This window comes from Pelodiscus sinensis, chromosome 3 (genome assembly GCF_052426305.1).
Source record: "Pelodiscus sinensis isolate ZL-2025 chromosome 3, ASM5242630v1, whole genome shotgun sequence".
Lineage (NCBI taxonomy): Eukaryota > Metazoa > Chordata > Testudines > Trionychidae > Pelodiscus > Pelodiscus sinensis.
Window position 1 is genome coordinate 177,606,081 of NC_143054.1, and position 69,077 is coordinate 177,675,157.

Below are 69,077 nucleotides of genomic sequence, written 5' to 3' on the forward strand. Positions count from 1 at the left end.
AGGTTTGGGGGAAGAGGCTCAAGGGGGGGAGGTCGGGGTGGGCATGGAAAGCCCCCTCCCCCCCCCCGACCAGAGGGGCAAAACGCTCCGGCCGGCGCAGCAGCTGGCCTGGGGCAGCCCTGCAGGGAGGGCCCCTGCACAGCGGGTTGCAGCGCCAGCGCCGCCAACCACGGGGCGACACGGCCTCGGCCTCTGCGACGCCTGCGAGAGAAGCCAGCTGGGCTCTCCGGGACACTGGGGGCCAAGGCAGAGCCGCAGGGCGGGGAGGGCGCGAGACCCGCTCTCCTGCCCGGGTAACCCCCCCCCCGCGCGCCCGCGTTTCCTAGCAACCGCGCGGCAACAGAGCAGCCGGCGGGAGGCACCGCGTTGCTAACGCTGCTGCCACCTTCGGAGCGTCCCCCGCGTGCCCGCTGCGCCCCGCCCACCTCGCCTCCTCCGGCTGCCCCACGCGCAGCCCCTGCCTGGTGCGCGCTCTCGCCCCCGCTCCCTGCGCACCCCCTGCCCGGAGCGCGCTCTCGCCCCCGCTCCCTGCGCACCCCCTGCCCGGAGCGCGCTCTCGGCTCCCCACTCGCTCGCCCCGTTCGGCTGCTCCCCTGCGCCCGCCTGTTGCACCCCCCGCTTGCTCCTCCCCGCCCATTTCCACCCCTGCCTGCTGCACTCCCACCTACCTGCTTATTTCCCGCCTCTGCATTCTTCTCTGCTACACCCCCCCCATTGCCATCCACTCCTGCTTCTCTCCAAGCAGCCCCTGTGTCAGCTGCACCTCCTGTCCCATTGCACCCCCAGTCCTCCCGCTTCTCCTCACATACTTCCCATCCCTTCCTACTGCACCCCACTTACCCTGGTACTGCTCTAGCCCTCCTGCCCCTCCCTGCGCACCTCTTACCCCTGCCTGCTGCATCTCACTTGCCACCACTCTTCCTGTTGCTCTCTGAGCAACCTCTATGCCTGCTGCACCCCCACTCCTCCCGTTTCTCCCCTCACACTCCAACCCTGAGGTGCTGCACCCCACCCATTTCTCACTGCTCACCTCCTGCCCCTGCCTACTGCACCCCCTCTCACTGGACCATTCTTCCTCTCCCACCAGGCACTATGCGCCAGATCCCAGAGGACAGCATACGCCGCAGGAAGAAGGCACCTCCACACCAGCTGTAAGTGCTGCCTTTGCTGCAGGGCTCTTGGTGTGCAAGGCCCAGGCCCTAATCCTTGCTACCTCAGGGGACCAGGCCTGGGGAACAATTCCTGCAGAAACCTGGCTCTGTGTGCGAGTTGGAGGGGATAGTAGCACTGGGTCTTGTGCTCTTGCGCCATGGACTCAGTACCCACTGCTTAAGGCCCTGGAGACTGAGCCTGAATGACTTTCTGTCCTCAGGGCCTGATGCTGCCAGCCCTTGTTCACCTGAGTAGTCACCATTTCTTCAGTCATCCCACTGAGAGTCAGGTGTGCCTAAATACTTTCAGGAAAGGGATCCAAACCTTTAGCTGAATTGCTTGATCTTTCTATCCCACTGCACCCTGTGCTAGGTGCCTGCAGTCACATGTGCATCTTGGGAGGCTATAGACCCTAAGAGTGTTACACAGGGTCAGGCCAGTGGTCTATCTAGCCCAGTATCTTTAAAGGAATTGAGACAGTGGCAAGCCCAGAGTGATTCATCCCATGTCAACCAGTCCCAACTTCTGACAATTAGACTTGTTCCTGGTAATCCTAGCTTACAGCCATTGATAGACCCATCCTTCAGGAACTTACCCAGTTCTTTTTTGAACTGAGTTTCATTTTTGACTTTCACAACATCCTCTGGTGAGGTGTTTCAACAGGTTGTGTGCATGAAGAACTACTTATGTTTGTTTTAAACCTGTTTTTTGCCTATTAACTTCTTGGGTTGACCCCTTGTTCTTGTATTATGTGAAAGGGAAACACTTTACCTATTCAGTTTCTTCACACCATTCATGATTTTATAGTTCTTTATTATATGTCCCATGAGTCATCTCTTTTTCCAAGCTGAACAATCCCATTCTTTTGCTGTTCCACAACCCTAATAATTTTTGTTGTCCCTCTCTGTACTTTTTCCAATTCTGATACATCCTTTTAAAGATGTGTGTAATTATTGTTGCACGGGTATTTAAGGTTTATAGATTGATACTTTCTGTATTATCTATCGCTCTCATAATGGCCCCTAACATTCTGTTAGCTTTTTTCACTGCCACATATTAAGTGGATTTTGTCACAGAACTATCCATAATCACTCCAAGATCTTTCTTGAGTGGTAACAAATAATTTAGACCCTATCATTTTGTATGTGTAGTTGGGATTTTGTTTTCCAGTATGCATTACTTTGCATTTATCAACATTGAATTCATCTGCCATTTTGTTGCCAATCACCCAGTTTTATAAGATCTCTTTTTAGCTCTTTGCAGTCAGCTTAGGACATAGTTGTCTTGACTTGAGTAATTTAATATCATCTGCAGATTTTACCACTTCATTGTTTATACCCTCTTTTCAAGATCACTTATGAATATATTGAATAGTACTGGTCTCATTACAGATCCTTGCAGGTCCCTGCTATTTACTTCTTTCCATTGTAAAAACTGACCATTTATTCCTGCCTTTTGTTTCCTAACTTTTAACCAGCTTATCCATGAAAGGACCTTTCCTCTTACTTCATGGTGACTGATCGTTCTTCAGAGCCTTTGGTGTGAGACCTTGTCAAAGGCTTTCGGAACATTCACTATATTCATTGGATCATCTTTGTCCTTATTTGTTGACTGTCTCAGAGAATTCTAATATATTGGTGAGGCATGATGTCCCTTTACAAAATTCAACTTGACTCTTCCTGAACATATTGCATTTATCTATGTTTAAAAATTCTGTTCTTTACTGTGGTTTCAACCAATTTGCCTAGTACTGAAGGTAGGCTTACTGGCGGTAATTGGCAAGATTGCCTCTGAAGCGTATTTTAAAAATCAGTATTACATTGGCTATTCTCTAGTCATTTGATAGACTTAGAAACTGATTTGAACAGTAGGTTCCATACCACAGCTCTTCAGTTTTTTCAGGCACTCCATCTTGAATGGTCCCTTAGAATATGTGCTATCTACATATGCTAAACAATCTGTTCCACCTTGTATCCAGCTATGATTCTCACCTTTTCAAGACCAGAAGAAGATCTCAATATACCTCAAAAACTTGTCCCTCTTACCAACAGAAGTTGGTCCAATAACAGCAATCACCTACCTTCTCTAATATCCTGAGTGCTGCTACAGGTAAAAATTGCTTTTTCTTTGGTAACTTTTCCAGTCCAATAATATCTTGAAATAAAGACTATTGTGTGAGTAAACAGAAATGTTTAGCATAAAATGAGATTGTGCACTCTTCGGAGAGCTGAACCATGTTAATTGAAGTCAATGGAGAGAATGCCATTTGTGTCCTTCTACTGTGTGTTTGTACAGCTTCCTCACAATAGGCTCCTTATCCTGATCAAGCCTCTAGGCATTTCACTCATGCTAATAAAGTTATCATTAATGTTTGTGTGCAAAACTGTCTTGTCAGAGCCAAGTCTCCCCAATGACTCATCTGTTAATTGCTCTGAATCCAGCAATTACTAGTATGAAATAAGTGACATCCATTGGCAATATTATGTGGTGGTTTGTTTCCTCCTGTTCATGACTTCAAGCTATAACAAATATGAAATTTTTTCCTATAGGATATAGGTATGTTTGCTTTGAGGAAGACACTTTTTTTTTAAACCCCAGCTATATCTTGTGTTAATTATCAGTTCTATTTATTATGTATTTTGCTATTTATTCACTACATTGTAGAAACACATTTGAGGTAGTGTGGGATGTTTTGTATTGGAGTGCTGTTTTCTTTGTAATTTGAATATTTAGCTTATTCCATTTTATGGAAATGGAGACAAGCCTGAATGAGAGATTGCAGAAGAAAAGGAAGGAAAGGAGAAATGTTGCAACGGATATTGTCAATTGTGATATGAGATGACTTTTTTCAGAAGGCAGACTATAAAGACGAGTAGGAGATTAAGAATAGATCCCTTGGGGACACCAGCTGAGAGAGAATGTAGGACAGGAAGATTATTATATTAGTATGATGTGAAAGATGTATTAGATAAGTTGGAAGAAGCCCATTGGAGATCCCATCAGAAAAAAACATATGTGCCAATGTGATAGATATTTTAGGGCTTCACAGTTTCAAAAGGAGCCATTAGGTCAAGGAAGATTAAAACGAAAGAAGTGAGATTTTTGGGAATTAGCTACATGTAAATCAATAATTCTAGAGAGTATTGTGTTGGTAGAATGGCCAGGGCAAAAACTGAATGATAAAGAATCAGGAATAGAATGCTGGGCATTGTAAGGTCAAATGTGAGACCAGGCAGCCCAGCCCAAGAATTTAGAATGTGACTTGATCTTGAGCACTCACTGCCAAGTAAGATACGTCAGTAAGACTAATACACGTTTATTTAAAAGAGAGGGAGTCTCGGGATGCCAACTCACATTAGGGATGTGAATGTTTAACCGGTAAGCCTCACTAAACAAGGGTGGCCACTTGTTGCAGGCAAGGGGCTGCTTCAGCCCCGTAAGAGGCCCGTTGCGGGCAAGGGGCTGCTCTGGTCGGGCCCTGGCATCCCAGGCGGGGCTGTCCATCCAGGATGCTAGAACAGCCCCGCCTGTGGTGATCCCTGGCCTGCTTCAGGCAGAGGCTGCTCTGACATCTTGGCTGGAGCAGCCTCTGTCCACGGTAGCCCTGGGTGCCCCGTAGGCAGGGGCTGCTCCAGCCTGGCCTGGGTGCCCCGTAGGCAGGGGCTGCTCCAGCCTGGCCTGTGGTAGGGGGGAGGAGGAGGAATGGCTGCTCCAGCCTAGCAGCGGCGGGACGGGGAGTGCTCCTTCCCCTCCCTCCCACTCACTTTCCTTTTTAATCGGTTAACTGGTTAAACAATTAAATGGGACTTTACATCCTTAATACGTAACAGTCAGCAGAAACTATTTCTACTTGGACTGAAGTGGAGATGAATGTAGGAGATAGCTGTGTAGAGAGTCTCTGGGTTAAGCTAAAAGGGGTAAAAAACGAGGGTGATATCATGCTAGGAGTCTACTACAGGCCACCTAGCCAGGTGGATGAGGCCTTTTTTAAACAATTAACAAAACTAGCCAAAGCCCAAGATTTGGTGGTGATGGGGGACTTCAACTATCCAGACATATGTTGGGAAACTAACACAGCGAGGCACAGGCTATCCAATAAGTTTCTGGACTGCTTTGGAGACAACTTTCTGTTTCAGAAGGTTGAAAAAGCTACCAGAGGAGAAGCTGTTCTGGATTTGGTTTTAACAAATAGGGAGGAACTAGTTGAGAACTTGAAAGTGGAAGACAGTATAGGGGACAGTGATCACGAAATAATAGAGTTCATGATCTTAAGGAAAGGTAGAAGGGAGACCAGCACAATTGAGGTAATGGATTTCAGGAAGGCAGATTTTGATAAGCTCAGAGAACTTGTAGGTAAGGTCCCATGGGAAGCAAGACTGAAGGGAAAAACAACTGAGGAGAGTTGGAAGTATTTCAAAGGGACGTTGTTAAGGGCCCAAAAGCAAACAATTCCGCTGTGTAGGAAAGATAGAAAATATGGCAAAAGACCAGCTTGGCTTAACAAGGAGATCTTGCACGATCTCAAAATAAAAAAGGAGTCATATAAAAAATGGAAACTAGGACAACTAACAAAGGAGGAATATAGGCAAGCAACACGGGAATGCAGGGGCAAGATTAGAAAGGCAAAGGCACAAAATGAGATCAAACTAGCTACAGGCATAAAGGGAAACAAGAAGACCTTTTATAAATACATTAAAAGCAAGAGGAAGACCAAGGACAGGGTAGGCCCACTGCTTAGTGAGGAGGGAGAAGCAGTAACAGGGAACTTGGAAATGGCGGAGATGCTCAATGACTTCTTTGTTTCGGTCTTCACCGAGAAGTCTGGAGGTGTGCCTAACGTAGTGAATACAAGCAGAGAGAGGGTAAGTTTAGAAGATAGGATACACAAAGAACAAGTTAAAAATCACTTAGGAAAATTAGATGTCAGCAAGTCACCAGGTCCTGATGAAATGCATCCCAGGATACTCAAGGAGCTGATAGAGGAGGTATCTGAGCCTTTAGCTATGATCTTTGAAAAATCATGGCAGACAGGGGAAATTCCAGAAGACTGGAAAAGGGTAAATATTGTGCCCATCTATAAAAAGGGGAATAAGAACAACCCAGGAAACTACAGACCGGTCAGTTTAACGTCTGTCCCAGGGAAGATAATGGAGCAGGTAATTAAGGAAATCATATGCAAACACTTGGAAGGTAATAAAGTGATAGGGAATAGCCAGCATGGGTTTGTGAAGAACAAGTCATGCCAAACTAATCTGATAGCTTTCTTTGATAAGATAACAAGCCTTGTGGATAAGGGAGAAGCGGTGGATGTCATATACCTAGACTTTAGTAAGGCATTTGATACGGTCTCGCATGATATTCTTATTGATAAACTAGGCAAATATAACTTAGATAGGGCCACGATAAGGTGGGTGCATAATTGGCTGGATAACCGTAGTCAGAGAGTTGTTGTTAACGGTTCTAAATCCTGCTGGAAAGGGATAACAAGTGGAGTTCCTCAAGGGTCTGTTTTGGGACCCGTACTGTTCAATATCTTCATCAATGATGTAGATATTGGGATAGAGAGTACGCTTATTAAGTTTGCAGATGATACCAAACTGGGTGGGGTTGCAACTTCTTTGGAGGATAGGGACATAATTCAAAATGACCTTAGCAAGTTAGAGAAATGGTCAGAGGTAAACAGGATGAGGTTTAATAAGGAGAAATGCAAAGTGCTCCACTTAGGAAGGAACAATCAGTTCCAAACATACAAGATGGGAAGCGACTGTCTAGGAAGGAGCATGGCGGAAAGGGATCTAGGGGTCATAGTGGACCACAAGTTGAATATGAGCCAACAGTGTGATGCTGTTGCAAAAAAAGCAAATATGATTCTAGGTTGTATCAACAGGTGTGTTGTAAGCAAAACTCGTGAAGTCATTCTGCCGCTCTACTCTGCACTAGTCAGGCCTCAGCTGGAGTACTGTGTCCAGTTCTGGGCGCCACATTTCAAGAAAGATGTGGAGAAATTGGAAAGGGTACAGAGAAGAGCGACAAGAATGATTAAAGGTTTAGAGAACATGACCTATGAAGCCAGGCTTCATGAACTGGGCTTGTTTAGTTTGGAAAAAAGAAGATTAAGGGGGGACATGATAGCGGTTTTCAAATATCTAAAAGGGTGTCACAAGGAGGAAGGAGAAAATTTGTTCCTCTTGGTTTCTGAGGACAGGACAAGGAGTAATGGGCTTAAAGTGCAGCAGGGGAGGTTTAGATTGGACATTAGGAAAAAATTCCTAACTGTCAGGGTGGTCAAATATTGGAATAAATTGCCAAGGGAGGTGGTGGAATCTCCCTCTCTGGAGATATTTAAGAACAGGTTAGATAGACATCTGTCAGGGATGGTGTAGACGGAGCTTGATCCTGCCTTGAGGGCGGGGGGCTGGACTCGATGACCTCTCGAGGTCCCTTCCAGTCCTATTATTCTATGATTCTATGATTCTACAGCCTAGTCAGCCTGATCCTGATTTCACTTACACAGGTATTTATAAGGAGCAACATCAGTGAAGATAATAGAAGTATGATAGTGCAAAAGAAGTGGGTGAGATTACAATCAGGGCTTAAGGTTAAACTCTGCTGTCTCTTATGACCACATGAATTTAGAAAAACTCCATTGAAATCAGAGTTATTCTGGATTTGTAAACTAGTGAAAGAAATGAGAAACAGGTCTACTAAGTTCTTAGAAGATATTTTGTTATCCTCTTCTATGTGAGAGAACTGTTATACTGTCAACAAATATTGGGATGTATTTATAGAAATAATCAATTTTTGTCATGTTGTGTCTTTCAGCCCAGATACTTATAGAATATTTAATACTGATATGCCAGAAGTGAGCATGAGAATAGAAAAGATCAATGGTGAATGTATACCTCAAAAGAATAAAAACTCTTTCCAGGAGTCATATTTACCAGAGTGGCGAAATAATCCCCAACCACATTATGCAAAATTAATTAACACCAATGTAAGATTCTTAAATGAACCAATTTACTATATGGAGACAGAAGGCACAATGGCTAAACAGGTAGGTTCATTTTGCATTATCTTTCTAATTAAGGTCATATTCTAAATAATATGTACATGTATTTTGTATAAAAGAACTTAATTAACTAATCCTAAGGATTTGAATGAACCCCTCACTAGTATGGAAATAGAGTATTAAGCCTTAAAATCTCTGCTTCACTTACTATGTTGTGTCTAGGTATTGCAGCATATATGCCATGATACTTGTATTAGCCAGGCACAAAGAGACAAGTGAGCTATATTTTGATTGTACTTGCTTTTGTAACTTTAAGTGAGATTCTTGGATTTACCTTGGCACACTGTAGTTTGTAATTTAATTTGATTATTTTAGTATACTAGTATTAAAAAAGAACAGTGATCCTTGAAAAAGATGTTTGCATATCACATTTCTGTGGCTACATCTACAGTGTGGTGGCATGAAGAATACAGACACTGTGGCTGTGTCTAGACTGGCCAGTTTTTCCGGAAAATCAGCCACTTTTCCGGAAAAACTTGCCAGCTGTCTACACTGGCCGCTTGAATTTCCGCAAAAGCACGGACTTCCTCCTGTAAGAAATCAGTGATTCTTGCGGAAATACTATGCTGCTCCCGTTCAGGCAAAAGTCCTTTTGCGCAAAACTTTCACGCAAAAGGGCCAGTGTAGACAGCTCAGATTTGTTTTCCGTTTTCCGCAAAAAAGCCCTGATCACGAAAATGGTGATCGGGGCTTTTTTGAGGAAAAGCGCGTCTAGATTGGCACAGACACTTTTCCGCAAAAAAGTGCTTTTGCAGAAAAGCGTCCGTGCCAATCTAGACGTGCTTTTCCGAAAATGCTTTTAACAGAAAACTTTTCCGTTAAAAGCATTTCTGGAAAATCATGCCAGTCTAGACGCAGCCTGTATGCCTGCTAGCGCAGGTATAAATAGCAGTGTGGACAGTGAGACCTGGCTTAGGAGTGTACTGTACTCTACACTTCTGAACCCTCAGGATATATACCATACATAGCTCTCCACACACCCAAGTAGTGCCTCCATGTCCACACTGCTATTGGTAGCAGTGTAATGTCCCACTGCTGGAGCCTTTCATCCCAGTAGTAAAAAGGAAAGGCCTTTCCTCGACACAGTGGCAGGGAACGGAGAAGTAAAAAGAATTTCAGTGCAGGTCAGAAGAAGAGGGGAAAGAAAGATGCTGGCTGTCTATGAGATCGTATCAGTCAAACTTCAGACTAGGCTAATGTTCTCCTATTTAGGAGTCAAGAGTGTGCTAATAGCAGAAGTAGTTGGGAAAACTTGTGGCGGATGGAGGCAGAATTGGTGAAGCATTCAATCAATACTTGCTTTATGTCTGGGTGTGTCTAAACCACACCCCTCTGCCAACAGAGGGATGTAGATTAGGCACTTCGAAAGTGCAAATGAGCCTGGGCTTTAAATATCCGGGGCTTCATTTGCATACTCACGTTCGGGCGCTGTGCCGATCATGAGCCCTTTTGAAAGTGAAAGTAAAGTCTAGCCGCGGCTCTTCCGACAGCAGGGAGCTTTTTCAGCAGATCCTGTACTCATTTTTTGAGGCGTACAGGATCTGCCAAAAAAAGCTCCCCTCTGTTGGCAGAGCCGCATCTAAACTTTACTTTCTCTTTCGAAAGGACGCGTGATCGGCACAGCGCCCGACTGAGAGTATGCAAATGAAGCCCGGGATATTTAAATCCCGGGCTCATTTGCACTTTCGAAGTGCCTAATCTACATCCCTCTGTCGGCAGAGGGATGCAGTCTGGAGGTAGACTCTTAAGTATTTGGAGAGACATATTATGTTCTTCCCTTTAAAGCATCATTGGTGGCCAAGAGGAGAACCATGTGTACATCATTATAGTCCAACTTACGACAGACAGAGCACTCAAAGAAATGATTTCCAGAAACCCACTTGTACATTGTCTTCCCCAATTAAATACAGCAGTAAACTACAGCCTTCCTGTGGAATAGGTAAGAATCTATACAGACGCCCTTTGTTTTTACCTGTATACCAAGTGAGATAAAGTACAGTTCTGAGTTAGTAACAGTGTTCAACAATAAAAGATGAATATGTGCCAACAGTTTTATCATTCTATTTCCACAGGTTTTTTTCCCTATTCAGAATATAGCAATAACAAAGGTATTTCAGGGGCTTTTGCTGTTTGGATCAAGTTTTGATCTTAATTACCCCAGTGTATATTTGGAGTGACTTCACTGGAGTCAATTGAGTTAGTCTGGATTTACAACAGTGCAAGTAAGAGCTGAGACTCTGTCTATCTCGCCATCTTTCTTACACTTATCATTATGATGTCTGAACACTTAGCAAATGTTGTCCATTTAATAACAACTATATATAATATCTGGTTGGCAGAGCTGCATGCTACCCGGTCCATCTCCAGGTGGCGGATAGGAGGGGGCCTCTTTTCAGAGGTTTGCTGCAAAATAATTGCACTTTGTCGTATGAATATGCAGCTGCGGACCAGCAGCGGCTACATTACCAGGGTTTGATGGGACATTGGGTGATATCCGATGCTCTTACTAAAAGTCACAAGTGCCCGATGACAAGGTTGTGACATGGTGAGTGCAGCCCACCATCAAATAAGGCTTCCCTACCCCCTCACTGCTGGTTGAGGGTCTGGGATACTTGGGTCTCTGGATTACTTTGGATAATCTGATTGGCGTATGAACCATGATTGGTCACCGGCATCCAAGGGATAGTGACTCCTTACATCACCCCAAGGAAGAGAAACTTGACAGAAAATTCCCCACTGCCTTGTAAACCCAGACAGATAATCTGGAGTGGAGATCAGACCCTAAGGCAGTTAACAGTGAGGTTTCATCCAATCTGCTTTTCCAGCATCTCCTGCCGTCAACTCAGTTCTTAACATATTGGCTCTTGTCTTTCCTTTGGATCTAACTGGGGCAACTGAGAGGGGAGTAGTGCCTCTCGGGCAATGCACTTTCCTCAAACACTAGCCCAGGCAATGCAGCGCACAGGAGGAGACACTTACCCACACACAGCTATACACCGCTACTACAGTCGATACAATAAACCAACTTGCCTCCGGCTTGGTACCTGGAATGTGCAGACCATGTGTCCCAATGGGTGGGGCATTTACTCCGATGAGTGTACAATACATCCTAAATTTGATAACCTCATTCCAACTCTTCCAGAAATATTAGTGCTAGATGTAGAGCCTACGGTGGAAGAGCTTTCCAAAGTACTTGATGCTCTCTCCATGGAAAAGCACCAGGTAACGATGGGATTCCAGCTGAAGTCCTGAAGGCTAACAAGGCTGTCCTCATCCCCTTCCTCTATGACTTACTTAAGAAATGTTGGTGAGCGGGGAGGTCTGTCATGATATGAGGGATGCAAACATCATTACAGTCCCCCTTATCACCTTTATTTTTATAGAGAGTAACAACTACAGAGGCATCTCTTTGCTAAGCATTACAGGTAAAGCATTTGCCCATGTCATTTTTAATCTCCTGCAAAAACTCACAGATCGAGTCTATCCAGAAACACAGTATGGCTCTGGGACTGGCAGGTCAACAATGGACATGATTTTTTCTCTACAAGAAAAATGCACAGAGCAAAGAAAGCTGCTGTTTATAGCATTTGTGGACTTAGCAAAGGCGTTCGATACAGTCAGTAGATCAGGACTGTACAAAGATTGCCACAAAGATTAACTAAGATTGGCTGTCCACCAGCTCTACTCAAGCTCAAAATATCTTTTCATGACGATATGAAAGCAACAGTGTACTATGATGGATCTACATCTGAACCCTTTGTGGTGAAGAGTGGAGTCAAACAGGGATGTGTCCTTGCTCCTACCCTTCTTGGTATATTCTTCTCAGTCCTATTAAATTGTGCATTTCTAAACTCACTCAGTGATGTATTTCTCAACACAAGGTTAGATGGTTCTTTTTACAACCTAACACGACTCAAGGCTAAAATTAAGGTCAAGAAAGTTCTTATTAGAGAAGTCCTATTTGCAGATGATGCAGCGCTTGTTGCACATAATGAAGACATGCTACAGGCACTGATGGATTCTCTTTCCAGTGTTGGTAAACTGTTCTCTCTCGACATAAGCCTGAAGAAAACTAGTGTTTGCTCAAGGTGTATCTCAACCACCAAAGGTCATTCTGAATGACAGTTCATTAGAGGTGGTTCAACAATTCCGTTACCTTGGGTCTACTGTCACCACAAATCTCTCCATGGATGAAGAACTGAACATCAGAATTAGGAAGACAGCCACAACATTTGGCAGACTTACGAAATGAGCATGGAACAATCCCAAACTGACATTGAAAACAAAGATACTGATATACCAAGCGTGCATATTAAGTGTCTTGCTTTATGGATCTGAGACCTCGACTACCTACTCATGTCTAGAGAAAAAATTGAGCAGTTTTCACCTTCGCTGCCTTTGCAGAATCATGAATATTAAGTGGCAAGACAAAGTTTCAAATGTAGATGTCCTATCAAGAACTGGCATACCCAGTCTCATAGCAATCCTTAACAACAGAAGACTCCGGTGGCTTGGCCATGTGAGGCGAATGAGTGATAAACACCTTCCCAAAGAAATCCTCTTTGGTGAACTGGCAAGAGGAAGGTCAAACTTAAGATTCAAGGATATATGTAAAAACACTATGAAAAGGTTTAACATCAATCCAAGCTCTTGGGAATCTGTCATCAGATTGTAACACCTGGTGACAATTATTACAACAGGGCACGTCATTTTTCGATAGGACCTGTGCAAGTCATGCAAAAGAACTCTGCCTCAAAAGGAAAAATTCTCAGACTCATGAAAACTGAAGTAGACTGGCATGTAGTTATTGTAATCAACTGTGCAAATCCAGTATTGGATGCATAAGCCATGAAAGAATTTGCAGATTCTCTTAGATTGTCACTGCCGCTGCTTACCACCATCTCTCAAGGCGAATGGGCCATATAATATAAATACTGCCTATTGGCTTCTTCTCTTCTGCAATTCGCAAACAAATTCTTTCAGAATATACAAATTATAGCAATGTCTAATTTTTAAATGTAGCAGGAGACCAAACTGCAAACAATCCTTGAACTATTCCAATCTGTTGCACATGTATTTGGTCTTCATAATCATTCTCCAGATATTTTGAATGAATATTTTGATCAGAAATAAGCTGTTTGCGCTGAATGTTCTCTCTTTTTGTGGTCAATCACCAAACTGATGGTGTTTCTAAATATTGCATGTTCTTATGCTTAAAAAGTTCAGTCAAATAAAGAGTGAATACAATTGAAAGTTGTTTATGCCCCAAACAAGACACATAAAGTAACTCCTTTGCCTTTCCCACAGCTGTGCTGTAGAACAAAATAATAAAAGTAAGCCATTACCAGATTTGCTAAAACCTCCCAAGTGGGAGCTGAACCTCCGTCATACAGTGTTATAATAATGACTGCTCCAGCCCCCACTAGTTAACTGTAACCAGTAAGCATCACCCGGGAAGGGAGATGATTACCGCTTAACCATTCACTTTCCTAGAGCTAATTAGCCATGATTTCAACATTAGTAACAGCAGGAGTGGCCCAAGGCAGGCTGCGGCAGCTGGCGCCCCAGGCAGAACGCACGATCAGCGCCCTCGCCTTCACGGCCATCAATGGGGTGACATCATTATCGGGCACCCCCTGAGTCATCCCTAGGCGATGGCCGAGTTGGCCTATAGTCACAGGCTGCCCCTGAGTAACAGTTTCCTATTGAAAACTATAGGCTCTGTAGAACTGTGGTAATTCACTCAATAGCAGCTGTTGTACTGCATTTTCTGATTCCATACATATTTCTTCCAAGGGGGCAACTGGTCGTCAGACCAACACCCTTGTTGGATATGCCAGGATTGAAAAGATTGCTGCTTACCACTTTATGGCATTCAAGAATACTGCAATGACAAGAATTTAGTAGCAGTCCTGAGGAATTGTAGTATCAATGTGCTACTGACGAGTTGCATTGTTCTCGACCAAAACATGATTTATCCCTTTAATGACTATTTAAATGTTAGAAAACATGACAATATGCAACAATGTATTTTGTGTTTAATGACCCACCATTATTTTCTACCAACATTGGTGCAGTTAGAGAATTGATATCACTGAAAAAAAAATATTGGCTTAGATGCTCTGCAGTACTGTTTCCACAAACCAACATGGAACCTGGACATGAATAACTTTTAGAATGTAGTTCAGGGACAGCCCAGTTGGAGAGTTTAACTAGTTCTTGTTCTCTATGCAGCCTGAACAGCACAAAGTGAGTTGAACAGACAGGAGAATCTTAGGCTGATGAAGCGCTGAAAAACTCCAAAGCATTTTAGATATTATATATCTAGCAATCACTTCTCCACCTGGAATTAAAAATGGGAACCAGGGGCAAGCAGAGCTCGCCTTCCCTTTTAAAAGCAGAGAGAAAATTCTCTCTCTTTGGTCTAGCTTGAGGCAGTACTACACACTTGTAGCTCTCTCCTCGTCGGTTGGTGAGGGGGACTCATTCAGCAAGACAATTTGAAGTTAGAGCAGTGGAAGCTAGTTGTTGGCTCGGTGGAGTCTGGTGCTTCTAACCTATAGACACCAAGTAATAGCAAGTCCGCTCCCACATGCACACAAGTGTGCACTGTAGTCTCCATAGGCAGGGGCCGTACTAACAGAGCCAAATCCACCGGTGTGGTGTATTCTATGTGAGGGAGAGGATACAGGAGTCTCTGCAGGGAACTGTGATTCTCCGCCACTGTGAGATGGGCCAGGCATCTCAGTATCCTTTGCTGCCTTGTCCCTCCTTGAACTGCCATAGTGTCTGCTCCACACGAAGCTTGGTGTGTGTGAGCACTGGGGCATGAGCATAGTCCATCACCATTATAGTGTTCTTAATTTGTTTAAACTGGTTTAAATAAAGTGCATGTATCTAGATTTCCAATACTGTAAGCTTATGTTTGTATTGCTAAGAGCAAGCTGGGTACATGAGCACCTAGTTTAATAATACTACTTAGGGCCCCATAAATCCTACGGATGGCCCTGAAAATAGATAATATACCCAACTGCAAAGGCAAATTGGAAAAGCACTCTCATTTAGATAGGCAGATTACCACTTTAGAATTTGACCACTAATGCCCCTATTGATGCACAAAAAGAAACAGAGGTGTTGTGTTGACTACAAATGCTCAGGACCTCAGTGTTAGTATCCTCTTAAAAAGGAGACTCTTCTCCTAGTCTCATGTTGGAACTGTGGTCAGCATTAACTCAGATGTATGTCCAACATCATGGACTTTCCTGGAGTTATTCTATTCAAATACTTCTTAGCTTATAAGAGCTGAGGTCATACCATTGGCTAAATGCTCATGGGTACTTTTATTTATAGACTTAATTTTAATATTAAGGGCCAATACTATGGTGTTGTCAGATAACTTCCATCTTTATGGCAGCTTCAAGTTTTTGATTAAATAGACAGCTTTGCACAGAATCCAACTCCCAAAGTAAATCATAACAGGTTTTATTTAATTTAAAATTATTTTCAAGGTTATTGTGTATAGTTTAGCTTGTGTGATTGGAATATATGAAAGTAGAGTGTCTGCTGCATACAGTGTCTGCTAAGAGGACTGTCAAGGAGCCAGTTAGAGCTCTCCCCAGTGTAAGTGGGGAATGGACCCACTATTATGGGGATCTTTCCTGGCTTCTACACTACTCCAGTGAAATGGGCTAGCAAAACAATGAAGAGTCCCGATTCCTCCCCCCCCCATTCCCTTTACCTCATAGGCCTGCCTGACCTTGAGGGCTTTCCTTCCACTCTCTTTTGTAGTAGATTCCTTGTAATCCCAACAAAGCTGAGCTCAGGATTCCTAGGAGGCCCATCCCCCAAACTTGTGGTCACTTAGGGCAGAGACTAGGGCAGTGGTGGGAAACCAATAGTCCATGGACTGCACGTGTCCCATCAGGGTAGCCTGCTGACAGGCCACCAGAGAGATTGTTTACCTTGTGTTGGGGTAGGGCGACAGACTTGCCAGGCCCCTGGACAAAGTGGTGGCGGGGCAGCTCTGAACTCCCGGAAGGGGAGGGGCCTCGGGTAGAAGGGGTGGGCCTGGGACAGACAGCCCTCAGTGCTGCCTGGGTACGCCACACCATCGCCCCCAGCACTCCGAGCCATTGAAATGCCACACAGCGCTCCAGCAGTGATTTAAAAGGCCCTGGGCTCTGGCCACCATGGTATTAAGCAGTGACTAAAATAATTAAAATAACTAATAGCAGCAACTGGAAGCCCCAAGCCTTGGGGCAACTGCAGCCTTTGCCCTCCCTTCCCCGTCAGTGGGCCTGCCTTGCCTCTGCAGGTACAGCTGCCTACAGCTCCTAGTGGCCATAGTTTGCCATTCCTGGCCAATAGGAGCTGTAGGAAGTGGTGACCAGCGAGTCCCTGTGGTTCTCTAGAACTATCTGGGGACTGCTAGAGCTTCCAAGCCCAAGACAGAACTTGTGGGAATTTTCTGCTCCCAAGTGGTACAGAGGAACCAGATCTGGAGAGAGAATCTGCCCACTATATTAGCAAAACACTAAAACAACTTACACATTGTCCAAATGCAAATATTAAATACAAAGACTGTTATTTTTATCAAGATACTCAATTCTTAAGTGTATAAGACAATAAACTAAAGAGCTTACATTAAGTATTTGATCATGGCCCATACTTCCTCTACTTTTTTGTTGCTGCAAAGTGGCCCTAAGCTTATTGGATCTGGTCCTTAGAAAAATCTCCCCTATGAAGATCATGCCCCCTCTGGGAGGGGGCAGAGCTACTACATCAGCTCCTAGGTAACTCTTTCCCCAGCTACCAATGGAGGGAGAGCGCATAACAGGAGCAAATAAATGTTACTGGAGTTTCCCTGTATTCTGGTGGTCCCCAGATGCAGTAATAGCTCCTTGGGGCTATAGGTAGCTGGCACAAGTTAGAATAGCCTTGGTCTACATTAGCTTTGTTGAAGGCCCACTTTTGTGCCTGGCAGTCCCAGGATCAAAGGAGTACAAAGGGTACCGCTGTGCCTCTCTGTCGCTTCAGTTGCATTAAGCATTGCTCTGTTGCCTGCAACTGAGGGTCTGGTCGTAAAAGACCAATACAATAACTAGTCTGTAAGTATGTTCATACTACTTATCTAATCACTTGTTCATCAACCCACTTAATTAGCCATGGATTCTGGTATTTTAACTATGCTGTGCTATGTCATGCCAAAAATGAAAGTATTCTTTGTGTAGCATGCCACCCAACAGCTGTCTGGCTTCCATCCTCCATAAAATCAACAAATTCTTCTCATGCAGCAGAGCTGTACCTATTGGAAAATAATTATTCATTTTTGGTTTTTTAAACCAAGATGAATTAAAGGCCGCATTCTTTTCATGTGTAGTAAGCATTTGATATATCAAGTGCAAATTAGCTTCTCTTCAACTGTCTTGCAGGTTTCTTTTGACTCGTGACACACTCTTAATACACAGAGAAAACACATTTGCTAGAATGTGGTTTGGTAATATGACCACTATTAAAAAGTTAAATTTGTAAGATCACAAATGATGTATTTTAATAGCATAAATTAAATAGTAGAGTCATTTGGAGATAGTGATGAGTCAAATCTGCAAACCACATCTGATTTTTGGTTTTAATTGACCTGCAGTAATTTACATCGGCTCTGGATCAGGCCCTCTAATTTTATTTTATTTTAAAGAACACCTCAAAAACCAACCAATGCACTGAGATAATCATGCTCTGTTTTTACCAACAAATGGTTTGATTTGCAACCTCTACTCATCAGGTAGTAATTTCTTGCTCACTTCAGTGGTAGTACTCTTATAAGTAAGTGCTGCCCAAGAGGAATAAGGTTTGCAGAATCTAGCCTGGAAATATTTATTGACAAGATTATTTTAAGCATTGGCTTCTGTAGCAGGAAAACGCAAGGGGGTTAATTCTCAAAAAAACATAAGGCAGATTAGCTGTATGGATCCACTATGGGTCTATAGAAAAGAGGAATGAGGGGGGATTTGATAGCAGCCTTTAACTACCCAAAGGAGGGTTCCAAAGAGGATGGAGAGAGGCTGTTCTCAGTGGTGACAGATGACAGAACAAGGAGCAGTCGTCTCAAGTTACAGTGGGGGAGGTGTAGGTTGGATATTAGGAAAAACTACTTAACTAAGAGAGTGGTGAAGCACTGGAACTGGTTATCTAGGGAAGCGGTACAATCTCAAATTCTAGAGATTTTTAGGTCTGGGCTTGACAAAGCCCTGGCTGGAATGATTTAGTTGGAGTTGCCTCTGTTTTGGGCAGGGGGTTAGACTCAGTCTCCTGAGGTCTCTTCCAGCCCTTTGATTCTGTCATCCCATTGAGGTAAATACCCCTTTTGCCTCTGTGGAAAGAGTCATCCACAACTGGGCATCATCTTATCCAGTGCATATATTAGAAACTTTTCTGTGTTAATAGAGTTACCAAAAATAGATTCAAAGCATTTGTCAGACTTGACAGAGCGCACTGCCTATTTTGGTCATCAGCACATTCTTCACTATTCCTGTTCTAGGGGCTAAATCCTGCCCTTAGATATGTTCTCACAACTCAGATTTACTTGCATGGAAGTACTGTGTGTGTGGCAGAGGGCAGAAAATCGTATTTGATTTTGTAGTTTGATTACAGTAGTGCCCAGAGGCCCCAACTAATATTTGGGCTCTATTATGGTGTGAGAGACAGCCTTCAAAAACTTTGCAGTCTAAATATCCAAGACAAGGGAAGCACTGTTGTCCCTATTTTACAGATTAGGAACTGAAACAAGAAACTAAGATGCCATATAGATGCCAAGTGGAATTTACAAAAGCACCTAAGCAAGGTAGGCCTAAACCTCCTCAGATACTTACCTGTTTAAATGCCACTAGGTGCTTATCTGTTTCATTAGGACCAGATTTACAAAAGTATCTTTAGGCACCTAAGTGACTTGTCCATGATCTCACAGGAACTCTGTGGCAGAGCTGGGAATGATTCCCATCCAGCTTTACTGGTGTTCTTACCATTGTTTCAGTTAATGCTTGGTGCTCTGCAGAATTTTAGAAAGAACAAAAATGAATTAAATAGTTGTGTGTCAGTGAGTGAATGTAGCAAAACCTTTTGAGGTATTAGACTTTGGATAACATTTTTTTCAGAAGCACTAAAAGAGACTGAAGAGTGCGTCCCACTTTCAGAAGTGACTTAAATATTTGGTAAAACTTAAAACAATGAATGGTCCTGCAGCACCTTAGAGAGTAACAAAAAAATGTAGATAGTATCATGGGCTTTTGTGGACACAAACCACTTCTTCAGATGAATGGAGCAAGGTGTTCAGAGGTATAAATAAACTATCTCCAGACACCTTGCTCCATTTATCTAAAGAAGTGGGTTGTGTCCACAAAAGCCCATGATACTGTTTACATTTTTTTGTTATTCTCTAAGGTGCTGCAGGATCATTCATTGTTTTAAGTTTTTTTCAGTTACAGACTAACGCAGCTACTCCTCTTGCTATATGGGAGAATAAGTCCCACTGAAAGTCATCCTTTACTGTGTGATTATTGCTTTCTCTACCATATATTACTGCTGGGCTGTATGTCTCTCTTGTCTACATTCAAATGAAAAACTCACTTCTGTGCGGCCCACAAGAAATGAATTTAGAATTGGAAACAAAACAAAGACGAAGCACCCTTCCCCCCAGTGGGTCTAAAGACAGAAAAAACCCACTGCTGCTCCTGCATGTTGTAGGAAGAGACTAAAAGAAGGATGCCTAGAGAGGGAAGGGCTGGACCAGGGTAGAAATTTGCCCAAGAAATATCATATGATGAGCATGACAACCATGTCCATACCAGATTGGTTACAGCCTGGGTTAATGACTGTACCATCCATCTCCCACAAAGGTGGACACGACAAGGGACCAGATCTGGAGAGAGAATGGTTTAGCCCCAACAAAGAGGATCTGTGGAAGAGATAACATCACCGTAACCACATGGAATGTAAGGATATTGAAACAAATAGGGAAGCTGAAATAACTCAGAAAATGGAATAGTAGAAGTAGCACTTACCAGGAATCTCTCAGGTCAGATAGAAGAACCTTAGAGAGGCACTAACACAATAGGCCATGTACTCCATTGCAGTGGAGAGGACAAACATGTCAACCACTTAGGATTTTTTATACATAGAGATATCAAGAACTTAGTATTACTGTGTCACACAATATTAAGCAGGTTTATTTCCATTTGTCTAACGGCAGTACTGTTCAGTATCACAGTGGTAAAAATTTGAACCTCTACAACAGACTATGACAGTGAGCAAAATGAAGATTTTTACAATCAGCTCCAAGCCATCATTGATTAGGTACACAAGAAAGATATCCCGATTGTACAGGGAGACGGGAATGCTAACGTGGGTATTGACACACAGGCAGATTGGTAAGATTAAATACAAAGTGATTGGCAGAAAGATCAAGAAAGGAATGAATGTGGCCAAGGAGATATGGATTGAAAAACAATGCTCTAATTTGAAGTGTGTATCAATAATAAAAATACCAAATGAGCCTTCCAGGTTATAAAAGATCTGATGAAGGAAAGAAGGACCAAATCCAATGCAATTAAAAACAAAGATAACAGTCTTACAGAAGACTGCTCAAACAGCAACAGCATTGGCAAAACTAAAGCCAGTTTGGAGGGAGCAAGAACATTTCCCTGTAATCCAAACTGAAACTGCTGCATGCACTGGTCATCTCCATTTTTCTAGATGCGTGTGAGACATGGACCTTTAAAGCAGAACTTGAATGGAAAATACAAGTGGTACAGATGAGATACTTCTGTAAAATCCTGGGCATCTCCTACTTCGACCAGGTCACTAATGAAGAGGTCTACAACATCACCACACAATGCCCCAGGTCATGTGAAGATCTCCTGATGACCATGAAGAAGTGCAAGCTGAAATGACTGTACCTGGGGTAGAATTGGAAGTAGACAGAGACAGATTGACAACACAAGAGTGGAAGGAATGGACTTCATGAACACTCGAGTCACTAGCACACAGTTGTCAGGGGTGAAGACAAATTGGTTGATTGTTCACTAATGATGATGCCTCAATGACCAATGCAATTATGAGAGTAATCAGTGAAATGCTGGCCATAGTGAACTCAACAGAAACACTAATTGACCTCAGTAAAGTGTCAGACTTTCATCCCTTATTCTGTGAGGGTAGTTCTGAGCTCACATTACTATGGGTCAAGAATAAATTCACTGAATGTAACAGAGTTACTGCTGATGTGAGTGGGTTCAGAACCAGGTACTGCAAGTCTCCCCTTTTACACAGTATGCTTTTTAGGGCAAAGTGATTTTGTTTCGTGTACTGTAGTAGTGAGCACCATGTTTGAGTTAAACAATTTTAAAATATCAGATTTTTCCTGTCTTTTTATCACAAGGCTTTATCCTTGGGTTAGCAGCTTCTGCTCTCTTTTATGTACAGACTAAGTACAAGGATGTCTATGTTGGCAGTGCTTTAACAATACATGGCCTGCTGATTCTCTAGTCTGTTACATGGGCTTGTCAGTGTAAGTTCATTAAAGCCAATGTAACCCTGCATTGCACCAGTGTCAAAGCATGGAGCCTTGGCACCCGCTATTTATAATTGATCCTTCTCTCCTACCCCCGTAACTTGCCAAGATGTTTGATGTGCAGGGGTTCACTTTTAGTCCCAACCTGGAGAAGCAGCTGGCTGAGCCTCACTTTGTAAGTTCAAAGAGCAGAGTGGAAAGCTAATGCTTCAGTCACAGTCATTATTGAGGTTGTTGTACAGGCAGTCCCCGGGTTACGTACAAGATAGAGACTACAGGTTTGTTCTTAAGTTGAATTTGTATGTAAGTCAGAACTGGCTCCAGATTCAGCCGCTGCTGCTGAAACTGACCAGGGGCTGACTACAGGAAGCTGGAGGCAGAATTGCTCTTCCCCCAGCTTCCTGGAATCAGCCACTGATCAGTTTCAACAGCGGCTGAACAGTTCAACAGTTTCTTGAGCCTGGGACAGAACAGCTGGGCTGCCAGGTAGGTCCCTGCAGGACCAACCCAGCAGCACCCCAGCTGCTCTACCCCAGGGTCCACAACAAAAGCCTGGTCTGCTGGGGGGGGGGGGCGTACTAGCAGCGTTCCCGCCCCCCCCCCAGCAGACCAGGGACACGGGGAGCAAAGCCGCAGAGGTGGCGGGGTGCCGCACCTCTGAGGCTTTGCTGTGGCAAAGCCTCAGAGGCGCGGCACCCCGCCGCCGCTGCGGCTTTGCTCCCGGTGCCTCTGGTCTGCTGGGGACCGTCTCCAGCAGACCAGGGACACTGGGAGCAAAGCCGCGGCGGTGGCGGAGTCCCGCGCCTCTGAGGCTATTCCAGAGCAAAGCCTCAGAGGCACGGGACCCCTCCGCCTCCCCGGCTTTGCTCCAGGTGTCCCTGGTCTGCTGGAGATGGTCCCCAGCAGATCAGGGGCACCCAGAGCAGCGTTTCTCGCCCCGGAGGTCGAGGTGGTGGGACCGCTGCGCTCTGGGTGGTCCCGCTGCCTGCGAGCTCTGGGGCGAGAGAGCCCCGTTCGTAAGTGCGGATCCGACATAAGTCGGATCCGCGTAAGTTGGTGACTGCCTGTATTAAATAGCAGAGCAGCGGTAGAGCTGGTGCATGGAATGCAATCTGCTGCTGAAGAGTGGGTCAGGTGAGGTATTTAATATGACTTGAAGAGCCAGTGGTGGCAGAAATCTTTCTCCTTTCTGGGGAGTGCCAGTACCTCTGCTTTTCTCCATAGCTGGATCTAGAGTTTTGCCTTCAGACTACTCATCCTATATGTTTTGGATAATTGATTTGGGGATATTATTCACAAACCCAGACCATCTTATTTCAAATCAGACCATTCCATTAATAAGGAAAGTGATGTTTTCCATGCATTGGAAAGTTGAGTTGAGTCAATTGTATTTTGAGTTGCCATTTTGAGTTGAGTCAATTGTATTTTGGTGTTCAGGTTTCTAAAATGATAGAAGATTATACCTTGAAATTGGTGGTGGCTCAGTACTTTACAGTTATAAATGCTGAGCTATTCTCTGTGAGGTAATGTATGTTTCCTCTCTTTTTGACTTTACAAAGATGAAAAAATAGTGGTGTGGGGGGGGAGGTTATGTGTATCTCATCTTTATCACCTTAAAGAAGAAGAAGAATAACAAAAAGCTAAAGTATTCCTACATGCTACATAACTGTACCCACTGTTGCTTAGTGAGCCTTGTAAGGATCCTCCTCTTTACACAGCCCCCTACACCATTGCAGCAGCTAATGTAGTTGACAACAGCAATTTTGGCTGCAATTTATAACTATGGAATAAATGTGCTAGAAGATGTGAATAATAATGAAATTATTGATTTTGTAGATTGTTCTTGTGACACCTGAGCAAAGGTTATATTAGTTCCCCATAGAATTTCTTGCAACGATTCTCTCAGTGTTTAACATTGGAACCTGGAATATCTACTTCTGTAGGTGATCAATAATATTTGTCAAATTTTCACTAATTATTTCTGTAAACCAATGAATTATTCACAAATAATTTACTTCAGTATTGTAAGTCTATATGTTAACTCAAGGAAGTTCATGAGTTTAGTTCATAGTTTTCTGCTGGAATATTAGGTAACATACACATTAATAATAAATTATATAATATTCCAGTAGAAAACTCAGTATAATAATAATAATCCCAATTTTTTCTTTATATGACAGAAGAGGAGAGAACCAACTTAACACTTTCTTATAACTTACCAACATGTGCTCTGAACCCATAAACACAGACATGCTTTAACTTTAAGCAGGTGAGTAGTTCTGTTGCATGCATGTAAATATTCTGCAGGATCAAGGCTATGACAATGATATTTCTATAAGGTACTGAAATACTACCATGGTAAATGCCTTGCCAATGTTTTAGAATGCTCAGCCACCTACTTCTTTGGGTTTGTGAACTATCCTGATATAATATGTTTGACAGTCGTTTGATGCAGTCTATTTTCCACAAATAAAACTCGCAAATAGAACAAATTAGCTCTACTGGAAATGTAAAATAGCAGAGGTAGAAAACTCATAAACTAATATCATTCTTGGTCTAAGCTTATTTTTCAGACTTACTATGAAATCTTTATTCATAGAACTCCTAGATCCTAGTATGCAGTACTGAAAGTGGAAGCTAGACCAGCAGTTTCTGTATCTAAACGGATTGATGGTGCAGTACACTGAAAAAAGCATAACAGCTTAAAGTGTATCTCAGTCAATCTTAAAATCATGGGGACCTGCAGATGTATATGTGGTGCCTGTAGTGTGACAGTGTGGCTTCCGTTTGACCCAGAAGGTAAGGAACCACCCTCTGTGTCCAGATTGGTGGAACCAGACTAGCCTCCCAACAGAAACCCCAACAGTGTATAAAAGGTAAAGGTATAAAAGGTAAAATCTCTAGTTTAGTTGAGTCTGGGACAGTGAGGGAGATAGATGCATCCTGGTTGCTCCAAGTTGCTAACTCTTCTATCGAGACCAGATGCTCGATGCTCTGGTAATGGAGGAATCTGTGTCTGCGCGGTAACGTGCAGGACTGTTATTTGCCACCTACTGTGGGGAGTTGAAGGACATCCCTTTGATCCAGGTAAATCCTAAAGGCAGGGAAGGAAATGGCCTGAGGCAGCTGACACCACTCTGGCTATAGTGCTGCCTGAAACATGGTCAGTGTCTTGTGGCTAGATTCCCCACTCACCCAGTGGCAGATCTCTTTGCCACTTTATGGCCCTGAGTTGGGACCTGGTAGAGTCTGCTAGACCTAGGCTCCTCTACCCTCCATCCCTGGGGTGGCACCCTCCCCACTATAGGCCAGGTGACCTAGGTTAGCTTACCATCTGCCAGAGCTAGGATGGCAGGCTACTTGCTAGCTCCACTCTGCTTGAAGACTGGAGCCCGTAGACCGTTGTTTTCTCTGCCCTTGTCTAAGAGCCCAGGATATATAGACTGTTGGTGTTTGTTCTGTCCCTACCTAAGGCCCAAGGCTTATAGACTATTGGTTGCTCTGCCCCCCCCCCGCTTGTAGACTATTTGGGGTTCAGCTCCACTAGACTGGTTGGAATGCTAATGCATGGTCTCCTCATTTCTCCTGATTCTAGGCAGCAATCCTGACAACCTAGAGTATGTCTAGACTACATGGCTCCATTGACGGAGTCATGTAAACTAGTTTACCTGGCAGAGGCAAAGAAGCAGGGATTTAAATAATCTCCGCTTCATTAAAATAAACATGGCCGCCGCACTGTGCCGATGATCAGCTGATCTGGCACAACGTGGCATTCTAGACGCAGCTCTGTCGGTTGGGGTAGCCTTTGCTGACTCATCCCTTATGCCTCGTTAAACGAGGTTTACAGTATTGGTCGGCAAAGGCTTCCCCAGCTGACAGATCCATGTCTAGACTGCCGCGCTGTGCTGGACCAGCTGATCGTCGGCATTGTGCGGTGGCCATGTTTATTTTAATGAAGCGGGGATTATTTAAATCCCCACTTTTTTGCCTATGCTGGGTAAACTAGTTTACATGGCTCCGTCAACAGAGCCATGTAGTCTAGACATACCCCTAGTGAGGTGGTGTGGTCTCCCTCCAATCCAGAAAGGGAGGGATGACTACATCACTACATGACCCAGATATATTATAGATACTTCAATGCATATTATTGCAATTGTCTCAAAGTAATGTGTTTCTAAGCTCCTTAAGTGAAATGTATCAGAAAAATCATATTTCTGTATCCCTTTGTGCCCCAAACCATCAATATGCTTTACAACCACAATGACAATCACAAAGTTTCACATTTCTGTGGGCAGTGTATATGTAGTGATTTTACAGATGCCACACAGCAAGGCAGCAACCAAGCAAGACTCCTAGTCCTAGTTTTAATCACTGGAACATTGTCCCTAAAATAGTGCAATTGATAGCACTCAAAAGATTCTGAAGAGCAAACTTGCCACTTTACACGTCAGTAAAATGCAATACAGTTACTGTTAGTTTGTGCCAGAACAATGTGCCACTGAATGCTAGCTGGATCTTAAACCTTCAGTAACTAAAAACTAGTTGTAGGGGTTTGCAAGATGCAAAAATACAGGAAGCTTAATTTTACAAAGTGGTCTGCGTATTCATCTAAAAATGATACGTCTGGCATCCAAGCACTTAAACACAGGCTCAAAGTTCACCTTATGCTGACTTTGCAGAACACATTATTGACCTCTGTTTCCATGTCTGCTCAATGATGTATTTTGTTTCCGGTAATATGATCCTACCAAAAGACAATAGGTTATCATCCTTGTGTCTTGATTTGCTCCTTGCCTCTGTATAGTGCCCATGAACACTGTTTGTATAATGCGTTCATGTATTCTGAGTTACGGTGAATATATTGATGAATTCATTGGTGTACTAATGTTTCCTCAATATATTTATGTGAATTTTTGTGCTCATGACCAGTGCCTTGCTGACAACACTAGAGACTGAATTTCTCTGTTTATCCCCAGAACAGGTACAGTGTGAGCAACATCAACTTAAACTTGTTCACACTTCTCTGCTAGTGGGCTAGAGCAATGATGTGAAGAAGACCATCCCTAGGGCTGGGAGCATAGTTCAGCCCCCCGTTCCCCATTCAATCCTTGCCTGCCTTGTCTACTGCTTTTCCTTTAAATGGGGTTGTCAAGCAGTTTTTAAAAAATAATCATGATTAATCATGGGATTAATTGTGCTAGTAAACAATAATATTTTAATATTTCTGGGCATTTTCTACATTTTCAAATATTTTGCATTAAATTACAATGCAGAATATAAAGTGCACTAAGCTCACTTTATTTTTGTAAAAAGGTATTTTTCAGTTCACCTAATGCAAGTACTGCAGTGTAGTTTCTTTACAATAAAAGATAAATTTACAAATGTAGAATTGTGCACAAAAAATAACTGCATCCAGAAATAAAATGATGTAAAACTACAGAGCCTAGAAAGTCCACTTAGTCCTATTTCTTGTACAGCTGATTGCTCAGATAAAAAGGTCTGTTTATATTTGCAAGAGATAATGCTTTCTGCTTCTTGTTTACAATGTCATCTGAAAGTGAGAACAAGCATTCATTCGTATGACATTGCTATGGCTGGTGTTGCAAGATATTTATGTATCTGATATACAGTAAACTTCCGATAATCCGGCACCTTTAGGACCCAGAGGGGCCGGATTATCAGATATGCCGGAGCACCGGAATGGGGGCTATGAGAGGTCTGGGGTGAGGGGTGGGGCTGGCGGGGAACTGCGCAGCGTGGGAGAGGGCGGCGCTGCGGGACCAACCCGGCAGCACTCCAGCTGCTCTGCCCCCAGAGCAGCAGCGGACTTGGGGAAGCCGGGGGCAAAGCAGCTCCAATTGTCTGGCTGGCCGGAGCACTTCCGGGTTGCAGTTGGTGCTGAACTATCAGGAGTGCCGGATCACTGGATGCCGGACAATTGGAGTTTTACTGTATTAAAGATTCATATGTCCCTTCATACTTCAGCCTCCATTCCAGAAGACACGCATCAATGCTGATGATGGGTTCTGCTACATAATAATACAGTAGTGCATACTGATGTATATTCATTTGCGTCGTCAGAGTCAGATACCACCAAGCAAGACTTGTATGAAGTGAATTGAAAAACACTATTTCTTTATAATTTTTACAGTGCAAATCTTTCTACATATATATAAAAAAATGTCCTGCAAGATTTCAGAGTGACATCATCTGTGTTGCCCCACCTTCTCCTCCCCCCAGCTTCAGCAGACTCAAAACAGAAAGCGGCATCCATGGCTCAGGGCAGGATGGGAACCCTTCACCATTGGGGCTGGAGCAATTTACCCCATTCCCCAGGAGCGAGGCCAGGGCTGGGAGTGAGCTTGGCGGGAGGTGCAAGGCTCCAGAGGGTGGGTATGTCTACACTACCCCCCTAGTTCGAACTAGGGGGGTAATGTATGCATACCGAACTTGCTAATGAAGCCCGGGATTTGAATTTCCCGGGCTTCATTAGCATAAAGCCGGCGCCGCCATTTTTAAAAGCCGGCTAGTGCGAACCCCGTGCCGCGGGGCTACACGCGGCACGGGCTAGATAGTTTGGACTAACAAGCCATTCCGAACTATCTGTACACCTCGTTCCAGAGGGAAGTATCATCAATAAGTAGGTCCAAATAACCAGTTGTCTTTACATTTTTCGTAACATGAAGAATAAAATTATTTTAACTTTTACCCTTTAAGAGTATTTGTATTTCCACCAAAATTTAAGTGTTGATCCTGCAGTGTACACCATACAAATACCTGCCCATCTGGTGCAATTTGCATGATAAGTGTCTTAGTTGTAAACATATAAGATTTCAGCTCTGATCCCACATTTAGTGTTTATTTTGAAAATGTGTGTCCTAGGTGCTGCAGCAGTTTAAATCTGGTAACACTGTGCAAATGAAAGCAGGCACAGCCCTTTATGTACTAGATGATCTAACGAGCATTGTGAGGTCTACATTTTCAAAGGTGACTAATGATTTTGGATGTCCAGTCTTTGATATCTTTAAGGGACCTGATTTACAGAAAATATTAAGCATTTGTTTTCAGCAAGTCAAGTTCCTTTAAAGTGTCTCCATTTGGGCACTCGGAATCAGTACAGGTTGAACCTCTCTAGTTTGACTGGTGCAATTTGCTGGACCATAGGAGGATAGTAATGTCAAACAGCATTACCAATGTTTGCACTGCTTATTGAGCTCGTAGAAGACATTTGGGGTAAATTAGAGCTAAATAGCAGCACAGAACACTGAGAGTCAAGACTGGTAGCTGTAAACAAACTTTATGGGACTGTGGGAAATTTGGACCACATCCATGATAAGTGGACATCCGGCTAACTAAAATAATTCTGGTCCAGCAACATCTGTGGTCCAACTAGTGTCAGACTAGAGAGGTTCAATCTGTAGTCATATTTGAAAATATAGTGTGTGTTTATTAAGTGCAAAATTTACTCCAGCTAGCTTGGACCGGAATAGCATTGGATAAAAGACTTTATTTGAAGAGTAAAAATAAATGTCAATATAGTGGGCTAGTGTCTAAACAGTTACCTCAAGATCTGTGTGAGGTCTAGTCTTGTTACTCTGATGCATCGGAGAAGTTTGCAGCATGCATAATATTTAGAAAGTGCTGCTTGCTTTCCAGATATGCTAGACTCACTCTATTTCAATGTGAAGAGGAACAATCCAATTTTTCCCCTTGTGGGGACTCACAACAGGAGGAAGTCTTTGCATTCAGTGCTGACATAGGCCATTCACAATCTGTGCCCAGGATAGTGCTTGTGATATAGAAGGATACAACTTCAGTTGGGACTTTTAATATTAAGCACTATCAAATGTATTGTCCGGAACAACCCAGTATGCACTAGATGATGTAAAAGGCATTTTCTGTATGTCTCTTTGATAATTCTTATGCTTAGAATGCCCTTCCAATTTCTGTTTGTCTGGTTTCCATTGTTACCTCATCTAAATCACTCATTTAAAAAATGAATAATTCTGCAGCATTACCTATGAAAAATTAGTTCATTTCCACTCTGAAAAAACTCTGAATCCACATGCTGTATGTATGTAAAACTGAGCGTTTGTACAATCATGTAACTAATTCATGTTTCTCTTTGCCCTTCCCTTTCCTGTATATGTTACATCATTACGTGTCTGTCAAGCCCATCATTTATTTTTTAAGCAATTCAGGACAGGCATCTGTCTGTGTGCGCGCACGTGCGCACTTCTGTGCAACATCTAATACATTTGTGTGTGTTGTTAAACAACAGCGTTTCCATGCTGTACAACATGAGGCCACACCGCACATCTTTGTTCTGACTTTATAACAATATTGGTTTTTTTCCCAGTTCCACTTGCAACTCCTAGAACATCAACAAGCCTTCCAAAAATTTTACAGGAGCGGACCTCCTTTATTCATGAGTACGATGCCAGAAAATCTCCTAATGAACCCATTCGAGGAAAGGTAAGACAATGTGCATCCTGTATGATTAATAGCATGCAGGAAGCTGGAGGAATAAGTTTATTCATGAACTTCCGACTGTTTTAAAAGTAGCAAATTCTGTCACATGCTTTAGAATTGCATTTTCTAAAGAACTTTAGTACTGATGATACTTTTAATATACTTTAAACATGTCATTCTATGTTTGTGTGCATTGTAATACCATGGTTTCTGGCACCTATAATAATAGATAAATGCTGTAATGCTATATTACACAGTTTGGATTTCTAATACATCTGTGTCTGCTCTCTCTTACGTCTGAGCTCAGTGAACTAAAAATGATGTGTGATTGGAACAGGCCCAGCCCAATGCAAATTTTGAGGGCATTCCATAATTAAATGACCAAAAATTTCATCAGTTTTCATTTCCTACAAGTTTTTGAGTATTTATGTCTTAACAAATCAGTAACTGGGGGACCTGACCTAAAGGCAATTGAAATCAGTGGAAAGACTTCCATTGACTCTGGTAGGCTTTGAATCAGGCCCAAATTGCAGAGTTCAGTCGTTGGAAACATCTTAAAGAGTACAGCCTATTGTTTGTTCACCACTTATGTTTATATAAAAGAAATCCTTCCTGTGTGACCCTAATGGACAAAGTCCCTTGGGATGCAGTCATAAATCTCCTGGCCTATAAAAGCAGCAGTTTAGAATTGTATCCATAGCAACCCATGTAGCAAGAAATGAAATCTGATATGATTAGACTTGCACAGTAGAGAGCCATATGCAAGTCACACACTCTGCGTGGCAGAATGGTTGTGAACCAGAGAAAATAAGATGCATTTTTTTCATTTGTTGCTTCTCTCCAAGTTTTCCTGCCATGCCCCATTTCATGAATAAAAAAGGCTGACAGGCCAGCCATTATTCAATTGCCTGCAGCTATTGGGACCTAGGCTGATAGCCAGTAGAGAGACCAAGAAACAAGTGGATGTTTTGCCAGCACTTGAGCTAATAAATGAACTCAGCGCACAGCTGCATTTACTAACTGCTTATGCTCCCCTGGTTAATGTCAACCTTATTTCCCTTTCTAGCGACATGGAGCTTTTGTGTGGACAGAGATAAAACCAGTGAGTGGGCCGATAGTTCCTAAGGGAACAGAAATATTCCTGAGCTCTAGAGGGTCATGCTCACTGGAACAGCCAAAAACAGAGAAAGGAAACTCAATGGAAAGCCAAATGACCTCACCCGGTCTCTGCCTGCAGAATTCCCAGGAGACATTAGACTGTGAAACTCACTTATCAAAACCAGACGTTAGAGAATCAGCCAAGGCATACTCCAGAATCCCTGTGAAAGGACAGTAGAGTTCAGGCATTTCTCAGGCAACTGAAGTGGATGTTATTTGTCCTGCTGGGGAGTAGTCTTTATATTCAACAATGAAAGATCCTCTCGATAAATCGCTGGATAAGTTACCTCCGGGACATAAAAACATACAATCACTGATATCGCCATCAGCCAGTAAAATGGAGAGAGCCTAGAGTCACTATGCAAGCCAAAGCATTTGCTTAGTTTAATATCAATAATGCTAAACCCAAACTGACTTCAGTGAATTGTTAGCGGGAACACAGTACTCCTTTCACAAAACAGCAGCTGCACTGTACTTTGATGTTTCTAGAAAACTGTATGCCCATAAGAACTATGGAGTCTTTTTTAAGGTGGAATCAATTTCCTTGTTTGGCTGACTGCAATCATCTTGATTGTTTATATATGTTCTGTACCAAGTCTGACTTTGAGTTAATTAACACTTTTGGGTCTGGAAGTGATTATGATTCTTGAAAATGTACTTTTTTTCAATAATAGAAAAACCAGGTACAGTGTTTGATTTTATTGCTGATTGCTGTTTCTTTTTAGCATATGTACTTGGGATATACATTATCTCTTTGAACAGTGCAGTGTAGAGTATGATTTCATACACCATATGGTGTCAGACTGTGATAAATGGAAACCATTGTTGCTTTGGTAGAAATCAATGGCTGTCAAGAGAGACAATTTGCTGCAGCCCACAGAAATGCAAAAATGAAGTGTGTTGCCATGCTAAATAGCTAACAAGGACAACTTTGGAGTAAACCCTTTCTTTTTGGGAATGAGGAGGATGGGACATTTTCTTACAGACTTGTGCTGCTGTTCATTTTTGAATGTGTACACATCAAGAATGCAGGAGAGATCAGAATTACTGTACACTTTTCCCTGGAGAAAATCTATTAAAGCAGATGCTGATGGGTAAACTTTTACTGATTGGACTATTTCCCTAATTTTTTTCTCCATGCTGCCACTTACATTGATTCCTAAGACTTCCCTGAGTTACACTTTGTCTTAGAGAAACATGGAAAGTTTAGGCTTCAGTTATAACAATGAAATATGTAACTTTTACATAATGCTTTTTGTCAACAGATCTCAAAGCACTACACAAAGTAACTATGGTTGTCTAATCAGCAACCTGATGGCTCTAGTCTGCTTTGCCTAGTAGTGGGTTGCAGAAGTTGAAATAGCAGTGTACTGCAGGTAAGGTAATGCAGAGTAGGGGTTTCCTAGCCATACTTTTTTCCCTCCAGCCCAACTCCCCATGCCAATAACAAGAAGGGCAATGGTTTAAGGAGTTTTGATACTGGTTGCACTCTACTCAAACATCTGTCCTACACTGGAGTGATCCTTCTGATGCTGGGCATGCTTCCTTTACATCTAGAAACCACTGGCAGCATAGACCAAAGTGGATGTACAGCAGTCCAGCAGCTGACCCTTTATGCTTGCATACAGGAAGTCCCCAGCTTACAAACGGGTTGTGTTCCAAAAGTTCATTTGTAAGTTGATTGTTTGGAACTTGAAATGCATTTCTTCCGATAGAAACAATTTCCTAAATAATGGTTAGGTTCCCAGGTTAGCCCACAAAAGCCTATTTAACCGTTAATGGAGCTAAAATACTGTATATTTGGAATGAAAAACAGTAGAAATCATTTTTCATTTATCTTTGAATGCTAGTGCTTGAGGAAAGGCAAATTTAATTAGAAAAGTATGAGGAGGTAGGTGGAGATCATGCAGGCGACTTCTGGGCATCTCCTTGTTGCCACTCCCGTCAGGCTCTGCGCCATCTCCTGCGGCCAGTCCCATCATCCTTCCCTGCCCTTCCTTCTCTTCCTCCCCTCCCCCCATTCACCAAGAGGAAGCGAATGGTACAGGCATGGGCTGGAGGACTCCAGAGGAGCAGGGGGCAGCCATGCAGTTGGTAACTGGAGAAAAACTGTGGTTTCCCTTTAAAGTGCTGCTGCTCTCCAGCCACTGGTTGTGCTACTGCTCTCTGGTCCTCCAGAGCCCTCCAGCTAAGACTTGTGCTGCTCGTCATCACCTGTGTCTCTTGCCTGCTCCCCTGAGGCCAGGGCTGCCCTTACCCATAAGCAGAATACATTAATGTATCAGGCATCTAAAAATTTGGGGCACCATTGGGTCTCAATGTCAATCTACCTCTTCCTATCTGTGTTCTGTGGCTCTGTGTATCCCATTTGTTTATTTCTAACTAATTTCCAAACACACATTGTTTATCCCTCCACTACAAATGGACAATTTGTCATAGAAGTAATCAGAAGATTTAATGAATTAAAAGAAACAAAATTATATAATTGTATGATGACACAGTTGTGACCAACAGGAAAACAGCTCTGTCTACAAATGGTAATATGTTATTAATGTAGTAATATGGTAGATTCTGAATTACATGCAACTAATACAACTAGCATGTACTTAAAGAGCCAGACTGTGCCTCTGATATGATATACAGCTCCCACTAACATCAGTGGAAGTTATGTATGCATATCTGAAGGCCAAATTTGGTCCCTAAAGTGTCTGCTCAAGAAAAAAGAATAATCAGCACTAGATATATGCTGTTCATTTTAACTTTTAGCTATAATATGTAGGACCTGCCCAAATCTAGGTAAATACTGTTTCAAAATGAGTTCCAATGAATATTTCCCTAGATTTTTGCTGCTATTCTTTGAGAAAAGAACATATAATATGGTTATAACTTATCAGAGCAGAAAGTTGGAAATCAAACTTTTATGTTTTGTATGTTCTCTTTGCAAGAGGAGCCATTTAAGAACTGCAGGTACTAACTTGTTCACTGTTTAATAGATAACTGTAGGTTATTTATTTGGGGGGTAAAGGAGGACATGATATACTTGACAGAAAGCTCTGATCAATGCTCAAGCTACTTCTAGACAGCAGTTCTCCACATGCAGCACCAGAAGTCTGGCATAATATTAAATTAGAAATTTTATAAAACAAAGGAATTTTCAAAATAAAAACTTTGCAGTTTTACAGCTAACTTTGCTAAAGACCATTTTAAAAGTACCATTAAATGCAGCCATTGAAAAAAAAAAACAGAAACATTAAAAACAATGGGAAACCATACAAAGATTACATAAAAAATTCTGGCACAAGTCTAAACTACAAATCACAAATGCATATGTGAGAACACAGTCATACCACTAAACAGAAAACTGCCAGGCTACGTCTAGACTGCATCCCTCTGCCGACAGAGGGATGCAAATCAAGTACTTGAAGTGCAAATGAGCCTGGGATTTAAATATCCTGGGCTTCGTTTGCATACTCACGTTCTGACGCTGTGCCGATCAGGCTCAGTGTCAAAAGTGAAAGTAAAGTGTAGCCGTGGCTCTACTGCGTTTCTGCCGACACCGGGGGATTTTTTGGTAGAACCTGTACTCCTCATTTTTTGAAGAGTACAGATCCTGTACTCCTCATTTTTTGAGAAGTACAGGATATGCCGAAAAAGCCCCCGCTGTCGGCAGAAACGTGATAGAGCCGCGGCTACACTTTACTTTCACTTTTGACACTGAGCCTGATCGGCACAGCGTCGGAACGTGAGTATGCAAACGAATCCCGGGATATTTAAATCCCAGGCTCATTTGCACTTCCAAAGTGCTTGATTTGCATCCCTCTGTCGGCAGAGGGATGCAGTCTAGACACAGCCCTAGTGACCAGTAGCCAAACCAACCTAATTTTGCCATTTCTCGAGCCACTTGAGTACCTTAATCATAAAAAGTTGTAAAATGTCTGGCCATTCAACCACGTACTATTCAAAACATCAATGATATTTTACAACTGAAGACTATCTACGTTTTTATTAAACAAAGTTTCTGTAACTTCCGTTAATTGCAATCTGAGTATATTAATTCCATGTACCCTTAATTAGGTAAATAATCATTAGAGGCAAAGATATTCTTACACCAAATTGTAAAACAATTCCCATTATATTAAAACAGGAATCTTCACTCAGATCATCAAACTTGATACACAGAATAAATATTGATCCCTCAAGATCATCTAATCTGAGGAAGAGGGTTTTGCCCATGAAAGCTCATGATATCTATCTATGTCTATATATAGTTGTTTTTAAAGTTACTGACTTACACGGCTACCCCTCTGAGACTACGTATAGACTGCAAGCCTCTTTCAAAAAAGAGCGTTTAGACTACAACCAGTACTTTCGAAAAAGCAAGCTGCACTTTCAAAAAAAGGCATTCTTCCTCATAAAACTAGATTTTCTGCGGTCGAAAAAACTGCCACATTCTTTCGATTTACTTTAGACACGGGAAGTTTTTTCGGAAAAAGACCACTTTTTTCTAAAAATCCCTGTAGTCTAGATACACCCTGAGACTTTAGAACAAATAGTGTATGTGTATATAGATGTATTAAATTATCCAAAAGCATAATGCTAAAACAGTACAAGATTCAGTCAAGGGAAAGATGATCATTAACTTAAGTAGTTAGCAGTTCTCAATCCACACACAGCCATGAAGCTAGAAACATAATTTTGTATCTGTATAGTTCACCTGAGTACCTGTATTTTATATTCTTTCTGATAAATTTGTCTGTCTGAGATCTACCTTTTGAACATGTTAAACTTATTCTAAGCCTCTCTTGTGGATCTGTTGTATCCATATTGACTAGGTATGTTCTATTGAGCAATTTGGGACTTAGATCATCTGAACAGACTCCATCTTCTGTGCATTAAACACTTGTTGCTTTAACAAATTTCTTTCACATTAATAATAGTTTTTTTTGCCTCAGCCATAAGTGAAAACGTTTTACTAGCTATTATATATATATATATATATATAATTGTAGAATCATAGAACTGGAAGGGACCTTGAGAGGTCATCGAGTCCAGTCCCCTGTCCTCACAGCAAGACCAAGCACTGTCTAGATCATCCCTGACAGGTTGATATATGGAGAAGCATATTGTTTTGTTTAACTGAAATTTGTCTTTAAATTTATTTTATACATATTTTGAAAACATCTCTTCTTTCCATCCAAGTAATACCACTGCCATTCATATGATACAATCATAGACAAGTGTGCCAAAAGAAAAATGTAATTGTCCTGCTAAGGCATCTTAACCAGCTCATGATTAAAGAAAGTTTATGGGATTTCTGTAAGAGGGAAGAGTAAATTATGTCTGAGTGGAGATGTAAATCTCATTGAAAACCTGTTTCAGTTAACTGAGGACAAGAAATGTCAAAATTCAAATGTTAAGCCAGGTTTGTTCCTTGATGGAGAGACAGTATCTCAAAGTGCAGCAACTAGTAGGTACCCTCAAACAGTAATTTTAAAGAGCAATAACTGGGTCCATGGCATCAGGACAGTAGGTTGGTCTGGAAAAAGATCAGAACCATCTATTTGCTAAATTACCCACTACAGCAGACCAGAGCTGTGATATGGGACAATTTTACTTGAGCCTGTTCCCATTTGAGCCAATGGTAAAACTTCCATTAAATTCTAAAGGTGACCCATGGAGCTATAGGGAGCTAAATTTTAACTGTTGACACTAGTATAAAATGTAGAAAGGGGTTGTGATGGAGTGAGTTCCTCATACTAGCATTGCAAGACGTGGGTTGGCTGGGGTAAGGATGTTAAAATGCAGTTACGTTCCTAATCAACTACTCAATTTTTTTATTGACTACTTGATTACTCGATAAGGGTAGACAGTTACAGCGCTCAGTCTGGCTTGCACCAGAATCCCAGCATAATCTCCCCTGCTGCCGCTCTGCATTGTAAGGGACAGGGAAGCTGGCCTGGGACCAGCGACTGAGCCAGCGTCTTCGTGCTCCCTGTCCCTTACAATGCAGAGCGGCAGCAGGGGAGATGTAATAGGGTTATGCTGAGTGATGAGAGACCCGCGGGACCAGGACCTGAGCCAGTGTCTTTGTGCCGTAGCTGCACAGTCTCTTAATATTGCAGAGGGGCAGTGTATGTGGGGAGTGGGGAAGGGGATGTGACTAGTCAATAGTGCTAACCAATAAGCTCCTGCTAATCAGTTAGTTAACTAGTCACTTACATCCCTAGACTGGGTAGGCCCATTCAGCTAATTAGGCTGCAAATGGGAGTTTTAGGTGGAGGCAGCTGGTTGAAACAAGGCTCACTTGCACAAAGAAAATCAGGTAATGGGCCTACAGACTAGGCAACTGGGCAAGATAACACTCCTGGGAAGAGGGAGAAGGATTTTGGAACTGAGAGAGTAGTAGAGCCAGCGCGATAGGAAGCAGTCCAGGGAAGGAGCAGTGAGGGAGGAGAGGCAGCCCAGTACCGCTGAGCTGAGTGGGAGCCCTGCACTAGAACTCACAGATGAGGTCAGGTTCAAGCTCCCCTACTAGCTACCAAGGATGGAACGGAGGCAGTAAATAGGAAAGCTTCCTAGGAGTACTGGATGACTAAACCATGGAAGGGTCATGCTGAGTGACCTCGCCAGAGAGCTAGGTCACAAAGAAGATGTTGCAAGTCCTGGAGCAAGAGGAGCTGCAGGCCAGTCAGAATAATGGCATGTCAGCCACACATGAGGGGTGTCTACCTTTGGAGCTAATCCCTAGTGACTGGGAGGAGGCACCAGAACACAGCTGAGTGGTACACCCTTGACAGGGATAGCCTCTTAAAATACACCCCTGTGTATAGTGCTGAAAAATATTTCTGTACTGTTCAGACTACTGGACTACCCAACGTGGCTCTGCATGGGTACGGCTACACAGCAACATTATTTGAAAATAACGTAGTCGGCATCTACACAGCAGGCAGTTATTTCAAAATAATGTCAAAACACTATTAAGCTGGAGGACTTCTTACTCTAACTCCTGTAACCCTGTAACACTCATTGTACAAGGAGTAAGGGAAGTCGGAGGAAGAGTGCTCTGTTTCGAAATAAGTGCTGTGTAGACAGCACCAAAACTCGAGATAAGCTAGTTTGAAATAAGCTGAGCAATGGCTGTAGCTCAGTTTCGGTAGCTTTTTTCGAGTTAAGTCCTGCTGTGTAGATGTGCTCCACGAGTGTTAAGTAATCTCTCTACAACATATGCTCGTCCATGCACATGCATATTGCAGTTAGCATCTGTGTTCCACTCCGTGCCTTTCCTTATGCTCACTGTGAGGGCCAAATCCTCCCATCCAGCACAGAGTTCAAATTCTGGGGATCAGTGGCAGATGAAAGGGAAGGAATCTTCCCCGAACTGAGTAGTTGCAAAATCACTCCCTGGCTGCCACCACCACATTGCCTCTGATGGCATGACTCTAATTACAGCCTATTGCAAGTGTAAGCAAGGTCTGAATCAATGTTTCTATTACAGCCAGCTGGAATGAATGTCTGGGCATATGCATGTAAATACAGTTCACTCAGTTTGCTTACATCTGCCAGATATTTAACTGTTACAATGGTGTTTTGCCCATTGTAAACAATTTGGCTGTTGTGAGGTCACAGATTGTGTTAGCACTAATGCAGGAATTGTGAGAGATGATCACTAATGCTTGCAGTTATTGTGGGAAAAGTCAGACTGTTTAACTCAGTTCAAAAGGAGAAACATTGTCAGTGTAAATACCTCAAATGGATAAGGACTCCACTGCCAAAGCTCTGGGAAGTTAAGTGGGGGAGGGCAGGACTCTGAATTAGCAGGCTACATGCCTGCGAGGCATGAGCTGTAAGACTGGTTCAACCTGTTTCTCCCCCCCCCCCCCCCCATGATAGAACTAGAACTGACTCCATAAGAAGTCTTTTTTATTATTTTAAATTTACTCCAGCGGATGCTGGAATTTGGGGGGGCTGGACAGTGCTTTGGGCTGAGAGCAGAAATCACTGACAACTGACATCACTAGGTTTGGCTCAGAGCCAAATCCACCACAAGGTTGGCTGTGGGCCAGTGTGAGGAGCAGTGGGTGAGCCAGCGGCAGCAGTAGTAGGCGGCCGTCAGGCACAGTGGAGGTGGCAGCGCAATGAACAACCAGCAGAATGGCTATGGGGAGGCATAATGAGTGGCCAGCAGGGCAGCAATGGAGAGATGTAATGAGTGGCCAGCAGAGCGGCAGAAGCGAGGGGCGATGAATGGCCAGCGGAGCAGCTCCAGAGAGCAGCAAGCAGGCGGATGGCAAGCAACCCCCCTCATGCAAATGAACCCAAGGGAACAGGACTTGTTCCTTTCTAAAAAGTCTCATGACAGCTATTCTAGTGTCCCCCTGACATTGGTGACCCACCTCTGGTGAGACCAGATCTGCCATGTTATTAACTGGGAACTTAATTATATGAACAATTGGTTTTCTAGTCCATCACCTTCACCACTCAGCCACAACTAATGTTTGTTGAAATTACGTTTGAAAGTAAACATAAGCTACTGAACATAATCAGCTGGATACCAGCTAAAACCTCTGTCACAGCACAGAGTAAAATATTACTAAGCAACTGGGACAAATTTTCCTTCTCTTCCTGCCAGTCCCTTCTCAGAATGCATTCTCTCTTCTGCCATTCCTGTATCTCTGATCATGGATGTGCATCTTAAATTAAATATTCCCCCAAATTACTATTTGTATTACGGTGTCATTTAGGAGTCCTAGTCACATGGTAGGCACTGTGCAAACACAAAAGAAAAAGGCAGTCTCTGCACCAAGAAGTTGCTAGCAAATAGTACATCTAGCCACAGCTGGGAGATGTGATTACCAGCCTGGTTTAACATACACATGCTAGCTCTGCTTGACCAAGTGTGATAAAAATTGCAGCGTGGCCATGACTGACAGGTGGTAGCTTGGAGTAGCCACCCAGGTACAATCCCACCAGATCCCTTGAGTACATACGCAGATGTTTGACCTCATGTGTTGTCCTGGCCACCACAGGTATGTTTTTATGCTATTTTTAGCACAACAGTTTGAGTGGAGCTGGTGTTTTGAATGTCTCCCCAAGGTGGGAATCAAACTTAATATACAGCAGCTGGACATCGTAAGACAAGACTGTATAAAAATTAACACAAAAGCTTTGATGTATGGGCTAAAATTTGTGAACTATACAATCCTTTTTCCCCCTTGTCAACCTGGCATAGAAGCAAGTCAGACTCACTCAAAGGTGAGAGGAGCTGTTCCTTTGTTATAATTTTCTTTCTTTCTCTCTCTCTCTCTCTCTCTCTCTGAATTGATGCCTCATCTAAATCTGTATTCCACACTGAGGTCTCCAAGTTTGTATCACCCAAAATCCGCATGTTGTCAGCTCTCTCCTCTTACAGCTTCTAGTCTCTCTTCCACCCTGTGTCATTCCCTCCCTATCTGAGTCACTCCCTCTCAGTCCCACCCTTCTGAATCCAAATAGGCTGTTTTCTATATCCTGAAGAAATCCTCACTTGACCCCATGCCTCCCTTCTTTATTGTCCCATCACATTTCCCCCCTTTTATCTTCAAGTTCCTTGTCTATGCACAGAGCTCTGATTTCTTTTCACCTCTCTCTGCCACTGAAACTGCCCTTCTAAGCTCACTAGTGATCCCATCCTTTGCAGTTTTTAAGCCTTTCTGTTTCATACTCATACTCATTAATCTGTTTGCTTTTGACACTGTCATTTCTTGTTTTTTTTCCTGTGGCAACCAGCATGAAACTTGGAAGTAGGAACACAGGTTGCAGGAGGGAAGAGTTTGGAGGAGTCACCAGGAAGTTGGTCTGTGTGCACGTGGTTGGAATGCCACTGTGATAGCTCTGTACATAGTTTTCTTAATTATGGAACCATTTGATTTTACAACCATGGAGTCCCTTGATGGTAATAAGTAACATGCAGAACATGAAACACTTCCTATGGTATTGTCACCTTCTTCAGTGTTACCGCCAGTAGATTCTCTTTTTTTCTTTTGCTCTCAACTGAATCTGACTTTATAGTCAATGAAAAACCACTGTCAGCAGGTGGGAGATGCTCTTGAGGTGACTTGTGGTGCAAAGAAAGAAATAATAAAAATGGAAGGCATAATGCCCATTGTGACATGTCTGTGATGTTAATCCCATCTGAACAGGTGCTAACTAATGAGGTTGCTGCCTTTTTCAGTGATTTCCTATTGCTGAAATATTCATTACCTCCCTTCCCCTTCCATCCCCCCCCCCCACACCTTCATGAGAAAAATAATACATTTTTGTAGGTATTCCATGGAGCCCCTTCTGCAATGGGGGGCGGGTTAGTCAGAATCCCTACTAACATAACTGATTTGGAGCCATGGCTCCAGACTGTCCTAGGCTCTCTGCAGTTCTGTAGTGATCAGTTCAGCTCTTCCCGTTTTGAAATAAGGTCACCTGACTCCTTCCTGGTTTTTTTGAGAAATCCCAGGTCACAATGATAAAAAGAAGGAACTCTTCCAATGGATCCTCATGGAGCTTTCTGTCCCCTTAGTTCTCTCCTGGGAGTTTCAGCATGGGGTATGTATGGAAGTGATTTGGCCCCATGTTATTTAGTTAATAAATAAATACCTATGCAAAGCAAGGCTTGGTGTTAAAAAATTTTTTTAAATCAGATGCTTCATTAGGAACCAGAGACTCCAAAATATGAAGAAAATGCTTGATAATACACACTGACATTATGGGGGATATGCACAATTAATACTAAACCACAAAAGTTTCTAGTACTGCTGCCCAGAATCTGTACTTGAGTTTCCAGTATGCACATTGGCTTTTTGGAGGCATTGTAAGGAGTTCTAGCATGAGGAATTACTTTAGATTGTAACAAGATCTTCTATCTGGGTCACTGATATCTGATCTAAAAATTCTTCGAAGCTGCAGGGAGAAGACAAAAGGAGCCACAATGTTCTCACAGGTCAATAAAGCAAGCTTAAATCACCCAGGCTGGTGCAGTGGAGGGAGCAAATTACCCCTTGCTCTAGCAGAAAAGGCTGCATCCAAGGAGAGGGGAAGGCCTGACTCATAGGAGGAGTCAGGCAGTGTTTACATCCCACCTCCCCTGGGCTCAACCACAGTAAGGCCTCATTAGACTGGACCTGACTCATCCTTTAACAAGAGAGAACAAGAAAACAAATGAGCAAGTGTCAGCCAGTGACTCCAGCTTTAACTCTACTAGTCTCTTTAATTTGGGGTTTGCCAGGCGCCTGCTGTCACTTTGTCTGTTTGCAGAGTTCTTGTAGCTGTGTTAGTCCCAGTATTCCAGGGACAAGCTTGTCTCTCTCACCAACAGAAGTTAGTCCAATACAAGATATTACCTCACCATCCTTTCCACCAAAGGGCTGCTCATTTATGCACTTAAATTCCTTATGTCAGGCAACATGGGATTTTGTAACCTGCTAGCATTCTATTGAGATTTTATAAAATATTGACTATAAGATACTCAGTGACTATTTTGAGCTCCAGTTACTGCCTCCACACTTCTCCATGCCTGAGTCCTAGCAGAAGCTTCTTCAATAGACCACTGTGGATTCAGGTGAATTCACTCTTCTTGATGCAGAAAGGTGCAAATTCCATTTCTTAGTGCTAGAGGGCCTGCTGTTCACCGGAGAGATTAACCCTTGGGGGGAGGGAGGCAGGCAGGCAGGTGATGTGTCCAGTAGCCCTGTGTATGGAGCTATGGTGCTGCTGTACTGAATGAGCACAGCACCTGCTCACTGGTCAGACTTCCACCCCTAATAACATTACCCATGGTTAGGGCTGTACTTACAGTCTGCAAGACCCAGCTGGAGGAAAGTACACTGACACCAACCTCTCCATGGGCAGAGTTCTTGCAGCAGGAGCCCTGTGCCTTCGAGTAGTTGGTGGAAGACTGCATAAACCTGTGAAGAACTGAGCCCACGGTAAGTGTGGTCTACCCATAGAATCAGGACTTGGTTATGGCTTTTTGAAGTGTCTGGCTGCAGAGGGGCCAACAGCCACCACAGGCCTCAGGGCAAAGTATGAGGGAAAGGTAGTTCTGTGCTCCCCCAAAAAGGGAGGGGGCACAGGCAGAAGGGACAGAGCTGAGGGCAGTCAGCCCTTAGCAGCACCCAGACTGCTGCACCCTGTCACGTGCCCTGAGAGCTGTGCACAGCGGAGCAGTGCTCCAGGGCTCTAGAAACAATTATGGTAGCTGCAACCAGGAGATCCAGGCCCCTTTGAATCTCTGGGCCCTGAGGCAAATGCCCCCTTTGCCCTCCCTTGTCAGTGGGCTTGTTGGGTTGCCATGAACACCATTTGCTTTCTTCTCCCTCACCCACAGGAGGCAAAAGGAGGCAATAACCAACCAGGTTTTTCATTTTGCAGGGAGAAGGGGTTGCATACTTTTTTAATGTTCAATTTTTCGGAGAGTTTTGAGGGGTCTGGATGATATAGGGATTTCGCTTGTAGTTCTCTGGTTCAAATGTATCTTAGGATGGTAGCTCGTGAAGTCATTGCATCTGAAGGCTGTGTTTGCTTCCCTTAGTCCAGTTTCTGATGGACAAGCTTCCACACATGTGGGCATGCATAAGAGAGGTTAAAGAAAAATTTGAGTGGAAATGGTGATTGGTAAAATGATTTTGTTATTCTCACACACATCCTGCAGGCCAGGATGATCACACACAAGCACTCACTCTCTGCAGGCCACAGTGATCTCAGACACACAGGCTGCAGCTCACTGAGAGACTTGTACAAGGTTTAAGGTGACACGCAAAGCCAAGTAAAGGCCCAGCAGCCACGCAGGTTGCTGCCTGCCAGTGGCCCCAGGGAGCTATTTACCTGCCCGCCCCAGGGAAGCAGCCACAGCCCAGAGAGCAACAAACCCAAGCTCACTCCCGCCCCAGGAAAAACCTGCGTTTCCCTCACCAGGCACCTGCCTTTTCTGGGACGCTTTGTGCCCAAACTGTTACCTCTGCTGCTCCAGCGCCGCTCACTTTGCAGCGCTGTGCTCAGCGCACCCTCAGCCCCGCAGAGCACCTTTAACCAGCACCGTGGTGCCACGGAAAATTGCCCCTTGCTCCAGTCCCGGCCTGAGGGGCTCACTGGGGGCTCCAAGGAAGCGAGCCTGCTGGGACGGGCAGGGGTAACGCACCTCCCCCCGGGCAAGAACACAGAGCCTTTTTCCCAGCAAGCCCACAAGCAGCTGCCTGTCATCACACTCGAAGCTGGGCTCTGCCTTCCCAGGGGAGCTAGGCTGCTCCCCTCCATTGCAAGGGGCAGCCAGAGCCCGGGACCTGCAGTGCTCACTGGCTCCCTCCCCCACCACATGGCAGGAAGGCTTCAGGGGCGGGGGGGAGTGATGCCCCATAGACTGGCTAGCAGGGGCTTTGTTCTTCCCTGGGCCAATCTACAAGGCTGCTTTCATGGCTCAGGGCATGTCCCCGCCTGGCAAGGGAACAGGCTACTCATCTTAGAGTGCAGCACAAACACTCCTTTCCCCTGGAGCTGCGCTTCTCATGTTTGGCCACCGCTCCTTGGCCCTGCATGGGGCGAATCCAAGCTCACTAGTTAACTGGTGAACCCAGCATCTGGAAGATGCTGGTGGGTTTGTGGGTCTCAGTGTTGCGAGTGTTTCTGTGTATAGAGGGTGTCTTCCCTCCTCCCGTTAATGCTGACTTCTTCCCCCTGCCTTGAGCAGTCCCAGACCCCACTTAGGCATTACAGAGGCTCCTAAGTCACCATGCGGGAGCAGGGACATTCGCACCCTTTGCACACACCCCTGCGTACAGGCCTGGGAAAAGGGTAGAGGGAACACTGATGAAGAGCACTGCTCTTGTTGGCTTGTTCAGCAGGGAGGTGGGGAGAGGGATGGGCAATGGAAACTAAACTACCATGTCAGGCTGCAATGTCATCCCTACATAAGACAAGGAAAATATAAAACCATTTCAGTGCCTTGTTAATGTTTAACAGAGTGTGTGAAATTTAAATATATGAGGGCCTGAAACATCAGTCCATGTAACACAAGACACGATGGTCAAAACTTTGCTCATATAAATCAAAGTTAAGATGTGAGCAAGAAACAGGTTCTGCTAACAGAATCTGGCATGAGGAGGGTTAATGGTGTAAAACACTAATTGGTGCTACACACAGACTATAAACACATTTCAGAGGGGTCGTAACAGAACACCTTGTGAAGAAACATCTTGGTACCAACATACTCCCCACAGATAACAGACATACTGACCCAGATTCAGGACAGGGTCTATACCAGCTCTGGGCAAAATACCTGCTGCAGTCCAGATCCAGCCCACCAAGCCACCAGATCTGGCCCATGGATGCAGCGGGGAACCTCAGGCAGACTCCCTGCCTGCCCTCTGCACAGTGCTGAGAAAAGCAGTCATTGTGGGGCTCTGTTTGAACAGCTGTGAGCCCCGGGGAGGGGAAAGAGGCTTCATATACTGCCCCTGCCCCCCAGCACAATCCCACTGGCTGGTTGTGACGCAGCCTTCTCCCCTCACCTCAGGCACATAACTGTTCATAAACCACATGGCCCCTGTAGCCAGTGTAGACAGAGAGTCTGCTTGAGAAGGCTGCTTGCTCGGAGTCAAGCAGGTAAGTCTTCCAGCCAGAGCCTGCCTCTGGCACATCAACCCATTGTCTCCCTACCCCACATAATCCAAACCCTCCGTCTTCCCCCCCACATCCATATCTCTACCCAGATCCTACATCCCATTCCCCTGCCCCAGGTTTCAATCCAAACCCCTACATCCTAGTCTCCTGTCCCAAATCATAACCCCCTCTTGTCCAAGGTCACAACCCAAACCCCTGCACCCTAGTCTCCTAACCCAGGTCATAACTGCCTCCTCACCCAAACTCTCTCCCAAACCCACACCCTCTCCTGCACCCCAATCCAGTACTGCAAGCTTCCTTCTGCACCCAACCTCCATTCCAAACATTCTATAATATTAAAGAGTGCGGCCCTTGACCACTTTCCAAATTCTTGGAGTGGCCCCCATTGACAATTATTGCCCACCCCTGGTCTAAACTGATGGCATGATAGTGATTGAATCCCCATGTACAAGGTAATGGGCAGATCTAGGTAATGTCAGAGGCTACATCTAGACTGCAAGCCTCTTTCAAAAGAGGCTTTTTCGAAAGATACTTCAAAAAAGAGCATCTAGTCTACAACCAGTACTTTCGAAAAAGCAAGCCACTTTTTTGAAAGAGAGCATGCAGGCAGTCTGGATGCTCTCTTTTGAAAAAGCACAGTTTGCATTACATAGCACCTTTTTTCGAAAGAGGACTTTCAAAAAAAGGCGTTATTCCCTGTAAAACGAGGTTTTCCACAGTCGAAAAAACTTCCACATTCTTTCGATTTACTTTTAAAAGAACACGGCAGCAGTCTAGATGCAGGTGAAGATTTTTCAAAAAAAGGCCACTTTTTTCGAAAAAACCCTATAGTTTAGATACACCCAGAGTGTGGCAACCTGATACTTAAGGAGTCATGTGTAACTTGTTTGTACCTATGTATAAAAATGTAACTCAGCACAGTTGTCTTCGTCCAGCTGAGGGGGCAGCATTGGATTCCTGCCACTGACTGAGCTGGTCCATAGTCGGGGGGTACATATGCATAGTGGTTTGGTAGAGTCTACTGCCAACTATTACTGTACTTCATTTGACAATAAACCTGATCTGGGGTCTTTATCCTTATCTGATTTTGAGGGTCTTTGCTGTTGACTACTTGCACAACAGAGTCTGTTGTGTTGACTACTTGCACAAAGCCAACATGGCATATAGGAGGAGCATACACCCACAGTGGAAAGGTTATCAGCACTGGACAGAGTAAGAGACCTGTCAGGACACCGCACTTCTGGCCACCATAACCATGAATCTCAATAGGCCAGAAAACCACCGTACAGTTTAAAGTCTGTTTGGCTGAACTCAACTGAGAAGTCGTTCATGGTGATGGCAGCTGTTTCTGCTTTCACTCCAATGGCAAATTCATGGATCAACTTATCTCTGCCTCCCTAAATCAAATGCCAAAACAGCTGAAATCCATAAACTCGTGGCTTATTACCAAGAATGACGAGCAGACCCAGCTAACTGGCAGCGATGTGAACAGCATCCTGCCCCAAGCTTTGTTTTGCAAAACCATTGCATTGGGTCAAGCAACAGTGGCCACTACTGATATATGGAGCAGGTAATGCTTTACCTCTCTCCCCATGCATGGCCACTTGCAAAGAATTTTGTAACAGCTCATTATGCCAGTATCCAAAAGTTACATCTGGTATTCATTTTACATGCTCACTTAAGCTGCAGTACCCTTCAATTTCTGTAACATGTGGAGTGGTGTTATCAGTGTGCACTGGGGTAATGGATGATAGACATTTTTTTTTTAAAACCACAGTTATTAGTATGAACAGAAAATACTTTGGAGTAGAAGTCAAAATTGTCTTTAATTAGTCTTTTTCAGTAGATTGTTAATTATGAGCCTGGTCCAATTCCTATTAAAATTCATGGAGAAGCTTCCACTTATTTTAGTGGGGCTTAGCCCTGGGAGCTGTGAATAGCCAAACCCGTACCTGCAGATGCAAGGTAAACAACTTGTTTGGTGGCTTGCCAGTGGCTTAACAAGCCACATGCGGCCCATGGGCCACAGGTTGCCCACCACTGGTCCGGGCCCTATAACCATATAACATGTTCTGATTCCCCACAGGATTGTGGTTTCATCTGATCTCATGTTAGCTGCATTGTGAAGAGAGTGGTTACACTGAAACCATTAAAGTGCAGCTTAAACGCTGAGGAACGACATCTCAGTTCAATGCAGAGATGTAGTCACACATCTTCCATTCGTAGCAATGGGAGTGGGAGGTTAAAGCTCCAGTCTTTGAATTAAGAATATAGCTCTATAGGAATATTTGTTTTGTGCAGAGTGATAATCCTGAAACAGGGACCCATGAATTCCTAATGTAGCTTCCTGATGTACATAATTGCTGCTGTTGTGAAAAGAAGGAAAAGAAGTTTGTGTAGTCATGAATAGGAGGGGGAAGTCCATGAGACATCCTCTCTGTTGAGCTATCAGCTTCCCAGAGGAAAAAGTTTGGAACTTTCTAATGGAAATATATTTGAACAGGTTAATTTATATATTAGAACCAAGCCTGATACCTTACTCAAGCAAGTAGTTTAATTCACTGTTTCTCAACCTCTTTTTATAAAGTACCCCTTTTAAAAAATATTATAAGTACCCCCAGTACCTACAGTTTTCAGACACACAATTTTTTTCTACCATTGCAACACATTTATGTAAACAACTTAATCGTAGCTAGATGGGTGATGAAATGTTTGGGTGTAAAAAATACAAAAATAATAAAGCTTAAAACAAAACTTCAGTTTTCTCCAAATTGCAGTTGTGTTGGCGTACCCTCCAGACTTCTCCTGAGTACCCCTAAGGGTATTCGTACCACTCACTGGTTGAGAAACTCTGGTTTAATTTACTCCAAATCCTCCCAAAATTCTGCTTAACACATTTGGGTCTGTTAACACATATATTTAACCTAATTCAGAACTTAACAAGGTATTCTTCCCTCACTCAGAAACTTGCTGCATCATTGTTGAAGATTGTGGTGAATACAAGCAGAAGCAATATTATTTTTAATCTTTATTGATTTCTTGAAAGACATAAAGTGAACATACTTTAACCTCAGACTCTTCAAGGCTGTGCAGTTTAGAGAATGTAGCAGGACACAAGTGGCCTAGGCTCTGTTCCTAGCTCTGGCACTGACCTGCTGTTTGACCTTCACCTTTATCTCTCTGTGCTTCCCTTTTCTTGACCACCCTTTGTCTGGGCCTTCTGTAGACACGCTGCAGCAGGGAGAGACTGTATCTTATTATGGATTTGTCTAATACAATGGGGCCTTGATCTCAGCTGGGACTCCTACGCACTACCCTTATACAAAGCATAAATAGTACTAGAAATCAATAGAAGGATTGCTCAGTACAACAAAGCTATAAGAGTCAATATACATATTAGTTCAATAGCAAGGTTCAGCACAGGCAACTCAAACAATATCCTCTGGTGAGGGAACCTCTGAATAATTGCTGGAAAAGAAAAGTGTCTCATTTTTCTTTTTGTATCCTTATCTGCCAAAAATGCCTCAGAACTTCATTTGTCCCTCTGCAGAGTTCTAGTAATGAGCATAAATGCCCAGAAAGTGTCTCTCCGGCTCATAGTTCCTTGCCATGATCAACAATGATTATTAAGCGGAGGTACATAAATTTGGCCTGAGACAAACGGTTTAGTCATGTCTAACCAATTGGCTGACATAACCACATCTGTTATTAGTGGAGTTGCTCGATTTGATCCTGTTTTGTACCCTACTTGAGAGTTTTATTGTGCAGACAGATGAGTTTATTCATGTGTTCTCTGGGTTTGTTAGCATTATTGAAATGAATTCTATCTTATGCAACAAAATCTAATTTCTAACAATTAAGGTCCCAAATTTGCAGTCTTTGCCATGACATTACTTAAAAAAAAAGAAAAAGAAAAACAACAAAAACCAAACACCACGTAGACATTTTCTGTTCCTGTGTGCCTGAGCTGAAAACCCAGATAGTTTATCCACCTTCTCAGAGAGGCATAGCATAGAAGCTTGTGGCTAGGTATGTCAAAGAAAAATATGAGTACATGAGGTGGCTTGTTCTGAGGAGTTTATCTAAATGTTCTTGAGGAATTGGTTCATCACCTTGTATTTTATAAAGAGCAGTACACTTCCATTTTGCTAAATAAACAGTGAGGCTGAAAGCAAGAGCCCAACATCCAGGCTTGATATGTGAGCCATGAAATAAGAACATAAGAACAGCCATACTGGGTCAGACCAAAGGTCCAGCTAACCCAGTATCCTGTCTGCCAACAGTGGCCAATAGCAGATGCCCCAGAGGGAGATATCCCAACAGGTAATCCTCACGTGATCCCTCCCCTTTCACCCACCTCCAGAGAAACAGAGGCTAGAGACACCATTCCTACCTATCCTGGCTAATAGCCATTGATGGACCTAACCTCCATGAATCTATCTAGCTCTTTTTTGAACCCTGTTAAAGTTCTAGCCTTCACTGCATCTTCTGGCAAGGAGTTCCAGAGGTTAACTGTGCGCTGAGTGAAGAAATACTTCCTTTTGTTTGTTTTAAACCTGCTGCCTATTCATTTCATTTGGTGACCCCATAGTTCTTATATTGTGGGAATAAGTACATATATTTTTCTTATTCAGTTTTTCCACTTTTTTCACCAAAGACTGGAATCTGTTTGCTTTGATATTTACCCAAGGTTTTTTTTTTAATAGAAATGATTTAGCATCAGTTCCATGCACTTGAATGCTGTTCCCCATTGAGCTATAAGAGTAAATCCTTGACAGGAGATCCAGCTGAGGTTAACCTATATCACTGCCTATTATTTTGACTTATTTTCAGTAAAGATGCAAGTGAAATTCCCTGGCCTTTGAAATACCATTAGGAATTTTGCTATAAGAACAAATCTGTGGCCACATAGGACTTCATGGTGGTTTATTCTGTATATCATGGTCATATGGGTCTCTGCTGCAGCAGAAATAATCATAATAGGTGGGTCCTCTGGCTCCAAAAGGAGAGCTTCTTGGCTGAAGGGGAACCTCCATAGGGGCTACAGCACATAGTTGAGCCATTCCGATTCCATACAATAGAGGGCAATGGGACACAAACACACAAGCTAGTCCATAGGTATCTGTTTTATGGGATGGTTTAATCTGAGATACGAAACACACATTTCAAATTGTTTTTTTAATTTCTTCTCCCTGAAGAAAGGGGCTCATGTTTTGAAAAATATTCCTGTTAGTATCCAGGCAGATGTGGAAACCAACCAGCATCTTTCCACCAATGACGTTTTCTTACTATTGAAGTCCCTTTCCCAATGAGTGATTAGCAGTAACAAGTGAGTCACACTGCTTCCATAGAAATGTATGGCAGTCTTACTTTACTGAGAAACTTGGCTCAGCCCCTAGTCTATTCTTTAAAGATTTATGAAATATATCTTATCCTTCAAGGCTACCTGCTGCCACTGTGCTAGAGAGACCTTCTTTCCTGGAGTGAGGATCACTAGGCTTCCTGACCATATCCAATGACATATACAGGTGGGATTAAAGTGACACACGGCACATGCTATAGATTATTGTGGGTGGAAAGCAAGTCTTGGGCTCTAAGAAAAGTTAGTGAGCTTCTGAAGTGTCCAGTCATTGCTATTCTAAATATGCTGTGACCATGTCTATACTTACAGTGAGACTGATGCTGCAACGGTTGATCTTCTGGTGCTTGATGTAGCAGCTATCACGAAGAGTCCATTCAGCGGGTCTAGTCGAGACCCGCTAAATCGAACGCTGAGGGTGGCCCTATTGATGCTAATACTCCTCAAATCACAAGGAGTAAGGGAAGTTGACAGGAGCGTTTGCTCCTGTCGACCTCCCACTAAAGAGATGGCGCCAAAGTTCGAATTAAGGTACATCGACTCCAGCTACAATTAACGTAGCTGGAGTTGCATGTTTTAATTCGAACTTCCACAGAAGTATAGACGTGGCCTATGTGTGGTGCTGTCTCTTGAAATGTGTCATACTGATGGCCTTGGAGATTGCAATCCCCAATTCAGGAAGCTTTTAAAGGCAAGGACTATCCCTTCACTGACTGCTGGAAGCGCACTGAGGCCACAAGAAGGAGAATAGTAAGAAGGAGTACATAAGTTCCCGCACATTGAAGTCACCATGGTGTGACTGCAGTTAGTTGTGGGGAAGGATGGTTTGCCTATTTTCCTAAGAACTCTGTAATCAAAACAGCAACTTATTGCAATAGCTGTTTTGAAATACAATGAAGAAAAAAATCCTAGAAAGTAAGGCATCTTGTTTTTCACACACAGAACAATTGTATTGCCATATATTTGTTGTCTTCTCAGTATAATAGGAGCCCTTAACACCCTGGCATCTGGGTCACAGAACCTTATTGGCATTCATCCCTGTTTCTCTTTGGGCTTTCCACCAGAAGAAACACTAGAGAAAGGTTCTGTTAGTGCGAGGCAGCCTCCACTGAGGGCTTTCAGGGAGCCAGCATGGCCTGGCATATGACTAGTAGGTAGCATGGCCAGGGAATATGCAGATTCAACATGTTGTCTCCACAGGCAAATTTTCTATAAAATGAACAAAACCTGCTTGCTCCAGTGTAAGCCCAGGCACTCTTTCCTTCCCCTTGGCTGAATCTCTGCTTCCCCTCCCTGCACACCACAGACCTTGCTAGCTCAGGGCGTGGGATCTAGTACTATGCTTATCTAAGAAAGGCTTGTGTTGAACTAGGGCAGGGGTGGGCAATAAAACAGGCATGGTTCACCCAAGTTAGCCCCTCGTGGGCTGCTGTTGCTATATTTGCATATGCCTCTGCAGCTATGGACGATCACATTCCCATTGGCCAGGAACAGTGATCCGTGCTGTGGTGGCCTGCCAGAGGCTAACCCTGGAGGACCGGATCCAGCCCCTGGGATGGTATTTGTGCACTTCTGAACTAGGGAAACAGGAAAGTATGGACAGCACTATAAGGAAATGGCACTGTGTAGTGTAACATTTTGCTCAGCTGAAGTTTTGAATAGGGAAACAAGCATATCGCCATTTTTACTGTAGACAAGATGTTTGCTTTTATTTTAACTCATTGTCAGAATAGCTCCCGACATACAGAGTTACAGAAATAAAAAGGAATTTTAATTAACTAACTAAAATTAATCATTCACAGTTATGTTATGTAATGCTATTTGGAAACCTCTGAGTGCTTCACACAGTTACCTATCTGTACATTTTAGAGCTGTGTGTCTGTGAATCTGTTTGTTCAAAAACTCATAAACAGTAAGAGCTAGGACCATGAAATTTGGTATTCAGCTTCCTCTGAACCTAAATTAAAGCAAGGTCTTTGGTTGTGCCAAGAGAATGGAAAGTGCCAGGAAAGGGACTGTTTTCTATAACATGGAAAGGGAGGGGGCAGAGAGAGAAGGGATGCGAAAGGGAGGGTCACAGAGAGGAGGGACACAATACTGAGAGTGCCCACTGTGGGCAGTGAACCCACAAAGGAGATCAATATGCAGAGTGGCTACTGGGGCAGCCACACTACCAAGAGAGTGGCCAGCAGGGCTGGGACTCACCACCTTGCCTGCCCCCAACCTAATTAAATAGCCTCCTTGCCCCAAACCCTTTCAGCCCCCGGTCCTTGGGTACAATGTTGGGGGGAGGTCCCTGGTGGCCAGAGGGGCTGAAGGGAGACAGAAGGTCCCTGGTGGCCAGGAGAATCTGAGAGAGGGGAGAAAAGGCCCTGCCGGCCAGGGGGGAGAGAAAGCCCCACCAGATGGGACCCCCTGCCCTGAGCCCCTCCTCACATTCCCCCCCACACACACTCACTCTCGCACCCCCATATCCACAGCCTCCTGGCCTCCCCCTCATCTCCAAGGCCCTGCCCTGACTCCTGCACCCTCCTCACTGTCAGCCCCCTGCCCTGAAGGACCAGGAAATGCCGGATAAGTACACTATATGTGTACAAATTCATAGAACTGACAAGTTCAATAGTTCTTTCTTACATGATTTATTAGTATTACATATTAATGTGGTGAAGTCAGGACACCATGAGATCATTACTACAATAAGTTACCCCAGGTTCATTGACCTCTCTGACCATCTGAGAAGAATAGCTTGTGGAAATTCACCTAAAGCCTGGTTGAGCCAATTCCCTTTGCAGACAGGAAAGATGGCTTTCTCAGTAAGGTGCTCAATTGAGACTCAAAAAGTGGGGTTTAACTCATGGTCTGCAACTGCAGCCTTCCGGTGTGATCTTGAGCCAGTCATTTAATTTATCTGTGCCTCAGAAACCCATCTGTACAACAGGAATAACACTTCCCTCGCTTACAGGGTGCTGTGAGGATAAATTTATCCATGGTTGTAAGTACTCGGATACTATGGTAACGGGGGTGACATAAGTAGTACATAGAAAGATTATGGAAGATACGTACCTAGCTTTCACTGGTTATGCTGTAAATCTGCTGATATTTTAGAGTGTTAAATAGAGCCAATGGATTAATAAATGTCTCTAAATCTTCTGAAAGTGCTGCTCATCTCCTAGGTTACAGAACAAGCTTACGTCACTAATTGGTCAATCAGGGTGCAGTACTATGAGTGACATGAATGAGCCTGGAACATTTGCAGTTATAGGTTATGAGATTTGCAAAGACTGTAGCAACAATGAAGGGGTGAGCATGTGTAACCCACATACCCACTGGGTGTGGGGTCACTGACCCATGTAGTGGCACTTAAAACACTTACAGAGAAAGAAAGAATGAGTTTCCTAGACAGCCTTAGCTGAGAGCCAGCTGGCTTTTAGCTCATAGAGGATCATGCACTAAGCTCCAGATGTCCCAGGTTCAGTTCTGCATGTCGCATTACATATGCTTGTCCAGTCTATCAAGCATCCCTGTGTCTAATAAATATGTTGGTATAAAGTGGAGACTTGGGCCAAATGTGGAATTTCTTTGGAGACTCTATAATACAAATTGCTGTTTTGATCCTGCATTTGCCATGATTAACAAAGTAGAAATATCCCTGTGAAAAAGCCAGTTTTGCTTCATAGACACATATTACTGTATTTCTCCTTTGCACTGAGGAGTCCTAACTGTTGTCCTTGGGTAACTTTTCTGCTTTCTTGGTAATGAATACAAATGTCAGTTAATTAAGTCTGAATGACAGTGTAAATCCTATCGTAGCATATAAAGCAGCTCCACTTTTTATTTTCCTTTTGACATCTCTAGCTCATGCACTATGTACCTAAGTAAAGGACATATAGCAATGTTTATATGCAGTCTGTATAATAATTTAAAAGAATTTTGGAGAAATGTTGATCACAGTTAACAAACTACTACAGTAGTTTTTTGCAGCTTCCATTAAAAAAGTTTCCATTTTGTTTACTAGCAAAAATCATGCTTGCATTTAGTCAAATACTCCATATAAAGCTCAGTTGATATATGACTGGTTTCCACATAGCTGTTTGACTCTGACTGTATTTGTGGCCCTTTTTATTCAGCCTTTGCAAACATTCACACATGTTGGATTATTTCACCCAAATGTTCAGGGAATGGCTATTCTTCGTATCCATACCTGTGTTTGAAAGCACAGTGTGGGGGGAGATGTACATGTGATGGAATTTATATACTCTCCCCCTCAAGGGAAGGGAAGAGTCATTGCACTTTCTTATTTGTGAGGAAAAATACTTGCCTCAGCTCAGATGTTAGTTCTGGACAATGAGATGGGCAAGAGGATCCATTAGGGAAACAGATTTTTTTAACTAAGTGTTCAGCTAATTGGAGATGGTCATGTCTTGCCTGGACCTGGAGGAACTCAGGCAATAGGCACAGAGATTCTGCTTTGGACTCCCAGGACTGTTGTACTAGGGCCCCTGGAAAAACAGGGAGGTTTGGGATTTCATTGTAACAGGTTAGTTTGTCCTGTGGGCCTGGAAAGCCAGGGGGCTAAGCCAACTCTGATTACAAGATGACCCCCACCTGAGAGGAACCAGGTGATCCCTGTACAAAGGGAACCTTTGGGAAACAAGAAGGTACCTTGATGAAGAGGCCCAAGGAGGCTTCTAGTCAACAAGTCTAGGGGAGAGGACAAATAAAGATGGCAAGTTTAATGAATGATACTGAAGCTAGTTTAGAAAATGTTGACAGGGATGGCAGGAAGATTGATTACAGGTTAGAAAAAAGAAAATGGTAGAGCTGCTTGACCCAGAAGAAGAAGGAGCAAGGAGAACAGGAATGAGCAGTGTGGAAAACTTTGCTATTGTGAAATCACTGGTAAAGGATATGAAGACAGGGGATATTATTCCCCTAGGAGTAGCAGAGTGAATTAAAAAAATGCACTGGTGATACAGTAAGAATTATGAAATTACAGTGTGGTAATTTATTAGTGTAATGTACAAACAAAGAGCAAATGGGGAAACTACTTATGGCCTAAGGTTCTAGCGAAACTGAAAATAAGCTTTCACCTGCCCAAATTTCTGACAGAAACAAGAGTAGTTTATGATGTCCTGACTCAAATGAGAAAGGTGAACTAAAGCAAGGCTTGGGACTTGTCTCCACTACAAGGTGGATCCACTGTGGATCTATTTAGTGTGCCTAGTGAAGACCCACTTAATCGATCACCACTCACTCGCTCTTTGACTCCAGTACCTTACCAGAATGAGATGAGTAAGAGGAGTCAATGGGAGAGTTTCTTCTTTTGACCCAGCACGGTGTGGACCCCGAGATAATTAGATCTAAGTTATGCCAATTTGAGTTACCCTACTGATATAACTCAAATTGCATACCTCAGATCCCTATAGTGTAGCTCTGCCCTTAGGTTAGGGGTGGGCAATAATTTGTAATGAGGGGGCCACTCCAAGATTTTGGTAAGTAATCAAGGACCGCACTTCTGTGGGTGGGGCATGGGGTCTGGGACAGTGGGTGGGGTATAGAAGAGAGCTCGGGATAGACGACTGGGGTGCAGGAGAGAATGTGGGGTCTGAGAGGGAGTTTGGGTGAAGGAGGGAGTTATAATCTGGGGCAAGGGCTTGGGGTGCAGGGTCCAGGAGGGGTTAAGGATGCAGGAGAGGAGTCTGGCCTGGGGGGAGGAGTATAGGAATGGGTGCAAGGTCTGGGAGGGAGTTGTGACCTGAAGGAGGTGGGAAGAGGGGATACAGAGGATTTGGGTGGTGGCCTGGGGCAGGTAGTTGAGGGGAGAGAGGAGGTGGGGTTCCAGAGGCAGGCTCTGGCTGGGAGGCACATACCTAGGTGGCTCCTAGCCAGCAGCTCTGCAGACTCCCTGATTGTGGGCTATTCCACATGGCTCTGCTCCAGCATAGGGAGAGAGGGACAGGGAGGGAGAGAGGAGGCCTCATTCACTGCCCCTGCCTTCAGCAAAATTTCTCAGCTCCTGTTGTCTGGAAACTTGCCAACAGAAGCTTGGAGATTTTGCTAGAAGCAGGGATAGTACGCAAAGCTTTCTCCTTCCTGCCCAGCTTGCAGAGCAATTATCAGCCTGCTCTTTAAAGCAGCTGCCCTGCTCTGCAGTAAGGGTGCGTTAGCGAGGGGGCTGCAGGTCGGATCCGGTGATTCGGCGGGCTGGATTTGGCCTGCTAGCTGCCTCTTGCCCACCCCTATCTTAGGTGATGAGGTGACTTATGCTAAGTGACTCGTCACCTGGAGAGGAGGTGAAAGCAACCCTTAATAGCAGTCCCAGTCACATGTAAAAGTGAGTCAGTCAGTGTGACTATAAGGTACCGCACTTTCCAGACAAACCTTATATTCACCCCCCCTTTGAAATGCTACAAATGCCACATAACTAAAAATAGATAACATGTGCAACACACATAGAAATCTAGTGTCCAAGGAACTGAAAATGTTAATAGTGGGTGCCACAAGTCTGCATATGGTATGTGCGGAACTAAACAGCCATAACAGATTGTGGGGTGGTAGGAAACGTAATAATAATGGAAAATGTCCAATCAATTTTTTGATGAAAATAAGTTAGTAGTCCCAAGTGATAGAGCACTTACCAGTTTTAATGAAGCTGATGGAAGTTGCTTCTGTCTGGACCTGGGAAAAGCAAGCAAATGTAGCCAGGATAAAACCATAGGAAGATGGTAACTAATAGATGGGTTTAATACTTAGAATCAGACCCAGTCTACAGAGTGGGTTCAGGAAGAGAAGATGTGTGATGGATCTTATTGTAAAGATAGAAATGGACACAAAAGAAGTATGAAGACTAAAAAATGTATTATAGTAACTTTTTTTGATATTCAAAAGTTTGTGATATGGAGAGAGGACTTGGGGTAAAAAACTGTGTCATATGGGCCAAAACAGAAATGCCAAAGAGCTGCTGAAAGAGTAAATTAAGCTCTAAGAAAGAGTGTGCAAGAGGGAAATGAGGTGCTTTAAAATCTCAATTGACAAAACTAAGGGAATGATAGTCACAAAAAAGAAAATTAAAAAACATTATAAATTGTATCCAGATGGACAGGAGTAAGAATAGTTTAAAGCTTCAAATGTTTAAGTGTTTGATGTTTGGCAGAGTCATACAGAAAATATTAGAAAAATGAAAAGGTAGAATGAACTTACTGAAAAAGTATTTCTAGATTTCCCTGGATATGACTAAGAAAGCACTGGTAATGCTATACAGAGCAGCAAAAAGGTCAATTATTGAGTGTGGCTGCGATGCGTTCAGTTTGCAATAAAAATAATCAAAATGTGAGGAAGCTTGACACAATCCATACTCCATTGTTGTGAACTGGATGTGGTGCCTTTATTGTAATACCACTGTGTGTACTGCAAATAGCTGCAGGTAAAATGCCCATTACTTTCAGAATGAAGCTTTTAGACCTAACCTTTGGGGCTAAAGACATTAGAAACAATGCATGTAGAAATACTAAGCTAATATATGATGAATGCTGGGAATTAAGTGGTCAACATGTAGTGTAAAAACTCCAAACACCTCATGGTAGGAGAGTTAAAAATGGACAAAAGGTCTTAGTGGGGCAGAAAATAGATTAACATCCATATTTTTGGGAAAATGCATCATAAGTGGAAAACTATACCTTCTGAGATGTGTGGAATTAAATCATGAAATTAAAAGAGGAAAAGGAGTGTTTAAGGGTGCAAGCTATAGCAAATCAATACATTTGCGATAAGTGGGATTGCAGCTGCCAAATGTATACTGACAGCTGCAAAGATGTAAAAACAGGGAGCGCAATGACATCATTCTGTGGTCCTTTGCTTGGAGTCAAGAAAGTTGTAAGGCTATCAAATGGCTGAACTGGCAGCGATAATGATGGCATTAAATTAGGTCACAGATGCATGCCCAGCTGCTGTGGTCATCCTGTTTGATTCCTTATCAGGGCTACTTGCAATCAGAAATGGCGCTTCAGTGAGCAGACATGATATACGTAATGAAATGTTACCACGAACAGAAGGGAGGCAGCTGGGCATAATCATAATAATAACACAGATCCCAGAGCATGTAGGAAAAGCAAGGAGATGAAGTGGCCAAAAAACTCCATGAAAGCGAGTTAATTTAGTAACCTCTTTAAGTAAATTGGAACTTAAAAATTTAATTAAAAATGAGCTGAAAGGTATGGCAGGAAATATGGCAAATGAAAAGAAGGGGGAAAGATTCCATAAAATTCCTGATATACTTCAAGCCCTCAGAAAGAGAGAGAAGTGACTCTGCGTACGTCTAGACTACAGGCTTCTGTCGACAAAACTTCTGTCGACAAAGAGCGTCTAGACTACATTGAGTTCTGTCGACAAAGCAAGCTGCTTTGTCGACATGGTAGTGTAGACGCAAAGGACAGTTTACATGCAATAACACCTTCTGTCGACAGAAACTCTGTCGACAGAAGGCGTTATGCCTCGTAAAATGAGGTTTACCAGCGTCGACAAAACTGCTGAGTTCTGTCGACGTTATGTCGACAGAACTCAGCGGTAGTGTGGACGCAGGTATAGTTTTGTCGACAAAAGTCCACTTTTGCCAACAAAACCCTGTAGTCTAGACACACCCTCTGTTTAGAATTTTAACTGCTCATGGTGGCTTAAGGATTCATTTATTTCTAATGAACAAATATACAGGTGGGTTATGTCATGTGAGCTATGCAAAGTCTAGGGAACAGTTGAGAATTTCCTGCAGGAGTGTAAAAGTGTACCACTGAAAGGTGATATTTATGAAAAAAAATGTAGAGGCCTTAAAGTTTTCACTATAACACCTACTAAGAGCATCAGGACAATGGGGCTGTAGGAAAAAGCAACGCCATTGAAATTCTTTCAGAATACTCGGAGCTGTGGTGTCCAAAGACTGATGGTCGTAGACTCAGCAAGTGAGTTTGCTTCTGCATACAAATGCAAAAAGATGAAGGCAGCTCCAGTTGGGCACCCTAGTCAGCATGGAAGAAGCTCAGAACAAGAAAGGAAGCTGCAGGGAATAGAGTGAGGAAGAAAAGCTTTCCAGGTATGGAGGCCTGGGAGATAATCTGGCTAAGCAGGGGAGGACTGGGAGGGGAAGTTCAGAAGAGACATAGGAAGTGACACAGCCCAGGGAAATCCACAGAACAAGAAGAGCCAACCTAGCAGTTCAGTATAGGGCTCTGGTCTGGAATCTAGAGTACAGGGCAGAACAGGGAATGGGGATTACAAGCCCATTGCAAAGACTGTCAAGCCAAACAAGGGGACAGCAGATTGACCGAAAGACTGGCTGAGGAAGATCCCCAGAGAGGGGAGAGGCAGGGCCTGGGGCAGAGGTGGGTTGTTGCAGCCCTTCCTTGGGCTATAATATTCAAGAAAGAGGACCAATCTTTGTGTGGGAACTACACAGAGGTATTGCCCTTCTCTCCGTCACTAGTTAGGCCTCAGCTGGAGTACTGTGTCCAGTTCTGGGCGCCACATTTCAAGAAAGATGTGGAGAAATTGGAAAGGGTACAGAGAAGAGCGACAAGAATGATTAAAGGTCTAGAGAACATGACCTATGAAGCCAGGCTTCATGAACTGGGCTTGTTTAGTTTGGAAAAAAGAAGATTAAGGGGGGACATGATAGCGGTTTTCAAATATCTAAAAGGGTGTCACAAGGAGGAAGGAGAAAATTTGTTCCTCTTGGTTTCTGAGGACAGGACAAGCAGTAATGGGCTTAAAGTGCAGCAGGGGAGGTTTAGATTGGACATTAGGAAAAAATTCCTAACTGTCAGGGTGGTCAAATATTGGAATAAATTGCCAAGGGAGGTGGTGGAATCTCCCTCTCTGGAGATATTTAAGAACAGGTTAGATAGACATCTGTCAGGGATGGTGTAGACGGAGCTTGGTCCTGCCTTGAGGGCAGGGGGGCTGGACTCAATGACCTCTCGAGGTCCCTTCCAGTCCTATTATTCTATGATTCTATGATTCTATCACATGAAAGATCCTACTAAACCACCTTGCTGAGGAACTACCCCCCTAAATCACAGGTACTTCAGACCATCCCAAGACACAATTAACATGATCTTCATGGCACCACAGATTCAGGAGAAGTGCAGAGAGCAACACCAAGAACTACTCATGGCATTCATCAATCTAGCCAAGGCCTTTGACTCTATCAGTCGTGATGCCCTATTAAACGTGCTGTATAGGTTTGGCTGTCCATAGAAATTCATTTCCATCGTCACATCAGTTCAACATCGGATGACTGCCACCATTCTCCATTCATCATTCACACCGGTGCAAAGTAGGGCTGTGTCATTGCTCCAGCACTCTTCACCATTTCCTTGCCATGATCCAGATTCTCATCTGTGACTGCCTTCCTGATGGAATCAGGATTGAGTATCGTATGAATTAGTAACTCCTCAATCTCCGACATTTCCAAACCAAATTTAAGATCATGAGAACTTGGCATCACTGATTTCGTGTGCAGATAACTGCATCATTCTCACTCATACACAGGCCGACTTGCAAATGCCAATCGCTGCCTGGGTCTTTCTGTTAACATCGGGAAAACCAAGGTACTCTACCAGGGTATGTCTACACTACCCCGCTAGTTCGAACTAGCGGGGTAATGTATGCATACCGCACTTGCTAATGAAGCCCGGGATTTGAATTTCCCGGGCTTCATTAGCATAAGCGGGGAGCCGCCATTTTTAAATCCCCGCTGCTTCGAACCCCGTGTAGCGCGGCTACACGGGGCTCGAACTAGGTTGTTCGGACTAGGGTGCCTATTCCGAACTACCGGTACACCTCGTTTCACGAGGAGTACCGGTAGTTCGGAATAGGACCCTAGTCCGAACTACCTAGTTCGAGCCCCGTGTAGCCGCGCTACACGGGGTTCGAAGCAGCGGGGATTTAAAAATGGCGGCTCCCCGCTTATGCTAATGAAGCCCGGGAAATTCAAATCCCGGGCTTCATTAGCAAGTGCGGTATGCATACATTACCCCGCTAGTTCGAACTAGCGGGGTAGTGTAGACATACCCCCAGTCCTCATTTGTGCAAATTGCTCTTCATACTCCATAAATCACCATCAATGGAGAATCCCTAGAAAATATGGACCATTTTCCATACCTTGGCAGCCACCTCTCCCAAACAGCCAGCACTGACAGAAAAATTGAATACAGGATTCATTGTGCCAGTACATGCTTGAGAAGACGACTCAAACAAGTCTTCAATGATGGGGGTCTGCAAATAGGCTGAAGACGTTGGCTTGCAAGGCAGTTACCATCCCCACTCATCTCTATGGGTGTGAGACTTGAGTAACCTACAGAAGACATCTCAAGCATTTGCTCTCCCAGCTACCACATTGCTCCACTCCTACCAGGGAGTGAGGGGCGATCCCACCCTGTCCCCCAGAGCAGTGGTTCTGGGAGAGCAAAACAACAGCGCCATCTTGCTCCGCTTCTTCCCCCCAGCGCTGCCAGTAAGTGCAAAGGGTTAGGCTCCTGCTGTAGGTGCTAGTTCCCCCACCAGCTGTTTGCCAACTCCTCCTGCCCATGGCATATGGGACGCACATAACCCATGGGTTCCCCCATGCATAGCGTCAAGGGATAGCCAAAGACCAAAAGAAGACTTTATACAGCATTAGCAATTTTTCATGACATGTCATTATTTAGACTTACACCTTCCTTTCAATAAGTCTCTTCATACATAGTATGTGTAACAACTTAGTTTTAAACACAAATTAGCCTACATAAATTAGGGAACCTGTCATTAGCCAGTCTCTGTGTCATGATGACACCATTTGGGATTTTTGAAAGTATCTAAGGGTATGTCTACACTACCCTGCTAGTGCGAACTAGCGGGGTAATGTATGCATACCAAACGTGCAAATGAAGCCCGGGATTTGAATTTCCCGGGCTTCATTTGCATAAGCCGGCCGGCGCCATTTTAAAATGCCGGCTTGTTCGAACCCCGTGCCGCGCGGCTACACGCGGCACGGGCTAGATAGTTCGAACTAGCAAGCCATTCCGAACTATCTGTACGCTTCGTGGAACGAGGCGTACAGATAGTTCGGAATGGCTTGCTAGTTCGAACTATCTAGCCCGTGCTGCGTGTAGCCGCGCGGCACGGGGTTCGAACAAGCCGGCATTTTAAAATGGCGCCGGCCGGCTTATGCAAATGAAGCCCGGGAAATTCAAATCCCGGGCTTCATTTGCACGTTCGGTATGCATACATTACCCCGCTAGTTCGCACTAGCGGGGTAGTGTAGACATACCCTAAGTGACTTAGAAGTCCCAATTTCATTGAAAGGCAATGGGTCTTGTGTTCCTACGTCACTGGTATTTTTGAAAAATCTCAGCCACAATCTAACACAAACTAGTCTGTGCTGTTTCCCAAAGTCAAACCACAATCTAATAGGCCAGATCCTCCACCCAGTCAAGTCTCCTTTGTGGTGCTCCATTGCCACAAAGCAGACTTAATACTGGTGTAATTATCTATCAGAGGATTTCCTCTTCAGCGGAGAGAAAAGATCTCTGTTTAGGAACTCAACAATGATCATGGCAATTCAGCACTGCCACAATCAACATTATTATCATTGCTGTACCCCAGAGTGTACTAACTGCAAATATATGGGACAGGCTGCTGCACCATAGAATTTACAATATGAATAGGCAGCATGTTACTAGATGAGTAGGGGGAAAGGGTAGGTAGTGCAAAGTACATTTTAGGCATATTTATTTTACTCTTTGTTGCTCTATCTGTTGAGCCCACAATCACACACAGAGTCATTTTGATCACTGTTATTGCTCGAGTGCTTGTCTGTTGTTTGTTGCTGCAACTTTCCTTTGCTTTTCATCTCTGCACAGGCCATTTTGAACTCTCAGTCATTACTACATTGGCTTTAACATCTCATGTTTTGATTTTGTTTTCAATAACAAAGGGAAAGTTAAAAGAATTGCTGTTGTGCTTAACGTGGATCTTTGCCAAGAGTTTCATGTGCTAGATGGCCATAAGGGTCTCTCTGACCTTAAAATCTATGAATCTAAAAGCACTTTTGATCAAGAAAACGAGTAGCTCTGTTCTTTCACTTCTATTTCTTTTTTCAAGGGTCTAAAGACAAGGAGCAATTGAAGGTGATCCCCTACTGCTATTCTAACTATGTTAAAAATGAAGTGAAAGCTTCCAAGAATCACAACCCTTTATTAAGCCACAGAAAACAGCAAAGTTCAGCAGGAGATAGAGTGGCAGGGAGTTCACGCAGATCACATAATTAAACCCAGAGATTCAGGAGATTAAGGGAGAGGTGAGTACATTTTTAAAAAACCCACACACACATGGAATGGATTCATCTCTGGAGCCGCTTTCTGCCCATTAGAATGGCAGTCAGAGTAAAGATAAACATGATTGTGGGGCTCCGGGCCTCTCACCTCTGGTTTGAATTCAAACCAATGTCAGTAAAGAGGCCAAGTAGCTGCAGCGTAACCTCTGATTGGTATAATGAGTTGTTGGCTTCAATCCAGCTTCTTTCCTAGGGCCTGATCCAACGCCCATGGAGATAAATTCACAAGAAGGCCGTAGGTGCTGCTGCTTCTCAGGCTACATCTAGACTGGAGGCTTCTTTCGGAAGAAGCTTTTCCAGAAGAGATCTTATGAAAAAACTTCTTCCGAAAGAGAGTGTCCACACTGTCAAAGTGCATTGAAAAAGCGATCTGCTTTTTCAAAAGATAGCGTCCACACTGAATAGACATTCTCTTGCATTTAAGATGTGATTACTATGGATGGAGTGGCTACCAGGGCACCCATGATTTTTCCTCTTTCCTCGTTTTTCGGATGAACTCCCTCTTCCCCATCCACACATGTCTTTCTCTGAAAGAGCTCTTTCGGAAAAAGGCTTCTTCCTCATAGAAAGAGGATTACCAGTGCTGGAAAAACCCCTCTGTTCTTCCTTTTTTTTTTTTTTTTGAAAGAACATGATTGCAATGTGGACGTAAGTGAAGTTTTTCGTAAAAACGTCTGTTTTTCTGAAAAAACTCTGTAGTGTAGACATAGCCTTACTCAACACTCCAACCCCTAACTTCTAGGCCCTCTACTGCCTAGTGGAATTCACAGTGGTAAGTGAGGCACCCAAACTCCCTGTACAATATATGGGGAAATTTAGGTGCCCAATGAGATCACAAAAGCTGGTTACTGAGCAGGGAGCCACCTAAGCTATCCAGCACAAAATGCTGAGAAGAGGAGTATGACCTAAGCAACTCTCCCTGCCTCCTCACCCTCCCCAAGGATCTAGATGCCTAAATCCAGCCCAGAGGGAGTCACCTGTCTTCATTTGGGATTCACAGCAAAAAACCCTCTCTTGGAGTTAAGCACCCAAGACTCATTAGCCCTTTACTCCAGAAATTATCCTGGGTGAATGCTCTAATTGCTGATCCATTGGATATAAAGGGAATAGTGGTACCACCACCACCTGTGTTTAGGCAGGGCCCATTCTGGTAGACAATCCCTGTACATGCCTACCAGCCCATGCCTTACATGAGCTAGACAATGGAATATGTGATTTGTGAATCCACTGAGGCTTAGCTGCTGAGCTACTTACTAAGATGCTCAGCACTGTTCACTTAGGTGACCAACAAAGGCCCCATATTGAGAGAGAGATATACTTTGTGGGGCATGGTGAGAATTTACCTTGTCACATCTGGAACCCTCGTATTCCAATGTTTGGAATTTTCCAAAAATGCTAATTCAGTTAGCGGCATTTTGCAGCCGTCATAACACACCAGTGTAGGAAATAAAATGAGACAAATAAACTCAGTTGAGAGGGAAACGCATATTAAACTCTCTGTTTTTGTGAATTCTCTGTATCCTTGCTCCACAATACAAGTTGCTAAACTATCCAGATGAGTCCACAGGGTAGACATAGGTCCATAATAATTACATGCTTATGCCTACCCTTGTTAATTTTTGTGCCAGTTCAAAAGTCAGTGGTGGCAGTAATGGATCCTGTAGCAAAATGAGATGATTATTTACTCATTTGCATATCAATACCCCAAATGCCATTCCAGTTCACAGCTCTTTCACACCAATGCTGATCATGTCTGGGAACAGAATGAAAGATCTGAATGTGTGTGTCTATGCACTGAACTCTTTTAGAGCCAATTTTAAAAAAATTACAGACCATTGAATTACCCTTGGCACTTGGAAGCCACATGGTCACAGCTGTAGAAGCTTCAGATGCACTGAAACCTCTGAAAACCTTGTTGCTTCATTACTTTCTTCCCAGCCTCTGCATACAATGTGCCCCTTTTCTTCTTTAAAGTAAGAACAGTAAAAACATAAATATGATCAACAATGATTCAAATTCCCTGCCCTTAGCAATACGGCTTCTGTCTCCACACAAAGCTTTTCTGTCTCTCTTGATCTCAATACAATTACTCTGTGTGCTTAAAATGCAGGCGCATGCTGCTTATTCAACTATATTAGTAAGTAGCAGAGGCACCCATGTAAGTAATGGAAATGTTAAGAATGGGGAAATGTTATGAAATTAGTATCATAGGTCAACTGCAAAACATTGCAAATCTAAGGAAATTAACTTCCAAATGACATTTGGCATGATCTTCAACTCCTAATGGTTTAGGAGACCTTCCTGTCTGGTTGATCATACCAACACTCAGAGCCCTCACATATCTAGGATAGAATATCAGCCTTTAAAAGCTAGACAGGCACTTCACTATGGAACAGAGTTGCAGAGAGCCCCAAAATAGTTATTCTGCAATGTCCTGGAACTACTTTATAGGTCAGTGATGTGACATTGCATAACCATGACTCGCTGTCTTCACATAGTGATGCAGTATCACAATGCATAGCAGGACATTTCATCATCATTAGTTTGGAGAGCTCTACCACTTTACTGCCCAGGCTATCACTGCCCTCTCCTGTAGAGTCATGTACCATCTGCTCTGCCTAAAGCAATGTAGAATGTAAAGAGCCTGGACCAGCTCTATGGATTCCACAACAGCAGAATGGGACCCCGAGGAAACTCATACAACTGGACATCCATAGAGAGAGATTCACTCTTAAAGGATAATCAACATTGTCCCAGCACACAAGACACTACTTTTCCAACTTTTAACTCTTAAGTTTTTGGGTAATTCCTCCACTAACCATATAGATATGTCAGTTCCTAGAGAGACCATAATTATCTCTGCTGGTGTTCGTGAGTTATGTCATAGTACAGTCTTTTGTTTCTGTTTTAACTTGAAGATAATTCACCCTTCCCCGTTAGATAACTCTTAAATGTTAACTGCTGGCTTATTAGATTGGTTAGAATTGTTCATTGTTTGCACAGCTGAGCTATATGTCTCAAGAGAAGAAAAATAAATACTCTCCTCCGAGGATAAGTCAGTGACAGACTTTCAGCCCTAGTGATCAGTTTGCTTTGGTTTAACACTGTCAAGGTTGTTTTCTCAAGAAGCACCGGACACTTGCTTTTAAAAAGGAAAGCTGAGGTGTTTTTTTTATATTTCGAAGTTATCCAGCTCAGAGGTGCCAAACCTTGTTCCCTGTAAGTTGAGCACTTTGGCGGCCACCCAGGAGAGATTCAAATACCACACAGCTGATTAGCAGTGTCCACAGAACTGACAATCAGCAGCATGTGTTTCTACTAGGGATGTGAAAGTGTAACTGATTAAACCAGTGGTCACCAACCAGTAGATCAGGATCTACCGGTAGATCTTGGAGCCTTGGACGGGTGATCCTGTCTAGTTTGGCCGGCAGGATATCAAGTGCCAGCACTTCAACTGCCCCTCCCCACACTGCCCTGCTGCTCATACCCAGAACTTCAGAGCTGCCCCCTAGGAGCCTTCTGCTTGTTGTGCAGGGTGGGGGAGACAGAGGCAGAGGGTGCTGATGTCACTTTTTCCCCCTCCCCTGTACTCCATCTTTGCAGAGTAAGGAGGGCGGGGCCTCAGCAAAGAGGTGGGGTAAGTGCAGGGCCTCGGAGAAGGGGCAGGGCAGGGGCATTTGGATTTGAGGTAGATCCTTGACTGACTTAAATTCAAAAAGTGATCTTGTGCTTTAAAAAGTTGGAGACCACTGATATTCACGGTTACACACAGGCTCCCCGTACATGCACCAGTTCCCTGCGTGCACCAGCTCCTGGAGAGCTGCCTTGCTTTGCACCAGAGGCAGCAGCATGGATGGGGGAGGGGCAGGCAGGCGTTGGTGTATGCAGGGAGCTGGCCCAAAAGCCATCTCCCCACACACACTGGCTCCCAGAGACCTGCCTGTGCCCTGCGCGTAAGCACGTAAATGCTGAAAAATTCAGTGGTTATAGGTTTATGCAAATAAACACATTTTAACATCCCTAATTTCTACTGGTGGTGCACATTGCACATAACATTTATTCCAGACATGGATGGAAAAAATTAGAGGAAACATTGGTGCCAAGTGCTGGATCTGAGGCCATGCAAGGGGAATGGAGATCAATAGAAATCAGTGGCTTGTTTTGCTGCTGCTTCTTTTTTTTTTTTTTTTTTTTTAACATAGAAAGGATACAATAAAACAGCTGGGCAATATTTAGTCTACAGGGAGAGCATTTTAATAAATGAGACCTACAAAAGGTTCAGTTACTAAAAATTTTTATT

At 43.5% G+C, this 69,077-nt stretch overlaps 1 protein-coding gene across 2 annotated transcripts; it reads left to right on the top strand.

Annotated features, from left to right (window-relative positions):
• Positions 1–539: 539 nt before the first annotated feature.
• On the top strand, positions 540–32,517 carry CIMIP6 (ciliary microtubule inner protein 6). 2 transcript variants are annotated; one of them, XM_075925480.2, is made up of 5 exons: positions 568–1,151; positions 7,975–8,206; positions 10,007–10,160; positions 30,142–30,257; positions 31,321–32,517. In XM_075925480.2, the coding sequence occupies exons 1-5, from the start codon at positions 1,093–1,095 to the stop codon at positions 31,588–31,590; spliced, it is 831 nt and encodes a 276-aa protein (XP_075781595.2). In that variant the 5' UTR covers positions 568–1,092; the 3' UTR covers positions 31,591–32,517. The 2 variants fall into 2 exon arrangements, with proteins under 2 accessions (XP_075781596.2, XP_075781595.2); XM_075925481.2 differs by lacking the exon at positions 10,007–10,160 and having other exon boundaries at positions 540–1,151; positions 31,321–31,487.
• The last annotated feature ends 36,560 nt before the right edge of the window (positions 32,518–69,077 follow it).

What these genes read in the sequence shown, in the direction of transcription:
- CIMIP6 (XM_075925480.2), top strand. Translation starts at nt 1,093, where the DNA reads ATGCGCCAGATCCCAGAGGACAGCATACGCCGCAGGAAGAAGGCACCT. An exon ending in AAGGCACAATGGCTAAACAG is followed by an intron (nt 8,207 to 10,006) that starts GTAGGTTCATTT and finishes TTCCCTTTAAAG; the next exon opens with CATCATTGGTGGCCAAGAGG. An exon ending in ATGAACCCATTCGAGGAAAG is followed by an intron (nt 30,258 to 31,320) that starts GTAAGACAATGT and finishes TTCCCTTTCTAG; the next exon opens with CGACATGGAGCTTTTGTGTG.